Here is a 71,612-nt window from a genome sequence, read left to right on the forward strand (position 1 = left end):
TAAAACCTTCACAGTGAACTTTTTGAACAGGTAACTCAGCAGATGCTAGGACCATGTGAATGTGAGTAGCAGGTTTCTTATAAGCACAGGGCTTATAAGCACATCAGGAGTATGATTATGCGCAAGAGTTAAAAACAAACTAATAATTTGCGAATTCCACAATATTTTATTACACGATCATTATTATTTATTGTATATAATAGTTTTATTATTAATTCATTAACTTTTCTTCGCCATTTACAATTAGAACAAAAGCTCACACGCAGTCAATCTACCAGTGCCCGATGTAAGTCTTCAGTAATAGAATCTGAGAGTGACAGAGGGTGTCAGCGAGAAGGCACTTCTGTCTTCACCACAGCCTCCCATGAGGTCTAGTAGGGAGCACTGATCATTTACTGAGTTTTGTTTGGAGCCAAATCACTTGTTGATTGGTCCCTTTGTTTAAAAGACATTGACTTTTCCAGTTTCTGCCCATACAATACAACTTTCTGCGTTCTCTTATTTTTACCTCTACTACGAAGGTGAGGGAATTACGCAGCCTATAGAAAAACTAGGCCTGAGAAATGAATGATATAGGCCATCTTCCAAAGCCGTCTGCATGATGCTATGGAGGACATTGATTAGGATTCTACTTCTAAATCACTTTTATTTTAGTTGTTCAAATATAAGTGCAATTGTCATGCGAGCGATGCACTCCAATTAAGTGATGGATGCTTCACAAGACAATGTTATTCTAATGAACTACTGATTGGGCTAACATTTTCCAAAAACCAGTATTGTTTAGATGTTACATATCCTTACGATACCAGGCACTTTCTTTGGGAATTTATATCGATGGATTGTGAATACTACTCTCTTTTCCCCCTGTGATCGTGGCTACAAAGCACTCTTGGACTTGAGATTCATTTGTGATTAGTTTTGGAAGATTAAGTCCAGCAATGCCTTTGAAAACATGCTGTATGCTAAAGGAGGTAGGATACAATCCTGCCCTTGACAGAGGGTATTCTCAAGATTACATACGAACCAGGACTTTGGTCTTTCATTCCTCTAATTCTTGGATGCTTGAAGGTGGAAAAATATGCAGAGATACGAGCCTGTGGCAGATGACCATCAGTTACAAGCCAGGAAGCCCTCACCTTGTTCTTTGCCAGTGCTGCAGTGGGAGATAGATGGCGGTGCAAAGTGAGATAAAGAAACATAATTTCTCAGTGCTTTCATTTGATCTGCTTCCTTTCTCACATCTCTGTGTGTGGGTCGAGGGGGAGGGGAAGGGGGTGAAGAGGGGAGGACAAGGGTGGGAGTTTCCTTCCATGCTTCAGCAGTGGTGCTGAATGTGAAGGAAACAATAGTTGGTCTGATTCCAGGCATTCACTTGGGCGAGGGCTGGTTGAGGAGTGCGCACAGGCCTGTGATTTTCTCAGGTACCATTGCCAGTGGCTGAGTTACCTGTGGGATATACGGAACAGACAGAAAAGTAGTATGCAGTTCAGGCTCTGCCCTAAATTTTCATCCTCTGAGTTTTCAGGAAATAGACTTTTTACCTCTGGACCAAGCACATCTTTTCAAAATAAGGCTTAACACTCAGCTGTCAAGATGGCACTTTCTCTTCTTAAATGATAGTCCTCATTTGATCTGAGGGTACTGAAGCGCACGTTGCTTTCATGTGCTCAAGGGCAATATGAAAAAAAAAAAAAAAGACTGTGCTGTTACAGGAAGAGATATGTACCACTGAAAAGGAAATAAATGTAATCAACTTGCTGATAGTTGCACCACAAACCAATGGAGCACCATGTTGCTTTCTCTCTTGCTGGCTATGATTAAGAGGCCTGAATTAAAGGTAACTGCTTCGGAAAAACGTGAGGGCAAGCATCCACTGAGCACTGTAGCCAAAAGCAACCAATAGCAGAAGGTGAATTTTTCCCATGCTTTTTTTTCTCAGAAAGATGAGCTTGTTTCCTAGGCATGGGTTGTGATTTATGTGGGACAAAATAATGGAAAACCATGTTATGTTTTATAACATCTAAAATAGCTTGAAGTTATTGCAATTTACATTATGCCTTATTTACTACAGGAAAACTTTTACGGTGAAAGGGGTTTTAAAAGTGCTATGACTAGACTATATGATCTGCTACAGCTTAGAGATGAACACAACAATCTAGATATTGTCAAATCTTATTTGGACTTCCCAGGCAGTCTCTCAGTTGCAGAATGGGCTCAGGTAGCTAATAATGAGCTGCTTATTTCAAGAGTATCTTCCTTTTGATAACAGCAATATAAAATCAGTCTTCTCCTTGTGTACTTTGCTACCTTTGACTCCAGCTGGCATTGAGATTTACTGAAAATGAGAGCAAAATTCTACCTGAACTTTATTTGAACTCTTAGAGATTTCATTTGGGTTAAGTTCAAAGTCAAGTCAGACAAAAGTTATTTAAGGCTTGATTGTTTGTTCTAGACACAGACCAGAAATAAGGGATAGGAAAGAGCTGCACTGTGTTAGCAGGTGGCCGGTGAGGAGAGACACTGCTGCTTAGATGTCCTGCGTTTGTAGAGACTGGTTTTCACTCCCTACATCCCTTCATGGTCTCCTCATGTCTCGGTTCAACTCTGCTGACCAGCTTGGCCCTTCTGAGGAAGCAGCATTCAGGAGGTTTGGTGAAACAGTCCCTCTATCATCTGAGCTGTAAAGAGCACAATTTTGTGGTAGTCTAATGCCAGAAGCCCAAAGGTGTCAGGGTAGAAAAGAAAGCAATTTCTGTTCTTCCCTTCCAGCTTCTTCTACCTATAGTGTGACTCTGAATGAGGATAAGTAATCCTGCCCTTTATTTTTAGTGGGTTTTTTAAAAGAAGATTTTTCTCTTTCTTTCCCCCTCTTCTCGCTACTTTTTTTTATTAGCAGAGTATGTGTGTTTGAGGAGGAAGAGGAGGCAGGAGAAGGGATGTGGACAGGAGCGTGTGTGATGCAAAAAGCTAGGTCTCTAAGATAGCTATCTCTTTGGGAGGGGCTTGTGAAGAAAAGGAAAAAAAAAACCCACTTGCAAAATTATGCCTTTATTTTTCTTGGGGATTTTTGTATTATTTGAGATGAACGTTCTGGCTTCGTTGAGGCGGGATAGTTTGTGTCTGTGTATGTAACACAGAAAGAGATCAGGAGAGCACGTTACGTAGCAGCACAGGGACCATGCCCAGCCACGCTGCCTGCTTACGCGAGGCAGCAGATTCTTCAGCTCCTGCATCCCTCCTGGCTTAGTCAGACATACCTCGCAGACAGCAAACTACATAATGTGGTGCTGTTGTTTTGATTTCGAGGCTCTGGGGCCTGGCTGTCAGCTGGCTTGTGCTATAATGGGACAAACAGCAAACGCAGCTAACTCAGAGAGGATGCAGGAAATAAAGGAAATATATGTATTTTTAAGGATATGGGTGATGGGGGAGGAATTGTTGATATGACTGTGAACTCTTGTGATATATTTAGAACCTTGGAGTAAAACTCCAGTCCCACTGAAGTCAATAAAAATATTGCCATTGAATTCACTGGAAACATTTTTTCTGTCCTCTGTCAAAGGAAAGTAATAGTTGAAAATATACATCCACAACACTTTCACATCTGTGTCTCTAGGGAAGAAATGACACTGTACTTCCATAATGCCTACGCACAGACATACATCTTTCTAAAGATGCTGTCATGAACTCTCAAACCCTGTCTTTTTTCTCCTTTTCTCAGCTTCCAGGTCAAGTCTTGGGTCAGGTCATAGGTGTTACCACTGGGGAGGAGGAAGGAAACATGTCCTAGTCACTCCAATTCAAGCAAGTTTTTTTTTGTTTGTTTGTTTGTTTCTGTAGGGGTGGTGTGTTTTTGGGTTGGGTTGTGTTAGGTTTTGGTTTTGGTATGAGTTATGTTCTCCCTTCTATTCTAAAAACAAAATAAAGTGCATATAAGATACACACACAGCCACTTTCAGGTTTACTTGTGCGAGATTCCCCAAATCCTCTCTGCAGCAAAGGAAAGGCAATAGTATTACAAGTGAGCAGGAAGCATTTTTGTTTTTCTAAAGTACCTGAGTTCTTTGGATCTGTCCAAAGCAGGCACTAGGGACCGGTGTGTTTCAAACCAATTTCAAATTATTTTCAGTATCAGTCACTTGGATGTGGAGCTCTACTCTATCTTTGTCTCCTGTGGTGTCTTCTTGGGAAATATTAACCAAACTGACTTTGTCATTTTTCCATGGCTGCTCTCTCTGCAGGATGTGCCCTGTGCCAGATGGCTGCCTTGAATGGATTTTCTTTACATAGTTAAGAATCACTTTCTTTTATTATTCATAACTTGTTTCTTCCATCTCTAATGTTTCTCAGTTTTCTCTCTGCTTCATAAACAGATAGTCATGCCAGATTGAGATGAGGCTGTTATTTCATCTTATATTAGGAAGCCATGTTGGGACAAAAAGCGTGTCAGAAGGACAGAGGGCATTTTCTCAGATTCCAGCTATTTTACTTCCAATGCATGGGTTGCAAGAAGATGTAGAGAGCTGTTGTTTATAAAATAACTATGCTGTCATTTTTAAGCTGTCTTTATGTTTTTTGTATGCAATAAGTGGATAAATAAATAGGAAATTGAAAATAAACTACATGGGAAGCTAAAGTATATGTAATTTTTCAGTTAAACAATTAAGTTTACTCAGTTGTGTAGTATCATATAGGAAAATCATAACGACTCAGTGTTCTTCAAGATATAGCACCTACATGGCTTAGATCAGAAACGGCGTGTAAAGCTGGCCTGATGAAAAGATTATGCACTCAGTTACACAAGCAGTGCAACTACGTATTAAAAATCAGGCTCTGAAGTATTTGTTAAAAACAGATCTAACTCCATTGATGTCAAGTGTGCTCATTTTCTTTGGATAGGGATCTATTGCTTTAAGTTTATATTCAATATAAACATCATGTGCAATAATAAATCTTAGAAGCACATGCTCAGATTGTTTATTTGATTTATTATTTCATTTAGTGTAATGCTATTCCATTTCATTCCATTCTTGTATTTCTAGTTCCTCTGTAACAACCTTGTAAAAGTGACAGGGAGGCTCAGATCTTTGCCCAGCAAACAATATATATTATTTGCTACATGAAAGTGGTGCACAACTCTCTTAAATGTTCCCTAGCAGACTCCTATTGCATTCCACAATGTGCCTGCACTTGAACCACCTCCATTCATATCAGAGTCTTTTTATCCCGGCACACATTGAGCAAGCTGCTCTGAAGCTTAATTCTCCTGACCCTTCAGTGCAGTCGGATATTGTCACCTAATCCCCTTTTTTTCCTTCTGTCCCATGTGTGGTTTTGACTTCTTTCTCTTCTCAATTCCTTTTTCCTCTTCCTTTTTTCTTTCTTTCTTATTCTATAAGCCTCTCTCCAGGCTCCACATTCCAGAATTCATCCTTGCATTAGAGCTGCAATACAATGCTCTCCCAGTGTTAAAGGATTAGACATTAAGGAGACTGTGGCAACTCCAGCCTTACTATATGCACAGGGGGAACATAAGGGGATGAAGGAGTGCTTGCTAAAGAGTAAGGAGACTGGGAAACAAGGGGGGAAAATGGCATCGTAGCAAAACTGGAGTGGACAACAAAGAGATTTGTGTGAGGAATAGTAGTTGTTTCTACTCAGTTTAATACTCTAAATTGTCTCTGGAAGACAGTAAACCAGTGGGAAAGCAAAGCAGCGTTACACATTACACAGTGATCGCTACATTAAATGCAATTTTAATTTTGACATCCATCTCTGAGAAATGGCCAGTTTGAAGCACTCATGCAGTGACATGCCACTCCAATACGTGTGATGAGAGTGTTATCTGAAGTGTCAATGCTAATCAATATTGCATAGATTTTTTTTGTAGATAATTGTACCTCTGACTCTCTTATTTCCAAAGATCATAATACTCCCAGAGACGGAGTCTGGTGTCTTAGCTTCCAAATATTTCCCACAGGTTGTTTTTCATTTGTTGTCATGTTTCTGAAGGGAGTGCTCTTTGTTAAATGTCTCCTCCACTTTCATTATTGGATTGGAAACAAGCATATTACTTTTCAGTATACATAGGTTCTTAACTGTGAAAAAATGTATTTTGAAGAACTGAAGGTTAATTCCTTTCTTCACCACCACTTCACCTCTGCAAAAGTAATTCTGTAAAAGTAAATTTAAGGATATAATAATGCTCCATTTGAATTAATTAGCAATCTCCAGAAGCCATTTAAGAATTAAATCCTGGAAAGGGGTTTTTGAAGCATGCTAAACAGATCCTGTAGTGGAGCAGTAATTGTCTGTTAGAATCTGTAGCATGACTCACAAAACCCTATAGAAGAGTTCTTGTTTTCCATCAAGGTTGTTTTGCTTATTTGTTGATAGGGTGGGAAAACTAAATTGAAGAAGTAAGTTTTGCATTTTGCATTGGAGGCGGTGAAGTTCGTGGTCAACCTAATCTATTACGGAAGTGAGTTCTACAGTCGTGGGCCAGCTGCCGAAAAAGTTTTGTCACCCAGACTCATGAGTCTCACCCTTGTGGCTGACAGTTTCATTGTTCCTGAGGAACGTAAGTGTCATGGAAGGTCATGGTTGCATTATTATTATTCAGCTACATTTGAATAAATGTACTTGGCTCTATAAAGAATGCTGCAGGCCTACTTACCCTGCTGTACCCCACAGGCATGTGGTGAGGCTTAAAGATTGTGAAGTGCTTTGAGTTCCTTGGAAAAAAGGCACTATCTGAATGCAACAGATTCCCATTTGTTCATATAGCATCTGGTCCCACATCACTGATGTTATGATATACAGGATCAGACCCAGAGCGCTGTACGTGTTTGATTATTCACAAACATATACGGAGATATGGCCCCAACCGCAAGGTCTTTACAGTGTAAAGAACTGACCTGGCCACCTACCAAACACACCTTCCATAAGGCACTAGTGGGTTTTTTTGCTCATCAGCTTGCAAGTTTTGAGTTAGAAATACACCAAGCAATTAAGGATGAGGATTGAGATTTGGACTAGACAGGAAAAAGAGCACAGAGTATTCGGAAGATAAGCAAAATCACTAGTGTAGGAAGAAAGATTCAAATCTCGAAATGAAGGTTGTTTTGAGTGCAGAAGTGATGTTTTACACTTGGCGCACCTGTGCACTTCTTGCCTTGTGTTTTCTTATGGAAGTGCATAACAAGATTTTTATGAGAACAGAACGAACAAAAACTGGAGTAGTAACGGGAAGAGAGAGACCATCATTTTCATAACAAACAAGTACTTGATCAAGTGAATAATTCTGTTGGCTACATTCTCACCCTGTATCAACTGGCCCGTATCAAGGAAGAGTAGTGTTTTCTGGTGTTTTATTCTAGCTGTAGATTTTTAATTTTTTTTTTTTAACAAAAAGGAAGTAAAACCCAGGCACAAGACAAACATTCATGCTGTTTGCATGTGAAGATTCTTCTGTCAGCAGGGTGCAGTTTGCTTCCTACACACGTTAAAACCAGGCCATGACATTCTCCAATGCATAGACTCTGCAGTGGCTTTCAGGCTTTCATCTCCAAAGTGCCCCAGGACCAACATAAATGGAAAATGGGTAAAATGTGGAATTAGTACTAAAATAGCACACTCCTCCATGCAATGAAATTAAGGCCTCTGTTTTGCACAAAAAGCCTCTGTTCTTCATGGTTAATAAAAAGAGAGTAAAGTGTTAGGTTCTGTTGATAGCATTCACAAAAGCTTTAAGACCACAGACACTATGTAATAATTAGCCCAAAAGAAAACACTCAGAATGACACTATAATTTTCCCCACCTGTTCCTAAACTGTCCAAGGGAAATACATCTCTTATTTCACTTTGAATAGATGTAGTGTGTTTGTGGTTTGGGAGATGATGGCTTGATTCTCTGTCAGTTGAAACAGCTGGCTGCTATGATGCAAACTGAAGATGGGACTGAGATCCATGTACCTGCCTTGTTTTTTAAGTGTTTGGTTTTGGGGAGAGAAATCTTGCTTGCTGCAGTTGAATGTTCACCAGTTGAATAGGCCAGAACATTAGTATGAATGTATTTTAATGTGACTTTGAAATGGCAAATGTGAAAGAAAGGACAGAGCTAATGAAAACTTCACAGATAAGGAAGAGAGGAATGAATAGGTTGAAGACTTTTAAGAAAAGCTTATGTGGTGATTCAGATGTTCCTCACACATGTTGTTCCAAACTTTTACTGAAGAATGTGTGTAGATTTTTTTGTTAATACAAAAATCCATTGCCTACTCTCATCTCTCATTTCTTCTCATTGCTGGGAAACCCATAACTCTGCATAAACCATGTAAAATTCTTCCACATCCTACATCTGCCTTCCCTTCCTACCTCTTATCTCTTCATACTCCTTTACCTGCTTTCTAACCTGAATCCACTTGTGTAAAAACTTTCCCCAACTTCACAGACTGGTAACATTGGGTTCAACAGTTGATAGAGTTTGTCTTAGGAAAAAGCAACCCACTGATGATGGTGGGAAGCATGTCCATGCTGACGTAGTGCCTGGAAGAGGCAGTCAGGGGTGGAGAAACTGGAATCTCCTTAGGCCTTCCCTTGTTCAAGGTTGAAATGAAGCCCTGCTTGGGATCAGTCATGCCACAATGAGAGCTATGTGGCTGCATTTTGACACAGTCACTTCTTGTACTTTCTGGAAAACCAAAATTTTATGTTCTTGTGAAAACAAAAGTGGAAGGTGAATGACTGGGCAATAAAGGCTAGGTTCTGATTCTTTTAAATCTTCTACATACAGCTTTCATATTTCCCCAGTTTTTCCAGGCTGTTAAAATTTTAGGAAAAAAAAAAAAAAAGCTAGAAAAAGGAGAACCTGTCTGTACTCTCTATTTTCTGTAAATCCTAACCATTCTTGAAAGATCTATTCCTACATCAAAAAAATCCAACAAGCCCTTAGTCCCCATTGCAGTTCATGACTTATACTTTTTATGTTATCTTTCCAAAACAGAGAGGGGAAAAAAAAAAAAAAAAGAGGAACTAGACTGAGAACTGATCCCAGATGATAATAAACTGGCTCAAAAAAGTGAGAACAAGCTGGATCAGCCCTCTGACAGGTGGGAGTCTTTACTGCTTTACTCTTAAGAGACACTGGTAAATCATGTGACATTATTAAAGATACCAACCACAGAAAGGATCTGTAAAAATATATATTTCCAACTTTTCGTCATCTGCGATTCTGTAGTTGTTAGTGGTCCACGAGTCACTGCTAATATTTAAATGTAATGTATTCATTTGGATAGGTGTGTAAGAGCAACCTTCAAGAATTAAATAATTGTCACCCTTAAGAAAAAAATTATTGTTTCATAACGCTGAAATATGTAATCGAAACATCTCTTTTACTTGAAGCAGATCTGATATGCTGTAACCACAGATACAAAGTATGGTAGATATATGATGTCTGTCTCACCACTGTATTAGTCTGGCTTTATTCAAGTGCAACTCAATTGAAAAAGCTGGAGTTACACCAGCATAAAAGTGAGCATTTTGCCCACCAATACAGCCCTGTATTGCCTCATGTCCTGCTTAGTCATTTGCACAACACAAGGAAGATGCACAGAATTATGTATCTATTCTGATCGTGGGATTTCAGTAGGTGTTTGTGGTACGTTAAAATACTGCACAGCGTGGTAAACAACAGAGAAGCTGTCCCACCGTCTTGTCAAATGCATTAGCCGATGGAGCGTAATTTGTTGTCTAAGAGTAGTATTTACTAATGATGATGGACCAGGATTTCTTAGTGCGGTCAAGGTACTTTCCAATATGTGACCCTTCCTGGTCAGCATACGAAATTTGGGACTGAGATGGGTTTTAGGACAGCTGTGGAATAGACATTACCAGACATTAGAAAACCAACATTATCATATCTCGCTTTGTGATTTTTGGAAGTAGAAGCTAATAGGCAAGAGACATAATTTTATATAATAATTTCAAGTCCGACTTCTGATGAGTAACATTTTACATCCTTTCAGCAAGCAGAGGAGAAGTAGATTGCCGCAAAACTTTGTATCTCCCAGTTTCTTACATATGTGCACCATCTGTATCTTCCATCACAGTGCTCCATGCTCCCAAGTAAATGGGCAGAATGGCATCTCATTGGCTTTCTTCCTGCAAATGTTCAAAGTTACTAACTAAATTATCAAAACTCAAAAACAAAACGCAGCTGAAAAACAAATGGGATGTCTAGAAAGTCAGAAGTTGATTCAACATTTCCTATTTATGCACACAAAAATGACAGCTTAATACACTTTTTCCCAAAAGAGGCAAGGGTTTAGTGTGTAGTATCCTCCTAACCATTCAGCACTTTCCAAGCATAAACTCAGTAAAGCTTATATAAACTAACTGCAGAACCTCACAGCTGCTGCAAAATTCTGTGGGCCACATTCTTTGGTTTAAGTGGAACAAAAACTGTGAAGGTCAAAATAGGGGCTCAGTTTGACCCTTTCCTTTTCTAGATAATGCATGGGGCCTTTCTATTTGCCTGATGTACCTTCAGTCTACATAATGAAAATGCGGTCCACATCCCTACAAAGTTAAGTAGTATAGAATCATAGAATCATAGAATGGTTAGGGTTGGAAGGGACCTCAAAGATCATCTAGTTCCAACCCCCCTGCCATGGGCAGGGAAACCCTCCACTACACCAGGTTGCCCAAAGCCTCATCCAACCTGTCCTTGAGCACTTCCAGGGATGGGGCATCTACAACTCTCTGGGCAACCTGTTCCAGCGCCTCACCACCCTCTGAGTGAAAAATGTCTTCCTTATATCTAATCTAAATCTCCCCTCTTTCAATTTAAATCCAATGCCCCTTGTCCTGTCACTACACACCCTTTTAAAAAGTCCCTCTCCAGCTTTCCTGTAGGCCCCCTTTAAGTACTGGAAGGCTGCAATAATATCACCCCGGAGCCTTCTCTTCTCCAGGCTGAACAGCCCCAACTCTCTCAGCCTGTCTTCACAGCAGAGGTGTTCATAAACAGAGAAACATGACATTTTATCACTGAAGTGAAAACGTATGGGTGAATAACTGTTTTGAGTTACTTCTAAGCTGTGAGATTCCTGGCTGTTTCTTTTAGTCTGAGCTGGAGTTGTCAGCAGGTTGTCTTATTGTTCCTTTTACTATTTAACTTGAGAGACTTCATCTAAAACGCTGCGCTGGTATGTGTGCATAAGCTAGACAAATAAATATCAATCATCTCCCAGATGGTGATAATACACCCCATGGGAATGGAGCATAGACTTGCTTTAACACTTCTGCCTGTGTGTACTCACATACATGCATTGCATTTCTGAGCTCTCCAACAATCCAGCACCCTTTGCACATCTCAAGTAGTGCATTCAATTACACTTACGCTGGTGTTACTTCTTGTGTATTTCTTGTGGATGATATGCCACTGAACATAGACCATTGTTTGGTCCTTTTATGTCTGGATGTCTTCCTTCTCAGAGCCAGGTCTTTCAGATTTTGACACTTGCTGGTTTATTTTATTCTATTGCAGCTTTTACACATTTGGTTTTGACTGTGTAATCCAGAACCCTGAATTAGACATCTCTGCTCCTCATAAAATGAATGAGGAAGGTGAACTGCCTCAGACTGGGCCCCATGGTAGTGGGTGCCCTGAGCAGAGACTCCTTTGCTGGTCAGTAGGAAATTACTTAACTCTGCAGCTCCTTCTCCTGGGCTTAAGTGCCTAACTGTGAGCTGCAGCGAGGTATTTCCCTGAAACCTTTCCTGGAATAAGGTACTTATGTCATTTTATTGGAAACCATCATGGAGATCATTCCTTTCTTGTAAAGCATAGCCAAGAAAGTACTGCCAAACCCTTTTATGCAGTATTCAAAGCCCCAGAATATGAATAGCCCATGCCCTGTTCTCTTGGCTGTGTTTCAGGCCCATATGGCCCAAGTGCCCTGAGGATCCCCTAAACACTAAACCATACTTAGAACAGGGAGCACTTTTTATCCTTCCTGTTGAAGCCATTCTATTTTGTAGAAAAGCTTTATGAATTCACTGGACTAGAGAGGCTAACAGAAGGTGTACTAATGATGAATTGGAGTCCTCAGCTGGCAACTGTGGAGATGACTTGAGTTCTAGCTCCTTCATTCCTGCACTGGTGAATGATCCCACAGTTTATAATGAACAGTTGTTGAACGGGAAGTCTCTGAACATAAGCAGATGATAGACCTCTTTTCTCTTAGACAGTGTTTTAATCCTGGACAGCAGAGTCTGTTTCCATTTTTTTTGCCTCATCAAATGGTCCCAATAGGAAAGTCAAGTGTTCACCCCTTTCTTCCTGACACGCAAAGCTTCGTAGGTAGCTTCCATGGTAAGAAAGGTCATGAGCGAGCTCATCTTTTACCTGATTTCGTGAATTTCTGTCCTTGTGCTTGCTAAGTTTCGGCCCTGATATCTGTTTCTATAAAAAGAGGCAACCTTGGATGGGGGCAGAGAATATATTTTCCTCTTGCTTTCTGTATCACCATTCACTGAGTTGCAAGGGCAAAGCACTTCAGACAGCATGCAGCCACCTTTCGTTTCCACACCCAGTGGATGTTGGAGCATAGCGATTGCTTAGAGGCTTTGCTTAGCAGACTTTTCTAGGAATGACGCATATGCTGATCTTACGGTAGTTTAGTAGTCACTGGCGTGGCAGGTTTGGGAATTGTTTGCATCACTGTACCACATATCTCCTCCAGTTATTCTCCTCTAACTTTCTGATGAAACTCCAGGCACTTCCATAAAAGGATTGTTTATAATTATAGTTCATAAATATGAACCAAAGACCAAACACAAAAGGTTGTGAGACAAGTGAGCATAAATAAGCCATAAGATTTTTTTCTTTAATTTAATTTTCGGAGAATATAAGGCTCAGAGCAATGTATGCCTCAGTAGTCAGGGCAGGGTATCAGTTGATTATTGTTTGTATGTGATACTTGAATACGTAGGTATGAACGTACCTAGAAAACTCACTGATGCATCCATTAGTGTCTAAGATACTCTTTCACCATAAGGAGGAAGATAGTAATTCTTTTTCTTTGCTTTCAATAAAATTCAGACTTTCAGATTATACAAAACTAAATGTATTTTTCCTAGTTGTTGTAAGTGATTATGAAATGTCTTTCCCATTAGCTAGATCATTCAACCATTCCGCATTTACGTGGGGAAAAGAAAGGGGAAGATTAGTCAGTGAGTGTCAAGATACTCACTCAACAGAAATTGAGTTTTATGTCTATGTTAGTAGATCTGCTACTATCTACCAGATTTCTTTTTCTACTGTATTTTATCAATTAGAGGAAACAAAATAGTATGTTACTCATTATTATTTTAAGAACAAAACAAAGCTAGTTGATTATTAATACTAAAACAAGCAGCACTGCCTTTTAATTTCCATTGATGAGTTCATCCTTCAATGCATGTCATAACTCAACAGTGGAGCTGTCCTAATTCCATCAGCTGAGGATGTGGTTTATCAAGTAATATATGACTTGTATTATAATTAGAACTTTAAATCAATAGAGATAACAGCAATTTTTTTCAGTTTGCCATGCAACTAGAGCACAAAATATGAACCAAGCTTTTCTACAGAGCACATGGTATTTGCAAAGAAAATAAAAGGTGTTGCGGGGAACTGCACTCAGAAAGGGCCTGCAAATAATAAAACTAGTGTGATAAAGTAAAGCACAAGTAGAAAATAATTTTGCTTTAAAGTTTCTACTCAAATATTTTATCCTGGAATAAGGAAAATGCTATCTAGCTAACATAGGAAGGAATAGAAAAGCATTAAAACGTTGTTGGGTTTTTTTTTCAGTTATTATTTTGGAAAGCATTAACAGTTTTTAGCTATTTTAGCTTTGCATTTCTTTTGCTCTAGTGGGTGACAGGTAGAATAGATCCCTTAAGATAGACTGCATTTACTCTGCTATTTTAGAGCAAATAAGTTATTCTGAATCTAGTGGAAACTGGCAAAGGAGCATGGGAGAAAACCCTGAAAGCATAATAATTGGTAGATGAAGCTGGTAATTGAGTTTCATGTAAAACGATTAATGTTTTTACTGGCATGATGTACTTGTATCCATCATGCAAGGGCTACTGAGCAAGGTAGCATGCAAGACCTATCTAGATGTTATACAAATGGCTCTGATTCATAAGGAGGGCTGGCTCAGAGAGGGACATGAGTAGGTGTTCAGGTCCCCAGCCATTTATTCTCTGTCCTGTCTCAGGGTTCTCAGCCTGCTTTGAGAAGCAGCAGGTAGCAGCCTGTTGTATGCTGTGGATGCTCATGCCAGGTATAACTAATAAGAGTTCAGGGACTCTCTATGGACAGCTGAGTTGTTCCCTCAGGAAGTTAATGATACTGTCTTGGCAGTGCTTCCCATATCGACCAAGGAGTACAGTCATTCTGCTTTTCCTCCTTAAGCTTCTGCTGTTCATCTCTTGAAGAGTACATTAATCCTTTCTGCTTCAGCATTTCAGTCTTGCCTGTGGAGTGACCTGCACCTTGAAGGTCTAACTCCTCAGCAGGACTGCTTTCCACATTACAGGTCACCAGTTTTTACCTCTGTCTATTACTTTTTCATATAGATGTAACATTTTATTTGGTCAAATGGGCCACACTCACCCTGTTCCAGATTTTTCAGTCCAAATGTTCTGTTCTTACCATCACTTATTCTGCTAGCTATTGTTGGAGATAGAAGGTAACTGGGTTTGTTTGTTAAAAATTATTTCAAAACATTAATAAAAACATTGAAAAGGTTTGTCATGGAGGAGTCTTCTAAAATGCCATCAGGTCATTGTGATTCCCCACTGATGGATTGAAAAACAGAAGTACTCAGCTTTAATGTCTTAGTGCTTTTAACACGTGCTTTATTGTCACTGTGGCACTTTTTTCAACCACAGTGTTCTACTGTGTATTACATCTACAGAATTACTAGTAATCTCCATTGAGAATGAAATCAGATTTGTCTGACATGACCTGCTTCCTGCTAAATACATTAAATGACATGAATTCTTTTTCCTTCCTTTATTTCCTTCTTAGTTGACTCCTACATCAACTGATTCATTATTTTACCCAAGAATGAGGTCAGCCTTACTGACCTGGTGTTGCCTGTGTCATTCCGACTGCCCTTTTTGGATATAGCACTCTTGTATTTCATGGGAATCTTCCTGGTCTTCCAAGATACATTAAAAATATGCCAGAGATTTTCTTCAGACAGTCTTTAGGACTGTTTGAGGCCAATCTATGGGATGCCAGGTTTAAAGTACTTATCAGTAATTGATGTTCTTACCATCCTCTACGGTTATTAACAGACTGGGAAGTACTTTGTCATCCTCAAGTGAAAAAACTACTTTATGCTTTTTTTATTCCAATATGGGATGGCAACATTTATTGAACCTTTATCTCATCTGCATCACTAACACTATTATCTTCTTCAAAAAACTTTAGCCATTGGAAACTGTCTGAGAGTCTTAAATAATTCAGAAATTATCTTTGTATTAGTTACATATCTCTTGGGTATAGAAATGTTTCTGATGCTTTAACTTCCCTTTTTCTCTGCTCTTCACTGTTTTTATGTGTATGTTGATTGCTATCTAGTCTCTGTTTTCTCCATTTCATTCCACAATATTATACATATGCAAAAAGAAACTATGTATACACGAGTAAGGCCTCCTTGGTCCATTTTAATGTTGCCTTGAAACACTCAAAGTCTTTACATTTTGCTGAAAGAACACAAAAATTTGAAAGCTTTTGATCCACAGCAGTTATGGTGGATCATTGAAGAGTGAAGAGTAAGTCTGCCATGCTGAATGTGAGCGGAAGTCATGAAGGACATGGGAAGGGAAGGTAACATTGCAGCTTGCCTGTAAGAGAACCACGGTTGCTCTAGCTTGGTGATTTTGGAGTAAATTGCTTAGATTTTGCTTGGAGAGTGAGACAGCTACTGTTTCATTTATCTGCTTCATTAAGTTTAGACTATATTTGCCTCTGTTTGCTTTTCTACTTGTGCTTGGAGTGTGTCTATCTATGCTCTGTTTCACAGAGCCTGGAGTTTATTTGCCTGACTTTGCTTTCCACTGCCTTTGGACTATGTTTGCACTGAGCTCTGTTTCATTCGATCTGGACTTCATGGGCCCGAGTTTGTTCCACAGCATTTAGACTATGTTTGTTTTGCTTTCCACAGCCTGAGAATGTGGCCGTACGTGGCTTGCCGCTGCCTAGCAGAGCGTCTCTGTCTATATTGTGGTTAGCCTGAGCTTACTCCTGTGCTAGCTTGGCCTTTGCTTGCTCTGTGCCTTGCTTCTGGATTCAGCTAGTTTACAGTAAAGGGGAACCTCAGATAAAGTGAGAGTGGTTTGAACTCTGGGTGGATTGTCAGATCAGGGCAGTTTATTTACCATTTTGCAAATACCAGCATGGAAATCTACCAAAATGCATTGTACCTTTGCAGACACATAGAAATACGTTTCAACACATTGTTATTTTTTCTAACAAAAAATCAATGATTAAAAGCTATGATGAAGAACATCCTCTATAAGCCTACTAATATAACTGAAGTAGCTTGACATGAAGATTACGTCAGAGCAAAATTTGTCCCAGTACTGACAGTACTGGACCAGTATTGTTCAAAATTTTGTTGAACAATACTGGTCCCAGTACCGACCCTTGAGGGACTCCACTGGATACAGGCCTCCAACTGGACTCTGTCCCATTGACCGCTACTCTCTGGCTTCTATCCTTCACCAGTTCACAATCTGCCTCACTATCCGATCATCCAGACCACACTTCCTCAGTTTAGCTGTGAGGATACTGTGGGAGACTGTGTCAAATGCTTTACTGAAGTCAAGATAGACCACATCCACTGCTCTACCATCATCCACCCACTGGGTCATGTCCTCATAAAAGGCTATCAGGTTTGTTAAGCACGACTTCCCCTTAGTGAAGCCATGTTGACTGCCCCTAATAACTCTCTTATCCTTGATATGCCTAGAGACAGCACCAAGGGTAAATTGTTCCATTATCTTTCCCGGGATGGAGGTGAGGCTGACCGGTCTATAGTTACCTGGGTCTTCCTTCTTGCCCTTTTTGAAGACCAGAGTGACATTTGCTTTCCTCCAGTCCTTAGGCACCTCTCCCGTTCCCCACGATTTAACAAAGATTATGGCGAGTGGCCTGGCAATGACGTCCGCCAGCTCCCTCAGCACCCGTGGGTGCATCCCATCAGGACCCATGGATTTATGGATGGCCAGGTGGCTTAACTGGTCCCTAACCAAGTCCTCATCAACCAGGGTAGACTCCTCCTCTATCCTGACTTCCTCAGGAGCCTCAGGGTTCCGGGGCTCATCAGGATAGCCTCCAGCAGTATAGACTGAGGGAAAGAAGGCATTCAGTAACTGTGCCGCCTTCTTATCCTCTGTTACCAGGGCACCCTCCTCCTTCACCAGTGGGCCTACATTGCCTCTAGTGTTAGTTTTATCTGCAATGTATTTGAAGAAGCCCTTTCTGTTGTCCTTGACCTTTCCTGCAAGGTTAATTCCAAGGAGGTCTTAGCTTCCTAACATCCTCTGACAGCAGACCTATATTCCTCCCAAGTGGCCTGCCCCTCCTTCCATGATCTGTACACTCTCTTTTCCACTTGAGTTTGCCCAACGTTCCCCATTTAACCATGCAGATCTCTTGGTGCCCTTTCTTGACTTCCTACCTGTTGGGATGCACCGGTCTTGAGCTCGGAAGAAGAGGTCCTTGAGACTAGCCAACTATCTTGGGCCCTTTACCTTTTAGTACCCTGTCCCATGGGATTTCTCCTAGCAATTGTTTGAAAAGATCAAAGTTGGCCCTACTGAAGTCCAGGGTTCTAGTTCTGCTAGGTATTCTCTTCCTGCCACATGAGATCCTGAACTCCACCATTTCATGGTCACTACAACCAAGGTTACCCTTGACCTTCAGCGCTTCAACCAGACCCTCCTTATTAGTGAGAATAAGATCCAGCAGCACTCCTCTCCTAGTAGGCTCATCCACCATTTGCATCAGGAAGTTATCATCAATGCACTAAAGGAACCTCCTGGACTGTGGATGGCTGGCTAAGTAGGCCTTCCAGCAGATATCAGAATAGTTGAAGTCCCCCCATGACAACCAGGGCCTGCTTTTGCAAGACTGCTGTCAGCTGCCTGTAGAAGGCTTCATCAACCTCCTTATCCTGATCTGGTGGTCTGTAATAGATACCAATAACAGTATCACACATGCCAGATCGTCCTTTAATTCGCACCCACAAGCTCTCAACTTGCTCCTGATCTGCTCCTGGACAGAACTCAATGCACCCTAGTTGCTCCCTCACGTAAAGAGCAACTCCACCACCTCGCCTTGCTGGCCTGTCTTTCCTGAAGAGGACATAGCCATCCATGACCACATTCCAGTCATGCGAGCTGTCCCACCAAGTCTCAGTAATTGCTACCAGATCATAACCCCCTGATCGAACACAGATTCCTAACTCCTCCTGTTTGTTCCCCATGTTGCATGCACTGGTGTACAGGCATTTCAGAGAGCCAGCTGAGCACACCGATTTCACCCTAGGGGGGTGGGAGACCTTATTCCCTGAGTCTAGTTTACTGAGCCTAGTTATATCCCCCTCCCCTTCAAACCTAGTTTAAAGCCCTCTCAATGAGCCCCACCAGCTCATGAGCAAGAATCCTTTTCCCCCTTTGAGACAGCTGAAATCCATCAGTTGCCATCAGACCCGGTTCTGTGAAAGCCTCCCCATGATCAAAGAAACCAAAATTTCTGTCAGTGGCACCAGCCTCTGAGCCATCTGTTAATCAGGTGTGTTTTCCTGTTCCTTTCTGTATTCTTTCCTGCCACTAAAGGGATTGAGGAAAACACTACCTGCACTCCTGACCTTTCAACCAATCACCCCAATGCCCTGAAGTCCCTTTTGATGGCTTTTGGACCTCTCTCTGCTACCTCATCAGTTCCGACCTGCATGACCAGTATCGGATAATAATCAGATTCATCTGTGCCTGGCACTGTTCACCGAGTAATAGCCAGGTGACAGTTGCACGTGAGCCAAGGGATTTACAGAAGGGATGGCAAGAAGCCCCAGTGCACACTAAAAGAGGTCTTCATGCACAGAGCTGTGTTTGCGAGGCTCACAGCTGGTGGCAGACAACAACTTCATATCGCAGGGAAAAAGAGTGGAGGTATAGTGGCTACAAAGATGATTTTTGCACTGCTTTCCCTTCACGCTGTCATGGAAATGGTGTATTGAATACGGTTTTAAACTTCCCATATTCCTAGGAAAGTAACTGCATGTGGATCAATGTAATAGGAATAAGCTTAAAATGGGTTTACCCATGAGGGCTTCTTGCACAGCAGTCAAGACTAAAGAACAAGATTTTTTTTACTTTCAGTATTTGCTCATATTTTTGGGAAAGAAAATTACATTGTTGTTATGAGGAACTTCAGATCAGACATATAACTTGAAGCTATGCACTAAAGCATTATTAGAGTTCTTAAAAATCCTGGCTAATTATTTTCTGACCAAAAATAGATCATATATTAGCGAAACTAACAACTTCAGACTTTACTATGGCAAAGATAGTTGCTAGAATGAAAGTCAGTGTTTGCCTGAGTGTTTAGGTACGGCTACATTCAGTTTGTGCAAACATGTTCAAAGTCCATACTATATACACACACATGGACACTGGCTAGGTCTTCTTGTTCCCAAGATGTACATTTTGACTTGTCCCAAAAAAGCTGTGGAAAATGAATGACCGAGTGAAAAGATAAATTACATAGAAAACTGATCAAAGTAGGGGGAGTCTATAAAGAAGAAATTGATTGACATAAGTTAGAAAATTTTGATCAAGAAAGAGGGGAGATTCAGAAAAATACATTTCTAGTTTAGTGGGGAAGTGAACACAGCAGTTTGAAATAAATACATACAAGAAGTAAAAAAAGGCAAACCTAGCATCATTACAAGTTATAAAGCATAGAAAAATCATAGAGTTGTAGAATACCAGGTTGGAAGGGACATCAACAATCATCTGATCCAAACTTTCTTGGCAAAAGCACAGTCTAGACAAGATGGCCCAGTATCCTCTCCAGCCGAATCTTAAAAGTGTCCAGTATTGAGGAATCCACCACTTCCCTGGGGAGATTATTCCAATGGCTGATTGTTCTCATTGTGAAAAATTTTCCTCTTGTGTCCAGTCGGAATCTCCCCAGGAGTAACTTGTATCCGTTACACCTCTTCTTTTCTATGTGACACCTTGTAAAAAAGGAGTCTCCATCTTCTTTGTAGCCACCCTTTAAATACTGGAACATGGTGATAAGGTCTCCCCTAAGCCTTCTCTTCTCAAGGCTGAACAATCCCAGTTCTCTCAGCCTTTCCTCATATGGCAGGCTTCCCGTGGATGAGAATGTCAAGGAATGTGCATGGTTGATAGTTTCAGCAACAGCTTAAGTTTTCTAAATCTTAACATATTATAGGCCTATTATATCCAGATTTTTAAGAATGTTAATGTAATATTGCTACAAAAAAGTGGAACGGTTCAATACATAAATTTGTTCTGTACTTGAGAGAATGTGTGATGTGCCTCTATCGTGATGATGACTGAGTGCCTTCCTGGTCCTTATTAAGAAGGATATTGAACAGCTTTTCTTAGAGAAACGTTTTTGAAGTACACAGGTCCTAAAGAACTTGAATTTGAGAGTCCCAAAGGAGTTTGTATGTGTGGTCTCAGGAAGCATGAAACCATACTAATTTTTAATGAAGCTTAAATTATTGCAGAAGTTCTGCAAGACATGAGGACTGACTATAAGTATTCAAATCAGGCAAGTGAGAATACAGATAATAACAGAGTAATTTATCTGACATCAATCACAGACAATAAATGCTGATACAGCATGCAATAAGGAATTCCAAGATGGGAATATAGCAGTGGCAGCTGATGGGCTTTATGGAAAAAATTGTTTAATTTCTTGTTACGTTACAAAGCTGCTCGTAAGGGTGCTGATGCAGATATAGTATACATGGATAGTTCTCGGGTATTTTTCTGGAAAGTCAACAGAAAGCTTTCTATGAAGAAAGCTCGCACTGCATGGATCAGGTGTGGGGTGACCAACATAGCTCAAAAGGAATTATCAATCAGTGGAGACGATTCTAGATGATTGTGCAGAAATCAAGAGAGGACTGATGCTATTTAGGATTTGTAGCAATAATTAAGAAGTAAACGTAAAACCTTTGTGAATAAAAACCGTGTATGATTCAGAGAGCCTGGAAGAGTTATACGTATGGCTGAGGACAGAGTGGTCATAAACAGGTTCACCTACTGAAGGCTCTGATGGAGGAGAAGGAATGGCTTCACCTGGGACAGCTGGGAAGGTTACTGGCAGCTGCTTCTGTCTTATTTCAGCTTGACAAATGTCATAAGCACCTCCCAGTCACCACTGCATTTTTAAGGCACACAATGACACTTTAACTTAAAATTCTGAGCTGTAAACAGTGTTGATTCGAGGGCTGGTGGATGAGGCAGCCAGGGTGGGGGGCACCATGGTCAGCTAGAGATGGCCTGGTTGTGCTCTGACTTAGACCTCCTAAATGGGGCCATTCAGATACAGCCAAATACAAGGTCACACCCATGGGAATACACAGTAAGGCAGCTCTGAAGGAAGCTAGGCTGCATAGTAAACAAGCAACCCAACACAAACTTCTTAAATCACACCATGTCTATCAGATCTAATACCTTTTGGGTATATTGTGAGATAGCAAGCTGTGGAAGAATGTAACATCAGGACTAAAAGTAGCTTTAATGCCATGTTCTGTAATTCTGGTGTCCTCACTGTTAAAAGAGTTCAGGAAATTGAAAAGGATCAGAAAGGACCGTTCTAAAAGACTTTGTTTTTTTGCCCTGTGAGCCCTGTCCTGCCGGGAGGGTCTGCGGTCTGTGGGTGTCCGTGGGAGTCCGTGGGTGTTGGGGCTGCGGTTGCCAGGGGCAACCATGAGTCGTGTCTGTGATGCGCCCTGGCGCCTGTGACATCACCGGGACGAGTCCCCGTGGGGGCCGTGACCAGGTGGGCCAGCGGGCAGCGCAGCCCCAGTCCGCCCTGGGACAGCGGTGAGTGCACACGCGGGGAGGTCGGGCTGGACGAGGGCCGGGGCAGAATCGCGGCCCCCGGGGGTGGGTTCTCGCCCCGCACCGAGGGCCCGGCCGCTCACGGGAGCGCCTGGGGCAGGGCACGGTGCCGCCGCTGCCGCCGGGGCTGGGCGCCGGCCTCGCTGCCTCCCCGCTGCCTCCCAGCTGCCTCGCTCCCTCTCCTCCCTGCTCCCAGCTCCCTGCGGCAAGCCGGCATGCTTGCCACGCCGCCGGCTCCCTCCCTCCCAGCCCCACTGACTCCCTCCCTCCCTCCCAGCCCCACTGACTCCCTTCTCTCCCTCCTGCAGACCATGTTCGCCAGAATGTTCCTCGTGTGCCTCGTGTGCAGCATCATCCTTGGCATGCATGTGGTCAGTCATGAGCTGGGTGAGACCACGCGTGAGCACGTGCAGGGATGTGCGGAGCAGCTGAGCCAGCAGATGATTCAGCTGCTCGAGGAGATGGAGCAGAGGCCCCGGGAGCTGCAGAGCCAGGGGCAGAGCAGCTTTGCCTGGGAGCCCTGCTTTTTGCTGCCTTGCAGCAGTGGCAGTTCTGGGCCGTTGCTGGAGTCCTGGTCCTGCTCTTCGGGCTCTGCTGGCGGCTCCGAAAAAGGAGGCATGAGCCAGACTGCAGCAGTGAAGAAGAGAGCTCCAGCAGGATCAGGGAGCAGGTAGAGGAGGAGGAAGAAGACGACAACAGTGATGATACAAATGACCTGGGAAGGCTTTTAGAGGAGCGCATACAGTGGCCAGTTCAGAACCTGGACAAAGAGTGCCAGATAGTGAATGACCTGGTAGGCGCCTTCATCTTTTTCTTCCAAGACCTCTTGTCAAAGAGTTTCTTCCCAGTGCCGCAACCACCTATCGGGGTGGGCAGTGCCTTCGAAGGTTGGAATCCCTGCGAGGAAGACATAACCTACCAGGTGCTCGTGCCCCTCAAGCCCCCTCGTGGGCACGCTTTCCGTCCAGAGCTAAGCCATGGGGGGAGTGTCGCCAGCAAGGAACTTCCATATTTGTGTGGAGCAAGTGTGCACCTGCACAGATGAGCAGCTGGCGGAGAACATGCTGTGCTTCCTCCACCACCCTGAGGAGGAGCTGAGGAGAAATCAGGAGCCCAGCCTCCTACACACCCTCTGCACCGGCTCCTACCTAGATGTGCACAAAACTGTCTGCTGGTTCCATCAATTGGTGAAAGCAGCCTGGGCGGTTTTGCCTCTCTCCTCCCGATGCCGTCTAACGTTGCTGCCCTCCAGCCGCTCCCTCCAGATCCAGGTGACAAAAGACAACACAAAAAGACTCAACATTGAGCTGATATTTGGGGTGCAGCGGTATTGTTCGGACGTCTTCCTGTGCAGCCAGAGTAGTGCGAACATCACCACCTCAAGCATGATGTGGACAGAGAGCTACGCTGTGGCAGAGGCAGAGTTCTTCAGGCACGTGGCCAGGCGGGCCCCACACAAGAACTGCGAACTCAAATGTTTGCAAGCCTGTGCTCGCATCCTGGAGGGCACCGCCTTTTCCAGCTCTACCTTGAAGACTGTTGTGATGCACGTCCTGACCCTTTTACCCATGTCACGTTGGCGCAGGAGGGATTTCCTGCCACGGCTGCGGGATATCATGTGGTACCTGCTCTGCTGCGTGGAGCACAAACACCTCAACCCCTTCTTCATTGCCAACGAAAATGTGCCCAATGCAATAATCTTACCCCTAGACTTGAGAACAGCCGAGCCACTCAACCTCTTCCAGCGTCTGGCGCAGGATCCAGATGCCCACATTGAGGCACTGCGTGAGTTAATGGAGCTGCAAGATCAGCTGATAAGACTCCTGCTCTATGGCCACTGAAAGAGCTCTTCAGGCACAGAGCTGTGTTTGTGGGGCTCTCAGTTGACGGTAGACGACCCCTCACACAGGAGGGAAAAAGCTGGGAGAAGGCGGGTGTCGTGGGTTAGGCCGCTCCGGCAACCAAACCCTACACAGTCGCTCACTTACCCTCCCCCACCCCCAGGGATGAGGGAGAGAATCAAGAGGAAAAAGAAAAGAGACCCGTGGGTTGTGATGAGAACAATTTACTACTACCGCTACCAATATATATATGTACAGATATGTACGAGAATAAATATATACAAACAGGTGATGTACGGTGTAATTGCTCGCCACCCCTTGACCGAGGCCCGTCTCTTCCCAAAGCTGCAATCCCGAAACAGATAAATCCCGATACTGCAATCCCAGATGAACGGGAGGCCCGAAAGAGAGAGAGAGAGAGAGAGAGAGAGAGAGAGAAAGCACTCTCAGAGTCCAAAAGTGAGAGTCCCGGAAGGGCAAAAGCCCTTCTTTCCGGCTGACCCTCACTTTTATACTGGGCGTGACGCTGCATGATATGGAATACTAATTGGCCAGTTTGGCCCTCAATCCTTTAAGTCCAAGTACGAATCGTAAGGAGAGTCGTGGACTCCCCGTCCTGGCCATGCTTCCCCCTTATCCTGTTGTGCTCCTGCTCACTGGCAAGAACACGGCAAGCTGAAAAGTCCTTGAGACCTCAGTGCCAACTACAAACATCAGTGTGCCATCAACATTCTTCTCAGAGCAAGCCTCTGAGTAAAACCAAAACACAGAGCTCTTCTAGCTGCTAAAAAGAAGAACTAACTCTGTCCCAGCTAAAACCAGGACAGCGGGACACCGAGAAGAAAGGGACAAGCTTGCGCGGCAGCCCTCTCCCAAGAGCGGCAGCTCTCTCCTCTCTCTCAATGGTGTCCCCAGCACAGCAGCCACTGACGACTACAGTGGCGACGAAGATGACTTTCACCCTGCTTTGCCCTCATGCTGGCCACAGCCAGCATGGCATTTCACACGAGCCTGGAATTCTTGCTGGCAGCTCTGGCGGTGCAGGGACCAAGGAGGGGCCCGGCTCACGGGCCTTTGTGTGTTCCCTGGGATCCAGGTGGAGTATCTACTCATCCTAGGCACTCCCCAGGGAGCTGGTACCACAGAACCAAGCACGCTGGCCATGGAGAAGAAGCTGCTCAACTGGCAGCGGGAATTGCTGCCGTAGCTTTCCTCCACAGCAAAAGCACACTCTGGGCTGTGGGACCCTGCCACGTTTGAGGTCAAAAGACCAGTCTATCAGCGTCCCAAGTCAGGCGAGACCCTTGGGTCCGACTCCCCCTGCCTTCCCTTGGCAGCTCAGTGAGTTGGAGGGTGATTCGCCCACTTATTAGGGATCGTCACTAGTAGTACTATGGGCCAACTCCTTATAATAATTCAAAAGTTTCCGGAAACTTACATATATATTTTATTTGTGACAGAATACAGGTTTGAGGATAGCTGGTGATAGTGACTGACTACAAAAACTACTGTAATTGAAATACTGCAGTGATAATATAAAACGATTACTGATCAGTGATAATATTAAATAGCTAGCAAGATGTTAGCAAGTAAGTAAGTAAGTGTGCATAACCCAGAGTTCGTACCCAATAGGCGTCCCTATGGGGGGGAGAAGAGAGGTTCAGCCTGTCGACTGATCCCAGGCGTTCTGATGGGGGGGCTTCTCCCTAACATCCCCTTTGTTTGCTGCCATTTTATATTTTTTTCATATCTTTTAGGTGGAGCTCGAGTGACTCTAGTCATACATAACTTTTATTAGGATTGGTGTAAATTTCTCTCGTGAGGGGTGTTCACAAATTAGGATTGGTGTAAATTGCTCTTGTGAGGGGTGGTCACAGCTCGGAGGCGGGTGGAGGTGTGATTTAGTAGCCGATGGACACAATTCCGCCATCACTGCTGAGACAGTGGTTGTGATTCACTTCCCTTGATGGCATTTTTATGGTTATCTTTACCAGGCGCCTCTCATCCCTGATAACAGGGTGTGATAGTTTGATGTGTGGGGGGTGTTCTGGTGGCAGAGGAGGGGATTTGCTCCCTGTGCCACCAGATCTGAGTCCCATCCCCCTCGGGGGGTTGAGCCAAATTGGCGCCTCTACGAATTGCCCTATTTAAGTTGAGACAAAGGGACGGGAAAAGGTCTTTTGCCCAGGAACCAGGAGAACCAGGAGAGAGCAGGAGGGCACTGCCCTCGCTCCCGGCTCCCGGCCGGGCGGCCGCTCGGCCTGGGCCGGCGCCACGTGCTCAAGCCTGAGTCATGTTTTGCCCGGGACCATGGTTGGTAGGTGCTCCCTCTCGGTTCTTGTCTCAACCCTCAGTCCAAAAACCACGACACAGGGATGAGCCGTGATACCTCCGTACCACTCTACTCCCCATTTCAAGGGTACTGCATGGGCCTTGTTCGTTATTTCTTGTCCCCGATAACAGGGATGAGCCATGATACCTTCGTATCACTCTACTCCCCATTTCAAGGATGTTGAGGCCTTGTTTGTTCCTGGGAGCAGCAGCTGTGCTTCATGTCAGAGTTGCTCTAATATTAGCTGAATTCTAGGGAACAATATTCTCCCATTCCCCTCCAGTTTCAGTCATTTTCCCACATAATCCACCCCGTGACTATAGTCACTCGAGTTTCACAATGCCTGAATAGGTTTGGGGATGCCCATAATGTGTGGGACATCAACTGTGTTATGCGCACTAGATATGGATTCTAAATAGGTTAAGCTCTTCATCATTGTCCAAATTCTCACGTACACCACTGTCAGTAAAACAAAACAAAGCATAGCTAGGACTAAAAGAACAAGAGAGGGTGAAGCATTCTGTTGAAAACTCCCGTAGCAGTGGGTGACCATCCAAAAAGGGTATCCCACCATCGGTGTTCTGCATCTCTTTTAACCCGTTCCAGGACACGGTGTATTTCATCGGTGTCATGATGTATGGTAATTAGAGTCCTTTAAATCCTGATGTTGTAGCACCTTCGTTCCCACAGGCACTGGTGACAGTTCTCGAATCAAGGTGAGATTTGCTTGCAGTGGTTGAGAAGTTATGACTGGTGCTGAGTAAGTAAAGTCGCATCCTACCATCTCAACAAAATTACACACACAAAGATTTGAATAGTTTTTCATATCTACAACAACATTGTCAACTGGTACGGAATTACACAAAGTTCGAAGGCACACACAACCCTTGCCAATATATATGAGAATTGTCGGTGCTTTCGTTGGGACGAATTTCAAAATGACAGACATTCTGTTCAGTGTCAAGACAGATGTCTTGGGCTTGGATGGTGTTACCTTCACAAATGAATCCTTGTTGTTCTTGCACAATGCATGAATTGACATCAATTGTTTGCCATTTGTCTCCATTTTTCCGGGTCCATACTCTATGCTCTAGAGGATAGAGTATAGTTCCGTTGTGATTTAATTTTAATGCAATGATGGGGTGTATCGTGAATACTGAAGCATTGTGTATAGTTAGCACAAAGGCTGTGGCTTTGCTGGTGGTGAAGTCATAAGTGAAATTTACTAAGTACCACCAAGATTGAAATTTTCTTTTGAAGTCAATTGCATTGTCCCAAATCACTTTCCTAATTTCAGTGGGTAAGGTGCCTTCTTCACCTTCCCTTATAAAAACTATTGGTTAGTTCCCAAAGCCAATAGGGAAAATTGTAAAGGATGCTCCAGTTTATTCAAGTCACTGATTGTGGTGACTAGTTTGTTCATCAATACTTCAGAATCCATGATATTTAGAACTCCCAGTCCTGTTCTGAGGGTTGCTGCTGGGGTATTGCCCCATGCTGCTTGTATTGTGTATTGAATGAAAGCTTGAGATCATGGTAGAGTAAAATGTAGAATAATATCTAAAACTAATATTCATATGCCCTGTATACAGTCAATGTTTGTGTAGGTGTATCCACACAGATAAACAGATCTGTCCACGTGCAGATCATTCAAAGTACCTGTAAAAGAAAAAGAAAACATGCGCTCGGTTGCTAATACAACCGGCAAATGTTAGTTAAAATGTTCTGAGCAATGCCAGCAGGTAGCGGTGTGCCTTTGTGGTTACCCACTTCTCTGCTCGCACCAGAGACAACAGGTCTTTGTGGCAAGGGGAACCATGTTCACTGAACTCCCATTCTACACAGATAGGATCCATCAGGTGGATGAGACTGAGTTGTTGAAATAATCTCAGTCCTTTTATCAGGACCTCTAATGCATCTCCATGCTGATTGGTCCAGTCCCATGATCTGCCTTTTTTGAGCAAATCATACAAGGGACGAGCAACAATGGAAAAACTGGGATGCGTTTACGCCAGTAACTTAAAGTTCCCAGGGTTTGATGCAGCTCTTTTTTGTTGGAAGGATTTTGTCCACGCTTTATTTTTTCCAGAGTGTCTGGAGGGACAGAAGTAGCTCCTTGAATTCGAGTCACTAATTCTGCGACGTTTGGTACGGCCGCTGTTAGAGGCGCAGTGTTGGCATTTAATTGCCTGTAACCGATGGTGAGCCTCCACTGTCCGTGTGGCTTTTCAAGCGGCCAGACAGGAGAATTGTAGGGGGAGTGAGCAATAATAGCTCGCTTCTCTTTCACCACCCCGTCAATTCCTGCCTGCGCTGCAGCTGGCAACGGATATTGTTTTATGTTTGTGACTCGGGATGGAGGCAGGGGAATAGACACTTCTAACAGTTTCAGGCTTACAAAGTCAGAACCGACCTGCGCCTGATTCTTGTCGATTCATCCTGCAAAGCTCCACAACGAGCCATCAGGTAATTTCCATGTCCTTCCATATAACAGATCAAAGCCTAAAATGTTAGTGTTGGCAGCCCCGACTAGTACCTTAGCACGGGTTAATTCCTCCTCCCCCGGCAGCCATAAGGTTACATTGGCTGTTGGCCACCCGTTTACAACTCCTCCAATTCCTACAACTTTCACTTTGCGGTGGCTGGGCTTTATGTTTAGATCCTCAGCAGCTTTTTCAGTTACTACTGATGTTTTTAAACTATCAGGGAGACCACGAATTAGAGGTGTTAATTGTGCTCGATCAATGGGAGGCCAACACTGAGGATTTTCTTGTCGGGTCTCTCTCATGCATTGTTTGCGTGCATGCCACCTTTGGCACTGAGGAAGCCAATCAGAGAACCCCATAGTGGTAATTCTCAGCAGATCACCTTTTTCCTGAGGATCTATACCACCTGCCCAGTATGCCACTCGTGTAATTAAAGAACAATAATGGTTTCCAGGTATAGTAGTTAAAAACACACCAGGACCCCAAAAACCTTCTGCCTCCTCCTCACTTAGTAAAATCTGATCTCCCCCTGTAAGGGAGACTCACCACACGTATTCCGTTTCTGACTCCTCGGGATGTCTGGAGTATTTTTGTTTTAGTTTTGCCAATTCAGCAGGGGACCAAGGGACTGTTTGCACAGTGGTGTGAATTTCTTCACTGTTATCAGCAGCAGTTTTGGTCTTAATTAATGGTCTTAAAGGAAGCGGCTGAGAGTTGGGATCGGGGGTCCCCGTGAATTCGTCATCCTCGCTAATAATACTATTATAGGCCTATTATATCTAGATTTTTAAGAATGTTCATGTAATATTGCTACAAAAAAGTGGAACGGTTCAATACATAAATTTGTTCTGTACTTGAGAGAATGTGTGATATGCCTCTATCGTGATGATGACTGAGTGCCTTCCTGGTCCTTATTAAGAAGGATATTGAACAGCTTTTCTTAGAGAAACGTTTTTGAAGTACACAGGTCCTAAAGAACTTGAATTTGAGAGTCCCAAAGGAGTTTGTATGTGTGGTCTCAGGAAGCATGAAACCATACTAATTTTTAATGAAGCTTAAATTATTGCAGAAGTTCTGCAAGACATGAGGACTGACTATAAGTATTCAAATCAGGCAAGTGAGAATACAGATAATAACAGAGTAATTTATCTGACATCAATCACAGACAATAAATGCTGATACAGCATGCAATAAGGAATTCCAAGATGGGAATATAGCAGTGGCAGCTGATGGGGCTTTATGGAAAAAATTGTTTAATTTCTTGTTACGTTACAAAGCTGCTCGTAAGGGTGCCGATGCAGATATAGTATACATGGATAGTTCTCGGGTATTTTTCTGGAAAGTCAACAGAAAGCTTTCTATGAAGAAAGCTCGCACTGCATGGATCAGGTGTGGGGTGACCAACATAGCTCAAAAGGAATTATCAATCAGTGGAGACGATTCTAGATGATTGTGCAGAAATCAAGAGAGGACTGATGCTATTTAGGATTTGTAGCAATAATTAAGAAGTAAACGTAAAACCTTTGTGAATAAAAACCGTGTATGATTCAGAGAGCCTGGAAGAGTTATACGTATGGCTGAGGACAGAGTGGTCATAAACAGGTTCACCTACTGAAGGCTCTGATGGAGGAGAAGGAATGGCTTCACCTGGGACAGCTGGGAAGGTTACTGGCAGCTGCTTCTGTCTTATTTCAGCTTGACAAATGTCATAAGCACCTCCCAGTCACCACTGCATTTTTAAGGCACACAATGACACTTTAACTTAAAATTCTGAGCTGTAAACAGTGTTGATTCGAGGGCTGGTGGATGAGGCAGCCAGGGTGGGGGGCACCATGGTCAGCTAGAGATGGCCTGGTTGTGCTCTGACTTAGACCTCCTAAATGGGGCCATTCAGATACAGCCAAATACAAGGTCACACCCATGGGAATACACAGTAAGGCAGCTCTGAAGGAAGCTAGGCTGCATAGTAAACAAGCAACCCAACACAAACTTCTTAAATCACACCATGTCTATCAGATCTAATACCTTTTGGGTATATTGTGAGATAGCAAGCTGTGGAAGAATGTAACATCAGGACTAAAAGTAGCTTTAATGCCATGTTCTGTAATTCTGGTGTCCTCACTGTTAAAAGAGTTCAGGAAATTGAAAAGGATCAGAAAGGACCGTTCTAAAAGACTTTGTTTTTTGCCCTGTGAGCCCTGTCCTGCCGGGAGGGTCTGCGGTCTGTGGGTGTCCGTGGGAGTCCGTGGGTGTTGGGGCTGCGGTTGCCAGGGGCAACCATGAGTCGTGTCTGTGATGCGCCCTGGCGCCTGTGACATCACCGGGACGAGTCCCCGTGGGGGCCGTGACCAGGTGGGCCAGCGGGCAGCGCAGCCCCAGTCCGCCCTGGGACAGCGGTGAGTGCACACGCGGGGGAGGTCGGGCTGGACGAGGGCCGGGGCAGAATCGCGGCCCCCGGGGGTGGGTTCTCGCCCCGCACCGAGGGCCCGGCCGCTCACGGGAGCGCCTGGGGCAGGGCACGGTGCCGCCGCTGCCGCCGGGGCTGGGCGCCGGCCTCGCTGCCTCCCCGCTGCCTCCCAGCTGCCTCGCTCCCTCTCCTCCCTGCTCCCAGCTCCCTGCGGCAAGCCGGCATGCTTGCCACGCCGCCGGCTCCCTCCCTCCCAGCCCCACTGACTCCCTCCCTCCCTCCCTCCCAGCCCCACTGACTCCCTTCTCTCCCTCCTGCAGACCATGTTCGCCAGAATGTTCCTCGTGTGCCTCGTGTGCAGCATCATCCTTGGCATGCATGTGGTCAGTCATGAGCTGGGTGAGACCACGCGTGAGCACGTGCAGGGATGTGCGGAGCAGCTGAGCCAGCAGATGATTCAGCTGCTCGAGGAGATGGAGCAGAGGCCCCGGGAGCTGCAGAGCCAGGGGCAGAGCAGCTTTGCCTGGGGAGCCCTGCTTTTTGCTGCCTTGCAGCAGTGGCAGTTCTGGGCCGTTGCTGGAGTCCTGGTCCTGCTCTTCGGGCTCTGCTGGCGGCTCCGAAAAAGGAGGCATGAGCCAGACTGCAGCAGTGAAGAAGAGAGCTCCAGCAGGATCAGGGAGCAGGTAGAGGAGGAGGAAGAAGACGACAACAGTGATGATACAAATGACCTGGGAAGGCTTTTAGAGGAGCGCATACAGTGGCCAGTTCAGAACCTGGACAAAGAGTGCCAGATAGTGAATGACCTGGTAGGCGCCTTCATCTTTTTCTTCCAAGACCTCTTGTCAAAGAGTTTCTTCCCAGTGCCGCAACCACCTATCGGGGTGGGCAGTGCCTTCGAAGGTTGGAATCCCTGCGAGGAAGACATAACCTACCAGGTGCTCGTGCCCCTCAAGCCCCCTCGTGGGCACGCTTTCCGTCCAGAGCTAAGCCATGGGGGAGTGTCGCCAGCAAGGAACTTCCATATTTGTGTGGAGCAAGTGTGCACCTGCACAGATGAGCAGCTGGCGGAGAACATGCTGTGCTTCCTCCACCACCCTGAGGAGGAGCTGAGGAGAAATCAGGAGCCCAGCCTCCTACACACCCTCTGCACCGGCTCCTACCTAGATGTGCACAAAACTGTCTGCTGGTTCCATCAATTGGTGAAAGCAGCCTGGGCGGTTTTGCCTCTCTCCTCCCGATGCCGTCTAACGTTGCTGCCCTCCAGCCGCTCCCTCCAGATCCAGGTGACAAAAGACAACACAAAAAGACTCAACATTGAGCTGATATTTGGGGTGCAGCGGTATTGTTCGGACGTCTTCCTGTGCAGCCAGAGTAGTGCGAACATCACCACCTCAAGCATGATGTGGACAGAGAGCTACGCTGTGGCAGAGGCAGAGTTCTTCAGGCACGTGGCCAGGCGGGCCCCACACAAGAACTGCGAACTCAAATGTTTGCAAGCCTGTGCTCGCATCCTGGAGGGCACCGCCTTTTCCAGCTCTACCTTGAAGACTGTTGTGATGCACGTCCTGACCCTTTTACCCATGTCACGTTGGCGCAGGAGGGATTTCCTGCCACGGCTGCGGGATATCATGTGGTACCTGCTCTGCTGCGTGGAGCACAAACACCTCAACCCCTTCTTCATTGCCAACGAAAATGTGCCCAATGCAATAATCTTACCCCTAGACTTGAGAACAGCCGAGCCACTCAACCTCTTCCAGCGTCTGGCGCAGGATCCAGATGCCCACATTGAGGCACTGCGTGAGTTAATGGAGCTGCAAGATCAGCTGATAAGACTCCTGCTCTATGGCCACTGAAAGAGCTCTTCAGGCACAGAGCTGTGTTTGTGGGGCTCTCAGTTGACGGTAGACGACCCCTCACACAGGAGGGAAAAAGCTGGGAGAAGGCGGGTGTCGTGGGTTAGGCCGCTCCGGCAACCAAACCCTACACAGTCGCTCACTTACCCTCCCCCACCCCCAGGGATGAGGGAGAGAATCAAAGAGGAAAAGGAAAAGAGACCCGTGGGTTGTGATGAGAACAATTTACTACTACCGCTACCAATATATATATGTACAGATATGTACGAGAATAAATATATACAAACAGGTGATGTACGGTGTAATTGCTCGCCACCCCTTGACCGAGGCCCGTCTCTTCCCAAAGCTGCAATCCCGAAACAGATAAATCCCGATACTGCAATCCCAGATGAACGGGAGGCCCGAAAGAGAGAGAGAGAGAGAGAGAGAGAGAGAGAAAGCACTCTCAGAGTCCAAAAGTGAGAGTCCCGGAAGGGCAAAAGCCCTTCTTTCCGGCTGACCCTCACTTTTATACTGGGCATGACGCTGCATGATATGGAATACTAATTGGCCAGTTTGGCCTCAATCCTTTAAGTCCAAGTACGAATCGTAAGGAGAGTCGTGGACTCCCCGTCCTGGCCATGCTTCCCCCTTATCCTGTTGTGCTCCTGCTCACTGGCAAGAACACGGCAAGCTGAAAAGTCCTTGAGACCTCAGTGCCAACTACAAACATCAGTGTGCCATCAACATTCTTCTCAGAGCAAGCCTCTGAGTAAAACCAAAACACAGAGCTCTTCTAGCTGCTAAAAAGAAGAACTAACTCTGTCCCAGCTAAAACCAGGACAGCGGGACACCGAGAAGAAAGGGACAAGCTTGCGCAGCAGCCCTCTCCCAAGAGCGGCAGCTCTCTCCTCTCTCTCAATGGTGTCCCCAGCACAGCAGCCACTGACGACTACAGTGGCGACGAAGATGACTTTCACCCTGCTTTGCCCTCATGCTGGCCACAGCCAGCATGGCATTTCACACGAGCCCGGAAATTCTTGCTGGCAGCTCTGGCGGTGCAGGGACCAAGGAGGGGCCCGGCTCACGGGCCTTTGTGTGTTCCCTGGGATCCAGGTGGAGTATCTACTCATCCTAGGCACTCCCCAGGGAGCTGGTACCACAGAACCAAGCACGCTGGCCATGGAGAAGAAGCTGCTCAACTGGCAGCGGGAATTGCTGCCGTAGCTTTCCTCCACAGCAAAAGCACACTCTGGGCTGTGGGACCCTGCCACGTTTTGAGGTCAAAAGACCAGTCTATCAGCGTCCCAAGTCAGGCGAGACCCTTGGGTCCGACTCCCCCTGCCTTCCCTTGGCAGCTCAGTGAGTTGGAGGGTGATTCGCCCACTTATTAGGGATCGTCACTAGTAGTACTATGGGCCAACTCCTTATAATAATTCAAAAGTTTCCGGAAACTTACATATATATTTTATTTGTGACAGAATACAGGTTTGAGGATAGCTGGTGATAGTGACTGACTACAAAAACAACTGTAATTGAAATACTGCAGTGATAATATAAACGATTACTGATCAGTGATAATATTAAATAGCTAGCAAGATGTTAGCAAGTAAGTAAGTAAGTGTGCATAACCCAGAGTTCGTACCCAATAGGCGTCCCTATGGGGGGGAGAAGAGAGGTTCAGCCTGTCGACTGATCCCAGGCGTTCTGATGGGGGGGCTTCTCCCTAACATCCCCTTTGTTTGCTGCCATTTTATATTTTTTTCATATCTTTTAGGTGGAGCTCGAGTGACTCTAGTCATACATAACTTTTATTAGGATTGGTGTAAATTTCTCTCGTGAGGGGTGTTCACAAATTAGGATTGGTGTAAATTGCTCTTGTGAGGGGTGTATATCTCTCTTGTGAGAGTCCTAAAGAACTTGAATTTGAGAGTCCCAAAGGAGTTTGTATGTGTGGTCTCAGGAAGCATGAAACCATACTAATTTTTAATGAAGCTTAAATTATTGCAGAAGTTCTGCAAGACATGAAGACTGACTATAAGTATTCAAATCAGGCAAGTGAGAATACAGATAATAACAGAGTAATTTATCTGACATCAATCACAGACAATAAATGCTGATACAGCATGCAATAAGGAATTCCAAGATGGGAATATAGCAGTGGCAGCTGATGGGGCTTTATGGAAAAAATTGTTTAATTTCTTGTTACGTTACAAAGCTGCTCGTAAGGGTGCTGATGCAGATATAGTATACATGGATAGTTCTCGGGTATTTTTCTGGAAAGTCAACAGAAAGCTTTCTATGAAGAAAGCTCGCACTGCATGGATCAGGTGTGGGGTGACCAACATAGCTCAAAAGGAATTATCAATCAGTGGAGACGATTCTAGATGATTGTGCAGAAATCAAGAGAGGACTGATGCTATTTAGGATTTGTAGCAATAATTAAGAAGTAAACGTAAAACCTTTGTGAATAAAAACCGTGTATGATTCAGAGAGCCTGGAAGAGTTATACATATGGCTGAGGACAGAGTGGTCATAAACAGGTTCACCTACTGAAGGCTCTGATGGAGGAGAAGGAATGGCTTCACCTGGGACAGCTGGGAAGGTTACTGGCAGCTGCTTCTGTCTTATTTCAGCTTGACAAATGTCATAAGCACCTCCCAGTCACCACTGCATTTTTAAGGCACACAATGACACTTTAACTTAAAATTCTGAGCTGTAAACAGTGTTGATTCGAGGGCTGGTGGATGAGGCAGCCAGGGTGGGGGGCACCATGGTCAGCTAGAGATGGCCTGGTTGTGCTCTGACTTAGACCTCCTAAATGGGGCCATTCAGATACAGCCAAATACAAGGTCACACCCATGGGAATACACAGTAAGGCAGCTCTGAAGGAAGCTAGGCTGCATAGTAAACAAGCAACCCAACACAAACTTCTTAAATCACACCATGTCTATCAGATCTAATACCTTTTGGGTATATTGTGAGATAGCAAGCTGTGGAAGAATGTAACATCAGGACTAAAAGTAGCTTTAATGCCATGTTCTGTAATTCTGGTGTCCTCACTGTTAAAAGAGTTCAGGAAATTGAAAAGGATCAGAAAGGACCGTTCTAAAAGACTTTGTTTTTTTGCCCTGTGAGCCCTGTCCTGCCGGGAGGGTCTGCGGTCTGTGGGTGTCCGTGGGAGTCCGTGGGTGTTGGGGCTGCGGTTGCCAGGGGCAACCATGAGTCGTGTCTGTGATGCGCCCTGGCGCCTGTGACATCACCGGGACGAGTCCCCGTGGGGGCCGTGACCAGGTGGGCCAGCGGGCAGCGCAGCCCCAGTCCGCCCTGGGACAGCGGTGAGTGCACACGCGGGGGAGGTCGGGCTGGACGAGGGCCGGGGCAGAATCGCGGCCCCCGGGGGTGGGTTCTCGCCCCGCACCGAGGGCCCGGCCGCTCACGGGAGCGCCTGGGGCAGGGCACGGTGCCGCCGCTGCCGCCGGGGCTGGGCGCCGGCCTCGCTGCCTCCCCGCTGCCTCCCAGCTGCCTCGCTCCCTCTCCTCCCTGCTCCCAGCTCCCTGCGGCAAGCCGGCATGCTTGCCACGCCGCCGGCTCCCTCCCTCCCAGCCCCACTGACTCCCTCCCTCCCTCCCAGCCCCACTGACTCCCTTCTCTCCCTCCTGCAGACCATGTTCGCCAGAATGTTCCTCGTGTGCCTCGTGTGCAGCATCATCCTTGGCATGCATGTGGTCAGTCATGAGCTGGGTGAGACCACGCGTGAGCACGTGCAGGGATGTGCGGAGCAGCTGAGCCAGCAGATGATTCAGCTGCTCGAGGAGATGGAGCAGAGGCCCCGGGAGCTGCAGAGCCAGGGGCAGAGCAGCTTTGCCTGGGGAGCCCTGCTTTTTGCTGCCTTGCAGCAGTGGCAGTTCTGGGCCGTTGCTGGAGTCCTGGTCCTGCTCTTCGGGCTCTGCTGGCGGCTCCGAAAAAGGAGGCATGAGCCAGACTGCAGCAGTGAAGAAGAGAGCTCCAGCAGGATCAGGGAGCAGGTAGAGGAGGAGGAAGAAGACGACAACAGTGATGATACAAATGACCTGGGAAGGCTTTTAGAGGAGCGCATACAGTGGCCAGTTCAGAACCTGGACAAAGAGTGCCAGATAGTGAATGACCTGGTAGGCGCCTTCATCTTTTTCTTCCAAGACCTCTTGTCAAAGAGTTTCTTCCCAGTGCCGCAACCACCTATCGGGGTGGGCAGTGCCTTCGAAGGTTGGAATCCCTGCGAGGAAGACATAACCTACCAGGTGCTCGTGCCCCTCAAGCCCCCTCGTGGGCACGCTTTCCGTCCAGAGCTAAGCCATGGGGGAGTGTCGCCAGCAAGGAACTTCCATATTTGTGTGGAGCAAGTGTGCACCTGCACAGATGAGCAGCTGGCGGAGAACATGCTGTGCTTCCTCCACCACCCTGAGGAGGAGCTGAGGAGAAATCAGGAGCCCAGCCTCCTACACACCCTCTGCACCGGCTCCTACCTAGATGTGCACAAAACTGTCTGCTGGTTCCATCAATTGGTGAAAGCAGCCTGGGCGGTTTTGCCTCTCTCCTCCCGATGCCGTCTAACGTTGCTGCCCTCCAGCCGCTCCCTCCAGATCCAGGTGACAAAAGACAACACAAAAAGACTCAACATTGAGCTGATATTTGGGGTGCAGCGGTATTGTTCGGACGTCTTCCTGTGCAGCCAGAGTAGTGCGAACATCACCACCTCAAGCATGATGTGGACAGAGAGCTACGCTGTGGCAGAGGCAGAGTTCTTCAGGCACGTGGCCAGGCGGGCCCCACACAAGAACTGCGAACTCAAATGTTTGCAAGCCTGTGCTCGCATCCTGGAGGGCACCGCCTTTTCCAGCTCTACCTTGAAGACTGTTGTGATGCACGTCCTGACCCTTTTACCCATGTCACGTTGGCGCAGGAGGGATTTCCTGCCACGGCTGCGGGATATCATGTGGTACCTGCTCTGCTGCGTGGAGCACAAACACCTCAACCCCTTCTTCATTGCCAACGAAAATGTGCCCAATGCAATAATCTTACCCCTAGACTTGAGAACAGCCGAGCCACTCAACCTCTTCCAGCGTCTGGCGCAGGATCCAGATGCCCACATTGAGGCACTGCGTGAGTTAATGGAGCTGCAAGATCAGCTGATAAGACTCCTGCTCTATGGCCACTGAAAGAGCTCTTCAGGCACAGAGCTGTGTTTGTGGGGCTCTCAGTTGACGGTAGACGACCCCTCACACAGGAGGGAAAAAGCTGGGAGAAGGCGGGTGTCGTGGGTTAGGCCGCTCCGGCAACCAAACCCTACACAGTCGCTCACTTACCCTCCCCCACCCCCAGAGATGAGGGAGAGAATCAAAGAGGAAAAGGAAAAGAGACCCGTGGGTTGTGATGAGAACAATTTACTACTACCGCTACCAATATATATATGTACAGATATGTACGAGAATAAATATATACAAACAGGTGATGTACGGTGTAATTGCTCGCCACCCCTTGACCGAGGCCCGTCTCTTCCCAAAGCTGCAATCCCGAAACAGATAAATCCCGATACTGCAATCCCAGATGAACGGGAGGCCCGAAAGAGAGAGAGAGAGAGAGAGAGAGAGAGAGAGAGAGAGAGAGAAAGCACTCTCAGAGTCCAAAAGTGAGAGTCCCGGAAGGGCAAAAGCCCTTCTTTCCGGCTGACCCTCACTTTTATACTGGGCATGACGCTGCATGATATGGAATACTAATTGGCCAGTTTGGCCTCAATCCTTTAAGTCCAAGTACGAATCGTAAGGAGAGTCGTGGACTCCCCGTCCTGGCCATGCTTCCCCCTTATCCTGTTGTGCTCCTGCTCACTGGCAAGAACACGGCAAGCTGAAAAGTCCTTGAGACCTCAGTGCCAACTACAAACATCAGTGTGCCATCAACATTCTTCTCAGAGCAAGCCTCTGAGTAAAACCAAAACACAGAGCTCTTCTAGCTGCTAAAAAGAAGAACTAACTCTGTCCCAGCTAAAACCAGGACAGCGGGACACCGAGAAGAAAGGGACAAGCTTGCGCAGCAGCCCTCTCCCAAGAGCGGCAGCTCTCTCCTCTCTCTCAATGGTGTCCCCAGCACAGCAGCCACTGACGACTACAGTGGCGACGAAGATGACTTTCACCCTGCTTTGCCCTCATGCTGGCCACAGCCAGCATGGCATTTCACACGAGCCCGGAAATTCTTGCTGGCAGCTCTGGCGGTGCAGGGACCAAGGAGGGGCCCGGCTCACGGGCCTTTGTGTGTTCCCTGGGATCCAGGTGGAGTATCTACTCATCCTAGGCACTCCCCAGGGAGCTGGTACCACAGAACCAAGCACGCTGGCCATGGAGAAGAAGCTGCTCAACTGGCAGCGGGAATTGCTGCCGTAGCTTTCCTCCACAGCAAAAGCACACTCTGGGCTGTGGGACCCTGCCACGTTTTGAGGTCAAAAGACCAGTCTATCAGCGTCCCAAGTCAGGCGAGACCCTTGGGTCCGACTCCCCCTGCCTTCCCTTGGCAGCTCAGTGAGTTGGAGGGTGATTCGCCCACTTATTAGGGATCGTCACTAGTAGTACTATGGGCCAACTCCTTATAATAATTCAAAAGTTTCCGGAAACTTACATATATATTTTATTTGTGACAGAATACAGGTTTGAGGATAGCTGGTGATAGTGACTGACTACAAAAACAACTGTAATTGAAATACTGCAGTGATAATATAAAACGATTACTGATCAGTGATAATATTAAATAGCTAGCAAGATGTTAGCAAGTAAGTAAGTAAGTGTGCATAACCCAGAGTTCGTACCCAATAGGCGTCCCTATGGGGGGGAGAAGAGAGGTTCAGCCTGTCGACTGATCCCAGGCGTTCTGATGGGGGGGCTTCTCCCTAACATCCCCTTTGTTTGCTGCCATTTTATATTTTTTTCATATCTTTTAGGTGGAGCTCGAGTGACTCTAGTCATACATAACTTTTATTAGGATTGGTGTAAATTTCTCTCGTGAGGGGTGTTCACAAATTAGGATTGGTGTAAATTGCTCTTGTGAGGGGTGGTCACAGCTCAGAGGCGGGTGGAGGTGTGATTTAGTAGCCGATGGACACAATTCCGCCATCACTGCTGAGACAGTGGTTGTGATTCACTTCCCTTGATGGCATTTTTATGGTTATCTTTACCAGGTGCCTCTCATCCCTGATAACAGGGTGTGATAGTTTGATGTGGGGGGGGTGTTCTGGTGGCAGAGGAGGGGATTTGCTCCCTGTGCCACCAGATCTGAGTCCCATCCCCCTCGGGGGGTTGAGCCAAATTGGCGCCTCTACGAATTGCCCTATTTAAGTTGAGACAAAGGGACGGGAAAAGGTCTTTTGCCCAGGAACAAGGAGAGAGCAGGAGGGCGCTGCCCTCGCTCCCGGCTCCCGGCCGGGCGGCCGCTCGGCCTGGGCCGGCGCCACGTGCTCAAGATGGCGCCGGCAGATCCGCATGGGGGACTCGGGAAGCGCCCCACTCCCGGGGTGCCCGCCGGGCCGAGCTCCCCCAGAGAGGATTAAGAGCTAAGAGAAGACAACCACAACGACCGGGTCAGTCAAGATGGAGCAGGAGGAGGTGTACTGGAGCTGAGGTTTCCCTTGCAATTGGTGTGAAGATGGCAGGCGGCCCCCCTGCAGCCAGGGTGTACTCAGCGGAGCAGAGACCCACTCGCAGTCCGTGGAGAAACCCACGTCAGGGAAGAGATGCCTGAGCCCAGGAGAGGTCATGGAGCATGGGGATGCATGACGAGGTACTGTTAATAACGGGCATGGAATGCACGCCGAGGTCGTGGAGGCATCTGGAGTCCATGGGACGACCCACGCCGACGCGAGTGGCAGCAGCTCCCTAAGAGGCTGAGACTGGTAAAGCCCGAACTGGTGCAATCCATGGGGAAGGATTGCAATCCTGCGGGCAGGACTTACGCTGGAAAAGCTTGGGGATTTTTTTCCTCGTGAGTAGGGGATCCACCGAAGCAAAGGAAAAATGGTGTAAGGACTCCTCCACCTTTGAGAAAGGAGCGGCAGTAACATCATGGATGAACTGACCTGCACTCCCCCATTCCCTGTCCCCCTGCGCCGCCGGGGGGGAGGTAGAGCTGGGAACGAAAGGAAATAGGGGGTGGGGAGGTTGTTGTGTTTAAGATCTGGCCTTGTTTTCTCTTCCTCCTCTCAAGTAACCGATTTCGTTCCCTTATGTCTCTTGTTAAGTAACTGTTAATAAATTGTTTTGTTTCAAGAAAAAAAGCCTGAGTCATGTTTTGCCCGGGACCATGGTTGGTAGGTGCTCCCTCTCGGTTCTTGTCTCAACCCTCAGTCCAAAAACCACGACACAGGGATGAGCCGTGATACCTCCGTACCACTCTACTCCCCATTTCAAGGGTACTGCATGGGCCTTGTTCGTTATTTCTTGTCCCCGATAACAGGGATGAGCCATGATACCTTCGTATCACTCTGCTCCCCATTTCAAGGATGTTGAGGCCTTGTTTGTTCCTGGGAGCAGCAGCTGTGCTTCATGTCAGAGTTGCTCTAATATTAGCTGAATTCTAGGGAACAATATTCTCCCATTCCCCTCCAGTTTCAGTCATTTTCCCACATAATCCACCCCGTGACTATAGTCACTCGAGTTTCACAATGCCTGAATAGGTTTGGGGATGCCCATAATGTGTGGGACATCAACTGTGTTATGCACACTAGATATGGATTCTAAATAGGTTAAGCTCTTCATCATTGTCCAAATTCTCACGTACACCACTGTCAGTAAAACAAAACAAAGCATAGCTAGGACTAAAAGAACAAGAGAGGGTGAAGCATTCTGTTGAAAACTCCCGTAGCAGTGGGTGACCATCCAAAAAGGGTATCCCACCATCGGTGTTCTGCATCTCTTTTAACCCGTTCCAGGACACGGTGTATTTCATCGGTGTCGTGATGTATGGTAATTAGAGTCCTTTAAATCCTGATGTTGTAGCACCTTCGTTCCCACAGGCACTGGTGACAGTTCTCGAATCAAGGTGAGATTTGCTTGCAGTGGTTGAGAAGTTATGACTGGTGCTGAGTAAGTAAAGTCGCATCCTACCATCTCAACAAAATTACACACACAAAGATTTGAATAGTTTTTCATATCTACAACAACATTGTCAACTGGTACGGAATTACACAAAGTTCGAAGGCACACACAACCCTTGCCAATATATATGAGAATTGTCGGTGCTTTCGTTGGGACGAATTTCAAAATGACAGACATTCTGTTCAGTGTCAAGACAGATGTCTTGGGCTTGGATGGTGTTACCTTCACAAATGAATCCTTGTTGTTCTTGCACAATGCATGAATTGACATCAATTGTTTGCCATTTGTCTCCATTTTTCCGGGTCCATACTCTATGCTCTAGAGGATAGAGTATAGTTCCGTTGTGATTTAATTTTAATGCAATGATGGGGTGTATCGTGAATACTGAAGCATTGTGTATAGTTAGCACAAAGGCTGTGGCTTTGCTGGTGGTGAAGTCATAAGTGAAATTTACTAAGTACCACCAAGATTGAAATTTTCTTTTGAAGTCAATTGCATTGTCCCAAATCACTTTCCTAATTTCAGTGGGTAAGGTGCCTTCTTCACCTTCCCTTATAAAAACTATTGGTTAGTTCCCAAAGCCAATAGGGAAAATTGTAAAGGATGCTCCAGTTTTTTCAAGTCACTGATTGTGGTGACTAGTTTGTTCATCAATACTTCAGAATCCATGATATTTAGAACTCCCAGTCCTGTTCTGAGGGTTGCTGCTGGGGTATTGCCCCATGCTGCTTGTATTGTGTATTGAATGAAAGCTTGAGATCATGGTAGAGTAAAATGTAGAATAATATCTAAAACTAATATTCATATGCCCTGTATACAGTCAATGTTTGTGTAGGTGTATCCACACAGATAAACAGATCTGTCCACGTGCAGATCATTCAAAGTACCTGTAAAAGAAAAAGAAAACATGCGCTCGGTTGCTAATACAACCGGCAAATGTTAGTTAAAATGTTCTGAGCAATGCCAGCAGGTAGCGGTGTGCCTTTGTGGTTACCCACTTCTCTGCTCGCACCAGAGACAACAGGTCTTTGTGGCAAGGGGAACCATGTTCACTGAACTCCCATTCTACACAGATAGGATCCATCAGGTGGATGAGACTGAGTTGTTGAAATAATCTCAGTCCTTTTATCAGGACCTCTAATGCATCTCCATGCTGATTCGTCCAGTCCCATGATCTGCCTTTTTTGAGCAAATCATACAAGGGACGAGCAACAATGGAAAAACTGGGGATGCGTTTACGCCAGTAACTTAAAGTTCCCAGGGTTTGCTGCAGCTCTTTTTTGTTGGAAGGATTTTGTCCACGCTTTATTTTTTCCAGAGTGTCTGGAGGGACAGAAGTAGCTCCTTGAATTCGAGTCACTAATTCTGCGACGTTTGGTACGGCCGCTGTTAGAGGCGCAGTGTTGGCATTTAATTGCCTGTAACCGATGGTGAGCCTCCACTGTCCGTTTGGCTTTTCAAGCGGCCAGACAGGAGAATTGTAGGGGGAGTGAGCAATAATAGCTCGCTTCTCTTTCACCACCCCGTCAATTCCTGCCTGCGCTGCAGCTGGCAACGGATATTGTTTTATGTTTGTGACTCGGGATGGAGGCAGGGGATTAGACACTTCTAACAGTTTCAGGCTTACAAAGTCAGAACCGACCTGCGCCTGATTCTTGTCGATTCATCCTGCAAAGCTCCACAACGAGCCATCAGGTAATTTCCATGTCCTTCCATATAACAGATCAAAGCCTAAAATGTTAGTGTTGGCAGCCCCGACTAGTACCTTAGCACGGGTTAATTCCTCCTCCCCCGGCAGCCATAAGGTTACATTGGCTGTTGGCCACCCGTTTACAACTCCTCCAATTCCTACAACTTTCACTTTGCGGTGGCTGGGCTTTATGTTTAGATCCTCAGCAGCTTTTTCAGTTACTACTGATGTTTTTAAACTATCAGGGAGACCACGAATTAGAGGTGTTAATTGTGCTCGATCAATGGGAGCCAACACTGAGGATTTTCTTGTCGGGTCTCTCTCATGCATTGTTTGCGTGCATGCCACCTTTGGCACTGAGGAAGCCAAATCAGAGAACCCCATAGTGGTAATTCTCAGCAGATCACCTTTTTCCTGAGGATCTATACCACCTGCCCAGTATGCCACTCGTGTAATTAAAGAACAATAATGGTTTCCAGGTATAGTAGTTAAAAACACACCAGGACCCCAAAAACCTTCTGCCTCCTCCTCACTTAGTAAAATCTGATCTCCCCCTGTAAGGGAGACTCACCACACGTATTCCGTTTCTGACTCCTCGGGATGTCTGGAGTATTTTTGTTTTAGTTTTGCCAATTCAGCAGGGGACCAAGGGACTGTTTGCACAGTGGTGTGAATTTCTTCACTGTTATCAGCAGCAGTTTTGGTCTTAATTAATGGTCTTAAAGGAAGCTGCTGAGAGTTGGGATCGGGGGTCCCCGTGAATTCGTCATCCTCGCTAATAATACTATTATAGGCCTATTATATCTAGATTTTTAAGAATGTTCATGTAATATTGCTACAAAAAAGTAGAACGGTTCAATACATAAATTTGTTCGGTACTTGAGAGAATGTGTGATGTGCCTCTATCGTGATGATGACTGAGTGCCTTCCTGGTCCTTATTAAGAAGGATATTGAACAGCTTTTCTTAGAGAAACGTTTTTGAAGTACACAGGTCCTAAAGAACTTGAATTTGAGAGTCCCAAAGGAGTTTGTATGTGTGGTCTCAGGAAGCATGAAACCATACTAATTTTTAATGAAGCTTAAATTATTGCAGAAGATCTGCAAGACATGAAGACTGACTATAAGTATTCAAATCAGGCAAGTGAGAATACAGATAATAACAGAGTAATTTATCTGACATCAATCACAGACAATAAATGCTGATACAGCATGCAATAAGGAATTCCAAGATGGGAATATAGCAGTGGCAGCTGATGGGGCTTTATGGAAAAAATTGTTTAATTTCTTGTTACGTTACAAAGCTGCTCGTAAGGGTGCTGATGCAGATATAGTATACATGGATAGTTCTCGGGTATTTTTCTGGAAAGTCAACATTGAAGTCTATGAAGAAAGCTCGCACTGCATGGATCAGGTGTGGGGTGACCAACATAGCTCGAAAGGAATTATCAATCAGTGGAGACGATTCTAGATGATTGTGCAGAAATCAAGAGAGGACTGATGCTATTTAGGATTTGTAGCAATAATTAAGAAGTAAACGTAAAACCTTTGTGAATAAAAACCGTGTATGATTCAGAGAGCCTGGAAGAGTTATACGTATGGCTGAGGACAGAGTGGTCATAAACAGGTTCACCTACTGAAGGCTCTGATGGAGGAGAAGGAATGGCTTCACCTGGGACAGCTGGGAAGGTTACTGGCAGCTGCTTCTGTCTTATTTCAGCTTGACAAATGTCATAAGCACCTCCCAGTCACCACTGCATTTTTAAGGCACACAATGACACTTTAACTTAAAATTCTGAGCTGTAAACAGTGTTGATTCGAGGGCTGGTGGATGAGGCAGCCAGGGTGGGGGGCACCATGGTCAGCTAGAGATGGCCTGGTTGTGCTCTGACTTAGACCTCCTAAATGGGGCCATTCAGATACAGCCAAATACAAGGTCACACCCATGGGAATACACAGTAAGGCAGCTCTGAAGGAAGCTAGGCTGCATAGTAAACAAGCAACCCAACACAAACTTCTTAAATCACACCATGTCTATCAGATCTAATACCTTTTGGGTATATTGTGAGATAGCAAGCTGTGGAAGAACGTAACATCAGGACTAAAAGTAGCTTTAATGCCATGTTCTGTAATTCTGGTGTCCTCACTGTTAAAAGATTTCAGGAAATTGAAAAGGATCAGAAAGGACCGTTCTAAAAGACTTTGTTTTTTTGCCCTGTGAGCCCTGTCCTGCCGGGAGGGTCTGCGGTCTGTGGGTGTCCGTGGGAGTCCGTGGGTGTTGGGGCTGCGGTTGCCAGGGGCAACCATGAGTCGTGTCTGTGATGCGCCCTGGCGCCTGTGACATCACCGGGACGAGTCCCCGTGGCGGCCGTGACCAGGTGGGCCAGCGGGCAGCGCAGCCCCAGTCCGCCCTGGGACAGCGGTGAGTGCACACGCGGGGGAGGTCGGGCTGGACGAGGGCCGGGGCAGAATCGCGGCCCCCGGGGGTGGGTTCTCGCCCCGCACCGAGGGCCCGGCCGCTCACGGGAGCGCCTGGGGCAGGGCACGGTGCCGCCGCTGCCGCCGGGGCTGGGCGCCGGCCTCGCTGCCTCCCCGCTGCCTCCCAGCTGCCTCGCTCCCTCTCCTCCCTGCTCCCAGCTCCCTGCGGCAAGCCGGCATGCTTGCCACGCCGCCGGCTCCCTCCCTCCCAGCCCCACTGACTCCCTCCCTCCCTCCCTCCCAGCCCCACTGACTCCCTTCTCTCCCTCCTGCAGACCATGTTCGCCAGAATGTTCCTCGTGTGCCTCGTGTGCAGCATCATCCTTGGCATGCATGTGGTCAGTCATGAGCTGGGTGAGACCACGCGTGAGCACGTGCAGGGATGTGCGGAGCAGCTGAGCCAGCAGATGATTCAGCTGCTCGAGGAGATGGAGCAGAGGCCCCGGGAGCTGCAGAGCCAGGGGCAGAGCAGCTTTGCCTGGGGAGCCCTGCTTTTTGCTGCCTTGCAGCAGTGGCAGTTCTGGGCCGTTGCTGGAGTCCTGGTCCTGCTCTTCGGGCTCTGCTGGCGGCTCCGAAAAAGGAGGCATGAGCCAGACTGCAGCAGTGAAGAAGAGAGCTCCAGCAGGATCAGGGAGCAGGTAGAGGAGGAGGAAGAAGACGACAACAGTGATGATACAAATGACCTGGGAAGGCTTTTAGAGGAGCGCATACAGTGGCCAGTTCAGAACCTGGACAAAGAGTGCCAGATAGTGAATGACCTGGTAGGCGCCTTCATCTTTTTCTTCCAAGACCTCTTGTCAAAGAGTTTCTTCCCAGTGCCGCAACCACCTATCGGGGTGGGCAGTGCCTTCGAAGGTTGGAATCCCTGCGAGGAAGACATAACCTACCAGGTGCTCGTGCCCCTCAAGCCCCCTCGTGGGCACGCTTTCCGTCCAGAGCTAAGCCATGGGGGAGTGTCGCCAGCAAGGAACTTCCATATTTGTGTGGAGCAAGTGTGCACCTGCACAGATGAGCAGCTGGCGGAGAACATGCTGTGCTTCCTCCACCACCCTGAGGAGGAGCTGAGGAGAAATCAGGAGCCCAGCCTCCTACACACCCTCTGCACCGGCTCCTACCTAGATGTGCACAAAACTGTCTGCTGGTTCCATCAATTGGTGAAAGCAGCCTGGGCGGTTTTGCCTCTCTCCTCCCGATGCCGTCTAACGTTGCTGCCCTCCAGCCGCTCCCTCCAGATCCAGGTGACAAAAGACAACACAAAAAGACTCAACATTGAGATGATCTTTGGGGTGCAGCGGTATTGTTCGGACGTCTTCCTGTGCAGCCAGAGTAGTGCGAACATCACCACCTCAAGCATGATGTGGACAGAGAGCTACGCTGTGGCAGAGGCAGAGTTCTTCAGGCACGTGGCCAGGCGGGCCCCACACAAGAACTGCGAACTCAAATGTTTGCAAGCCTGTGCTCGCATCCTGGAGGGCACCGCCTTTTCCAGCTCTACCTTGAAGACTGTTGTGATGCACGTCCTGACCCTTTTACCCATGTCACGTTGGCGCAGGAGGGATTTCCTGCCACGGCTGCGGGATATCATGTGGTACCTGCTCTGCTGCGTGGAGCACAAACACCTCAACCCCTTCTTCATTGCCAACGAAAATGTGCCCAATGCAATAATCTTACCCCTAGACTTGAGAACAGCCGAGCCACTCAACCTCTTCCAGCGTCTGGCGCAGGATCCAGATGCCCACATTGAGGCACTGCGTGAGTTAATGGAGCTGCAAGATCAGCTGATAAGACTCCTGCTCTATGGCCACTGAAAGAGCTCTTCAGGCACAGAGCTGTGTTTGTGGGGCTCTCAGTTGACGGTAGACGACCCCTCACACAGGAGGGAAAAAGCTGGGAGAAGGCGGGTGTCGTGGGTTAGGCCGCTCCGGCAACCAAACCCTACACAGTCCCTCTCTCACCCTCCCCCACCCCCAGGGATGAGGGAGAGAATCAAAGAATAAAAAGAAAAGAGACCCGTGGGTTGTGATAAGAACAATTTACTACTACCGCTACCAATATATATATGTACGGATATGTACGAGAATAAATATATACAAACAGGTGATGTACGGTGTAATTGCTCGCCACCCCTTGACCGAGGCCCGTCTCTTCCCAAAGCTGCAATCCCGAAACAGATAAATCCCGATACTGCAATCCCAGATGAACGGGAGGCCCGAAAGAGAGAGAGAGAGAGAAAGCACTCTCAGAGTCCAAAAGTGAGAGTCCCGGAAGGGCAAAAGCCCTTCTTTCCGGCTGACCCTCACTTTTATACTGGGCATGACGCTGCATGATATGGAATACTAATTGGCCAGTTTGGCCTCAATCCTTTAAGTCCAAGTACGAATCGTAAGGAGAGTCGTGGACTCCCCGTCCTGGCCATGCTTCCCCCTTATCCTGTTGTGCTCCTGCTCACTGGCAAGAACACGGCAAGCTGAAAAGTCCTTGAGACCTCAGTGCCAACTACAAACATCAGTGTGCCATCAACATTCTTCTCAGAGCAAGCCTCTGAGTAAAACCAAAACACAGAGCTCTTCTAGCTGCTAAAAAGAAGAACTAACTCTGTCCCAGCTAAAACCAGGACAGCGGGACACCGAGAAGAAAGGGACAAGCTTGCGCAGCAGCCCTCTCCCAAGAGCGGCAGCTCTCTCCTCTCTCTCAATGGTGTCCCCAGCACAGCAGCCACTGACGACTACAGTGGCGACGAAGATGACTTTCACCCTGCTTTGCCCTCATGCTGGCCACAGCCAGCATGGCATTTCACACGAGCCTGGAAATTCTTGCTGGCAGCTCTGGCGGTGCAGGGACCAAGGAGGGGCCCGGCTCACGGGCCTTTGTGTGTTCCCTGGGATCCAGGTGGAGTATCTACTCATCCTAGGCACTCCCCAGGGAGCTGGTACCACAGAACCAAGCACGCTGGCCATGGAGAAGAAGCTGCTCAACTGGCAGCGGGAATTGCTGCCGTAGCTTTCCTCCACAGCAAAAGCACACTCTGGGCTGTGGGACCCTGCCACGTTTTGAGGTCAAAAGACCAGTCTATCAGCGTCCCAAGTCAGGCGAGACCCTTGGGTCCGACTCCCCCTGCCTTCCCTTGGCAGCTCAGTGAGTTGGAGGGTGATTCGCCCACTTATTAGGGATCGTCACTAGTAGTACTATGGGCCAACTCCTTATAATAATTCAAAAGTTTCCGGAAACTTACATATATATTTTATTTGTGACAGAATACAGGTTTGAGGATAGCTGGTGATAGTGACTGGCTACAAAAACAACTGTAATTGAAATACTGCAGTGATAATATAAAACGATTACTGATCAGTGATAATATTAAATAGCTAGCAAGATGTTAGCAAGTAAGTAAGTAAGTGTGCATAACCCAGAGTTCTTACCCAATAGGCGTCCCTATGGGGGGGAGAAGAGAGGTTCAGCCCGTCGGCTGATCCCAGGCGTTCCGATGGGGGGGCTTCTCCCTAACATCCCCTTTGTTTGCTGCCATTTTATATTTTTTTCATATCTTTTAGGTGGAGCTCGAGTGACTCTAGTCATACATAACTTTTATTAGGATTGGTGTAAATTTCTCTCGTGAGGGGTGTTCACAAATTAGGATTGGTGTAAATTGCTCTTGTGAGGGGTGGTCACAGCTCGGAGGCGGGTGGAGGTGTGATTTAGTAGCCGATGGACACAATTCCGCCATCACTGCTGAGACAGTGGTTGTGATTCACTTCCCTTGATGGCATTTTTATGGTTATCTTTACCAGGCGCCTCTCATCCCAGATAACAGGGTGTGATAGTTTGATGTGTGGGGGGTGTTCTGGTGGCAGAGGAGGGGATTTGCTCCCTGTGCCACCAGATCTGAGTCCCATCCCCCTCGGGGGGTTGAGCCAAATTGGCGCCTCTACGAATTGCCCTATTTAAGTTGAGACAAAGGGACGGGAAAGGGGCTTTTGCCCAGGAACCAGGAGAGAGCAGGAGGGCGCTGCCCTCACTCCCGGCTCCCGGCCGGGCGGCCGCTCGGCCTGGGCTGGCGCCATGTGCTCAAGATGGCGCCGGCGGAGCCGCATGGGGGACTCGGGAAGCGCCCCACTCCCGGGGTGCCCGCCGGGCCGAGCTCCCCCAGAGAGGATTAAGAGCTAAGAGAAGACAACCACAACGACCGGGTCAGTCAAGATGGAGCAGGAGGAGGTGTACTGGAGCTGAGGTTTCCCTTGCAATTGGTGTGAAGATGGCAGGCGGCCCCCCTGCAGCCAGGGTGTACTCGGCTGTACTCCAGCCCGTGGAGAAACCCACGTCAGGGAAGAGATGCCTGAGCCCAGGAGAGGTCATGGAGCATGGGGATGCACGACGAGGTACTGTTAATAACGGGCATGGAATGCACGCCGAGGTCGTGGAGGCATCTGGAGTCCATGGGACGACCCACGCCGACGCGAGTGGCAGCAGCTCCCTAAGAGGCTGAGACTGGTAAAGCCCGAACTGGTGCAATCCATGGGGAAGGACTGCAATCCTGCGGGCAGGACTTACGCTGGAAAAGCTTGGGGATTTTTTTTCCTCGTGAGTAGGGGATCCACCGAAGCAAAGGAAAAATGGTGTAAGGACTCCTCCACCTTTGAGAAAGGAGCGGCAGTAACATCATGGATGAACTGACCTGCACTCCCCCATTCCCTGTCCCCCTGCGCCGCCGGGGGGGAGGTAGAGCTGGGAACGAAAGGAAATAGGGGGTGGGGAGGTTGTTGTGTTTAAGATCTGGCCTTGTTTTCTCTTCCTCCTCTCAAGTAACCGATTTCGTTCCCTTATGTCTCTTGTTAAGTAACTGTTAATAAATTGTTTTGTTTCAAGAAAAAAAGCCTGAGTCATGTTTTGCCCGGGACCATGGTTGGTAGGTGCTCCCTCTCGGTTCTTGTCTCAACCCTCAGTCCAAAAACCACGACACAGGGATGAGCCATGATACCTCCGTACCACTCTACTCCCCATTTCAAGGGTACTGCATGGGCCTTGTTCGTTATTTCTTGTCCCCGATAACAGGGATGAGCCATGATACCTTCGTATCACTCTGCTCCCCATTTCAAGGATGTTGAGGCCTTGTTTGTTCCTGGGAGCAGCAGCTGTGCTTCATGTCAGAGTTGCTCTAATATTAGCTGAATTCTAGGGAACAATATTCTCCCATTCCCCTCCAGTTTCAGTCATTTTCCCACATAATCCACCCCGTGACTATAGTCACTCGAGTTTCACAATGCCTGAATAGGTTTGGGGATGCCCATAATGTGTGGGACATCAACTGTGTTATGCGCACTAGATATGGATTCTAAATAGGTTAAGCTCTTCATCATTGTCCAAATTCTCACGTACACCACTGTCAGTAAAACAAAACAAAGCATAGCTAGGACTAAAAGAACAAGAGAGGGTGAAGCATTCTGTTGAAAACTCCCGTAGCAGTGGGTGACCATCCAAAAAGGGTATCCCACCATCGGTGTTCTGCATCTCTTTTAACCCGTTCCAGGACACGGTGTATTTCATCGGTGTCATGATGTATGGTAATTAGAGTCCTTTAAATCCTGATGTTGTAGCACCTTCATTCCCACAGGCACTGGTGACAGTTCTCGAATCAAGGTGAGATTTGCTTGCAGTGGTTGAGAAGTTATGACTGGTGCTGAGTAAGTAAAGTCGCATCCTACCATCTCAACAAAATTACACACACAAAGATTTGAATAGTTTTTCATATCTACAACAACATTGTCAACTGATACGGAATTACACAAAGTTCGAAGGCACACACAACCCTTGCCAATATATATGAGAATTGTCGGTGCTTTCGTTGGGACGAATTTCAAAATGACAGACATTCTGTTCAGTGTCAAGACAGATGTCTTGGGCTTGGATGGTGTTACCTTCACAAATGAATCCTTGTTGTTCTTGCACAATGCATGAATTGACATCAATTGTTTGCCATTTGTCTCCATTTTTCCGGGTCCATACTCTATGCTCTAGAGGATAGAGTATAGTTCCGTTGTGATTTAATTTTAATGCAATGATGGGGTGTATCGTGAATACTGAAGCATTGTGTATAGTTAGCACAAAGGCTGTGGCTTTGCTGGTGGTGAAGTCATAAGTGAAATTTACTAAGTACCACCAAGATTGAAATTTTCTTTTGAAGTCAATTGCATTGTCCCAAATCACTTCCCTAATTTCAGTGGGTAAGGTGCCTTCTTCACCTTCCCTTATAAAAACTATTGGTTAGTTCCCAAAGCCAATAGGGAAAATTGTAAAGGATGCGCCAGTTTATTCAAGTCACTGATTGTGGTGACTAGTTTGTTCATCAATACTTCAGAATCCATGATATTTAGAACTCCCAGTCCTGTTCTGAGGGTTGTTGCTGGGGTATTGCCCCATGCTGCTTGTATTGTGTATTGAATGAAAGCTTGAGATCATGGTAGAGTAAAATGTAGAATAATATCTAAAACTAATATTCATATGCCCTGTATACAGTCAATGTTTGTGTAGGTGTATCCACACAGATAAACAGATCTGTCCACGTGCAGATCATTCAAAGTACCTGTAAAAGAAAAAGAAAACATGCGCTCGGTTGCTAATACAACCGGCAAATGTTAGTTAAAATGTTCTGAGCAATGCCAGCAGGTAGTGGTGTGCCTTTGTGGTTACCCACTTCTCTGCTCGCACCAGAGACAACAGGTCTTTGTGGCAAGGGGAACCATGTTCACTGAACTCCCATTCTACACAGATAGGATCCATCAGGTGGATGAGACTGAGTTGTTGAAATAATCTCAGTCCTTTTATCAGGACCTCTAATGCATCTCCATGCTGATTCGTCCAGTCCCATGATCTGCCTTTTTTGAGCAAATCATACAAGGGACGAGCAACAATGGAAAAACTGGGGATGCGTTTACGCCAGTAACTTAAAGTTCCCAGGGTTTGCTGCAGCTCTTTTTTGTTGGAAGGATTTTGTCCACGCTTTATTTTTTCCAGAGTGTCTGGAGGGACAGAAGTAGCTCCTTGAATTCGAGTCACTAATTCTGCGACGTTTGGTACGGCCGCTGTTAGAGGCGCAGTGTTGGCATTTAATTGCCTGTAACCGATGGTGAGCCTCCACTGTCCGTGTGGCTTTTCAAGCGGCCAGACAGGAGAATTGTAGGGGGAGTGAGCAATAATAGCTCGCTTCTCTTTCACCACCCCGTCAATTCCTGCCTGCGCTGCAGCTGGCAACGGATATTGTTTTATGTTTGTGACTCGGGATGGAGGCAGGGGAATAGACACTTCTAACAGTTTCAGGCTTACAAAGTCAGAACCGACCTGCGCCTGATTCTTGTCGATTCATCCTGCAAAGCTCCACAACGAGCCATCAGGTAATTTCCATGTCCTTCCATATAACAGATCAAAGCCTAAAATGTTAGTGTTGGCAGCCCCGACTAGTACCTTAGCACGGGTTAATTCCTCCTCCCCCGGCAGCCATAAGGTTACATTGGCTGTTGGCCACCCGTTTACAACTCCTCCAATTCCTACAACTTTCACTTTGCGGTGGCTGGGCTTTATGTTTAGATCCTCAGCAGCTTTTTCAGTTACTACTGATGTTTTTAAACTATCAGGGAGACCACGAATTAGAGGTGTTAATTGTGCTCGATCAATGGGAGCCAACACTGAGGATTTTCTTGTCGGGTCTCTCTCATGCATTGTTTGCGTGCATGCCACCTTTGGCACTGAGGAAGCCAAATCAGAGAACCCCATAGTGGTAATTCTCAGCAGATCACCTTTTTCCTGAGGATCTATACCACCTGCCCAGTATGCCACTCGTGTAATTAAAGAACAATAATGGTTTCCAGGTATAGTAGTTAAAAACACACCAGGACCCCAAAAACCTTCTGCCTCCTCCTCACTTAGTAAAATCTGATCTCCCCCTGTAAGGGAGACTCACCACACGTATTCCGTTTCTGACTCCTCGGGATGTCTGGAGTATTTTTGGTTTAGTTTTGCCAGTTCAGCAGGGGACCAAGGGACTGTTTGCACAGTGGTGTGAATTTCTTCACTGTTATCAGCAGCAGTTTTGGTCTTAATTAATGGTCTTAAAGGAAGCGGCTGAGAGTTGGGATCGGGGGTCCCCGTGAATTCGTCATCCTCGCTAATAATACTATTATAGGCCTATTATATCTAGATTTTTAAGAATGTTAATGTAATATTGCTACAAAAAAGTGGAACGGTTCAATACATTAATTTGTTCTGTACTTGAGAGAATGTGTGATGTGCCTCTATCGTGATGATGACTGAGTGCCTTCCTGGTCCTTATTAAGAAGGATATTGAACAGCTTTTCTTAGAGAAACGTTTTTGATGTACACAGGTCCTAAAGAACTTGAATTTGAGAGTCCAAAAGGAGTTTGTATGTGTGATCTCAGGAAGCATGAAACCATACTAATTTTTAATGAAGCTTAAATTATTGCAGAAGTTCTGCAAGACATGAGGACTGACTATAAGTATTCAAATCAGGCAAGTGAGAATACAGATAATAACAGAGTAATTTATCTGACATCAATCACAGACAATAAATGCTGATACAGCATGCAATAAGGAATTCCAAGATGGGAATATAGCAGTGGCAGCTGATGGGGCTTTATGGAAAAAATTGTTTAATTTCTTGTTACGTTACAAAGCTGCTCGTAAGGGTGCTGATGCAGATATAGTATACATGGATAGTTCTCGGGTATTTTTCTGGAAAGTCAACATTGAAGTCTATGAAGAAAGCTCGCACTGCATGGATCAGGTGTGGGGTGACCAACATAGCTCGAAAGGAATTATCAATCAGTGGAGACGATTCTAGATGATTGTGCAGAAATCAAGAGAGGACTGATGCTATTTAGGATTTGTAGCAATAATTAAGAAGTAAACGTAAAACCTTTGTGAATAAAAACCGTGTATGATTCAGAGAGCCTGGAAGAGTTATACGTATGGCTGAGGACAGAGTGGTCATAAACAGGTTCACCTACTGAAGGCTCTGATGGAGGAGAAGGAATGGCTTCACCTGGGACAGCTGGGAAGGTTACTGGCAGCTGCTTCTGTCTTATTTCAGCTTGACAAATGTCATAAGCACCTCCCAGTCACCACTGCATTTTTAAGGCACACAATGACACTTTAACTTAAAATTCTGAGCTGTAAACAGTGTTGATTCGAGGGCTGGTGGATGAGGCAGCCAGGGTGGGGGGCACCATGGTCAGCTAGAGATGGCCTGGTTGTGCTCTGACTTAGACCTCCTAAATGGGGCCATTCAGATACAGCCAAATACAAGGTCACACCCATGGGAATACACAGTAAGGCAGCTCTGAAGGAAGCTAGGCTGCATAGTAAACAAGCAACCCAACACAAACTTCTTAAATCACACCATGTCTATCAGATCTAATACCTTTTGGGTATATTGTGAGATAGCAAGCTGTGGAAGAATGTAACATCAGGACTAAAAGTAGCTTTAATGCCATGTTCTGTAATTCTGGTGTCCTCACTGTTAAAAGATTTCAGGAAATTGAGAAGGATCAGAAAGGACCGTTCTAAAAGACTTTGTTTTTTTGCCCTGTGAGCCCTGTCCTGCCGGGAGGGTCTGCGGTCTGTGGGTGTCCGTGGGTGTCCGGGCTGCGGTTGCCCGGGGCAGCCGTGAGTCGCTGAGCTGGACTGAGGCCGGCGGGAGTGTCTGTGATGCGCTCTGGCGCCTGTGACATCACCGGGACGAGTCCCCGTGGGGGCCGTGACCAGGTGGGCCAGCGGGCAGCGCAGCCCCAGTCCGCCCTGGGACAGCGGTGAGTGCACACGCGGGGGAGGTCGGGCTGGACGAGGGCCGGGGCAGAATCGCGGCCCCCGGGGGTGGGTTCTCGCCCCGCACCGAGGGCCCGGCCGCTCACGGGAGCGCCTGGGGCAGGGCACGGTGCCGCCGCTGCCGCCGGGGCTGGGCGCCGGCCTCGCTGCCTCCCCGCTGCCTCCCAGCTGCCTCGCTCCCTCTCCTCCCTGCTCCCAGCTCCCTGCGGCAAGCCGGCATGCTTGCCACGCCGCCGGCTCCCTCCCTCCCAGCCCCACTGACTCCCTCCCTCCCTCCCTCCCAGCCCCACTGACTCCCTTCTCTCCCTCCTGCAGACCATGTTCGCCAGAATGTTCCTCGTGTGCCTCGTGTGCAGCATCATCCTTGGCATGCATGTGGTCAGTCATGAGCTGGGTGAGACCACGCGTGAGCACGTGCAGGGATGTGCGGAGCAGCTGAGCCAGCAGATGATTCAGCTGCTCGAGGAGATGGAGCAGAGGCCCCGGGAGCTGCAGAGCCAGGGGCAGAGCAGCTTTGCCTGGGGAGCCCTGCTTTTTGCTGCCTTGCAGCAGTGGCAGTTCTGGGCCGTTGCTGGAGTCCTGGTCCTGCTCTTCGGGCTCTGCTGGCGGCTCCGAAAAAGGAGGCATGAGCCAGACTGCAGCAGTGAAGAAGAGAGCTCCAGCAGGATCAGGGAGCAGGTAGAGGAGGAGGAAGAAGACGACAACAGTGATGATACAAATGACCTGGGAAGGCTTTTAGAGGAGCGCATACAGTGGCCAGTTCAGAACCTGGACAAAGAGTGCCAGATAGTGAATGACCTGGTAGGCGCCTTCATCTTTTTCTTCCAAGACCTCTTGTCAAAGAGTTTCTTCCCAGTGCCGCAACCACCTATCGGGGTGGGCAGTGCCTTCGAAGGTTGGAATCCCTGCGAGGAAGACATAACCTACCAGGTGCTCGTGCCCCTCAAGCCCCCTCGTGGGCACGCTTTCCGTCCAGAGCTAAGCCATGGGGGAGTGTCGCCAGCAAGGAACTTCCATATTTGTGTGGAGCAAGTGTGCACCTGCACAGATGAGCAGCTGGCGGAGAACATGCTGTGCTTCCTCCACCACCCTGAGGAGGAGCTGAGGAGAAATCAGGAGCCCAGCCTCCTACACACCCTCTGCACCGGCTCCTACCTAGATGTGCACAAAACTGTCTGCTGGTTCCATCAATTGGTGAAAGCAGCCTGGGCGGTTTTGCCTCTCTCCTCCCGATGCCGTCTAACGTTGCTGCCCTCCAGCCGCTCCCTCCAGATCCAGGTGACAAAAGACAACACAAAAAGACTCAACATTGAGCTGATATTTAGGGTGCAGCGGTATTGTTCGGACGTCTTCCTGTGCAGCCAGAGTAGTGCGAACATCACCACCTCAAGCATGATGTGGACAGAGAGCTACGCTGTGGCAGAGGCAGAGTTCTTCAGGCACGTGGCCAGGCGGGCCCCACACAAGAACTGCGAACTCAAATGTTTGCAAGCCTGTGCTCGCATCCTGGAGGGCACCTGCCTTTTCCAGCTCTACCTTGAAGACTGTTGTGATGCACGTCCTGACCCTTTTACCCATGTCACGTTGGCGCAGGAGGGATTTCCTGCCACGGCTGCGGGATATCATGTGGTACCTGCTCTGCTGCGTGGAGCACAAACACCTCAACCCCTTCTTCATTGCCAACGAAAATGTGCCCAATGCAATAATCTTACCCCTAGACCTGAGAACAGCCGAGCCACTCAACCTCTTCCAGCGTCTGGCGCAGGATCCAGACGCCCACATTGAGGCACTGCGTGAGTTAATGGAGCTGCAAGATCAGCTGATAAGACTCCTGCTCTATGGCCACTGAAAGAGCTCTTCAGGCACAGAGCTGTGTTTGTGGGGCTCTCAGTTGACGGTAGACGACCCCTCACACAGGAGGGAAAAAGCTGGGAGAAGGCGGGTGTCGTGGGTTAGGCCGCTCCGGCAACCAAACCCTACACAGTCGCTCACTTACCCTCCCCCACCCCCAGGGATGAGGGAGAGAATCAAAGAGGAAAAGGAAAAGAGACCCGTGGGTTGTGATGAGAACAATTTACTACTACCGCTACCAATATATATATGTACAGATATGTACGAGAATAAATATATACAAACAGGTGATGTACGGTGTAATTGCTCGCCACCCCTTGACCGAGGCCCGTCTCTTCCCAAAGCTGCAATCCCGAAACAGATAAATCCCGATACTGCAATCCCAGATGAACGGGAGGCCCGAAAGAGAGAGAGAGAGAGAAAGCACTCTGAGAGTCCAAAAGTGAGAGTCCCGGAAGGGCAAAAGCCCTTCTTTCCGGCTGACCCTCACTTTTATACTGGGCTTGATGCTGCATGATATGGAATACTAATTGGCCAGTTTGGCCCTCAATCTTAAGTTCCACCACAAATCACAAGGGGAATCGTGTCCCCCTTGTCCCAACTATGCTCCCCCCTTATCCCACCGTGCTTCGGCACTCCGGCACACTGAAAAGTCCTTGGAGACTAAATTTAGGCATGTGCTTAGTTATCTTCAGACTTCAGTAAAAACAATCAGCCCTGGACAAAATAACAGTTAAGAATGTCTAGTTTGGGAAACAATGATACTGGTGCTTATCAATAATTAGCAATGCTGTATTTCAAGTCTGGTTTTAACCACTATCAAAGTGTGCTGCCATTGTTTTCAGAACCTTTCTATATGCCCATTTATCAAACCTGTTTTCAAAATAAGTCCATAAATCTACTTTTGTGAACACTTTTATCACTATCTTCCACTAATTTGGATTCTCAATCCTCACAGCACTGATTTTATTCAGCTAAGAGTAAGATTTTAAGCACTTATTAGCTAGGTAAGCCCAGTCCTACCTTCATTGCTGAGGTAACACCCACTGACATCAGTTCAGGGCATTTGGTTTAGTGAAGGATCACTGGAATAGATTCAGTGGGCAGACAACTCTTAGCTTATTTTTTGTAATATTTTGTCTTGGCTTTAAGCTTAGCTCAGTTTTTGTTCCAGGCCTGTAGCCAGCTGTTAAAAAAAAAAAAATATAGCAATGAAACTCTCCAAGAAATGACCAAACAACCTAAGAAATGTGGTGAGTACTATGGTTACACTCAGAAACATGCTCTATGGTGTTCGAATCCAAAGGGGAGTAGAAAAGAACTAGAGGTTGGTGTTTCATGTATCCATCTTCTAAATAAAGCTACTGTGCAGCTGTGGTTATAAAATAGACGCATGCAATTCAGATGTGTTCTTAATGACATGTTAGGTGAAATACAGTCCATCGCTAGAGCCAACAGTATAGCTAGGCATTTCTACTGCATCTTCTCTGTGTCGGAATTGGTGGCATACACAGGTCTGCGTCTGTTGTGTGACCAGTGTGAAGCTACTGCAGAAAGCTGCTTATTCAGTGGACACCACTAGCAAAAACTCAATTGCTCACTAACCACCTGAGAGATTAGCCCCATATCTGTAAATTGGCAAAATACCAACAAACTATTAAAAATAAGGAACTGAGAGTGGGGTTGAAAGGGAGAAAAAGGAATGTTTGTGAGAATGTGCAATACTTATGCTTTGCATTTTATAGTTTCTGAAAGTCTTTTTGTGCAAAGTGCTTTACAAACACATCTTAAGGCATACTCCCTCACTGAGTACTTAAAAGGCAAACAAAGAGGGACAAGAATATTATTATATCCGTTCTGCACAGAGGAACCAGGGGGATTAGCAGAGAGATTAAGTGAACTACCCAAGAGCATGAAGAGGGTCTGAAAACATGGGCAGAATCTCCAGTCCGATGCCTCGACCATGATATTTCTCCCTTAGTAGCTATGCTTTCTAATCAGACTTGAGAGTCTTTCCCTGGCCTCAAAACCTCAGTAAATATTTCACTGAGGATGTTTGTTATTTGACTGAAAAATCATCTTAGTTCTGTTTTTCAAATAGAGAGCAAGTGCTGTCTAATGGTTTATGTATTAGGAGGACATTCTCATTTTCCACATGCTGTCTGGCTCTGGTTGCTGTTATGAGATGTTTAGAGAATGCTCTTTGGAATTAAAAAAAAAAAAAAAAAAAGAAAAAAAAAATCAGAGAGGGCCAAAGCTGATGATAAGTTAGACCCAGTGTGATGTATTGCTTTTCCTCCGTGTTTTCAATGGCAAGGAAACAGCAAGTTACATGAGACTCTGCCTTATGGACCCTTGGCCCAAAGTCTGAGAGCTACAATTTGTTCTGCAGGAAATTGAAGCTGGGAGATGCATCCAAGAGCAGCCCCTGTAGACCAGCCAGGGGATCCATGTGTGAATTTCCCAACAATTTTGGTATTTGCAGTTAAATGATTATTAGTTAGGAATTGTGGCTTCAGTGTGCAAAATCCCTTGGCCTAAGCAGAAAACAGTGGCTAAACATCAAACGAATGAGCAGCTGGATTAAGAGCGTACACACAGCACATATTTTAAATGTCAGTAACATACCATATTCCTATAGTTGAATATCTACTCAGTTCCCATGGTATTTTAATCTTACTTTTTCCTGGCAAGATCAAGTAGGCATCTTGACTGAATAGATAGAAAGGAATAGCCTATACACTTTTTGGATTTCACAGGAGGAGAAAAACCTTGAACCACTTATTTCAATGCCTTTTGTTTAATAATTTATTTTTATTACCACCTTTCTTTGTACTCTTAGACTTGGATAGCTATTGGTTGGGTTAGGTGAACTAATGGTCTAATAGGTCAGAGGATCAGAGACCTTCTGAAGGGCTAAGACCACCCACCCCTCTCCTTTCAGATCTCACAAATTTAAAAAAGATATAATTCTTCAGGTTTCAGAAGGCTGTTTTCACAACTTCCAAAACCAGGAAGATCCTCTTTTGATTGACACACATTATATTAAAAATCCATTGAAAAATCCTGAAAAACCTGAAACATTCAAATATTTTTTCTGTTGTTAAATCCGATGTGTGCTGAATACATTACTTTAAGTGTGTTAATATAAATAGATAAGAGAAATGGTGAAAACACCCCTAGCAACATACGCACTGGTAAGGATATTCAGAGTGCTATGCAAGCTGACCTCAAATCCTAGACAGTAAAATTCCCGCTGTTTGAAGTGGAACAGATTCAGTTTAACATTGTAGTTTAGATTCATCTCAAATAGCATTAGGTACCTGATGATTTTAGTCCCTGGAGAGACAAAGTCATATCTAGAGAGTTAACCTGTCCTGTCATATGGTGGTGCATGTATATGGACTTCACAGAAAACCTCTTTAAGTGTCCATTATAAGATATGAACAATGTGATTTTTTTTAAATTCCAGCCTTAGAAATGTAGACAATTTACTGTTCACCCATGGAGGCAGGGCTGAATCTCATAGATTTTGACTCTTCTTTTACTTCACATGATGCTTCACATTCAAAAGAAAACTTAGATCTCTCAAATAGAATTCTGTGCTTTACAAATGTTCCAGCTGCTGCAAGGATGCGTCATTTTGATGGAGGGGAAACGATTTGCTCAGCCGTGAAGAACAGAGGAAGAGGAGCAGTGGCCTTGAGACAAGATGTGGGAAACCTACGACAGAGTTTTCAAATTCTTGATTTAGAGGGTCAGACATGCCCACATACTGTAAAAACCTCTACTCGCTTCCCTCCTTCTGAATGAATTAAATATCGAGTCCCAAATATTCAACATTGAGAGGCTATGGGAATCACAACCACACAAGACATACAGTTTCTTCAACAGAGCAGTAGTCTAGCTGCATTTAGCCTTACTCGTGTCCACTTGCTTAATTTATGAAACGAAAAATGTTTTGGTGTTCTTGAGACATTGCCTAACTTCCTTCATATTTGCAGTTGTTACTCAACAAACTAGGAGATACAGAACAAGTACAGATTTTCTGCTAGAACTACCTGTTTACAGGAGCAACTTCAGATATAAGAGAAACACACGCAAGTGTTAAGATCACACGTGGGGGTAAGCTTTATTCCATCATATAATTAGCGATTTTTAATGGAAATGGACAGAAAAGCATAGTGTTGAATTAGTACTTTAAAGTCTTTCCTGAGGTATCAGTAGATCGTTGCAGCTTTGTTTCTGCAGCATTTGCAGTTCCTTTCCTGACTCCCACTGGAGGACAGCAGATTACTTCATTGTCTTGAGTGGAGCATCAAGTTTGCCACTTGCTCACTCAGTAACGTACCCTAACCAGCAACTAAATGACAGGGAAATCTGGGGATACCTTCCACTGCTCTCCCCTCTCTGCCACTTTTGGCAAGGAGCTGCTACTCTCTTCCTACACCTTGTGTGTAGAGCTGAGTGCAACAGTAATGACAGTCTTACTGTCCTTTCAGCAGAGGTACCAAGTCAGCTCTGAGTGTGGGGTGGAAAAAGGTTGTTCTCAAGCTCAGAAATAACTGGAAATTCAGACTTCAGGAATAGATAATTGAAAAAGCAAGAAGGGGAGGTTTCTTGAACTTCCACATTGAATAATAAACATCACCACTTGAAATAAATCACTTGATTATAGTATCATATTGTATTTAATACCTTTTTTAGTCAGACATTATTACTCACAAACTAAATAATATGATCATTTTTTAAGAGCTGAGATCATGCCTAGAAGTAAGTCCAAACATGACTAGACATTGTAATTCATTTTTTTCAAGGTTTTTACTAGCCAAAAGCCAACATCTGTACTGAAGTGGAAAGGATTTTAGAGAAGAGGGGTCATTTCTAAAGGCATGGTGTGTTGTTTTCAGAATGCTCCTGAAATTAAGTACAAGGGTATTGACAGTCTCCTTTCTTTCAAAAAAGTCCATTAGTCCATGCTTGGGCTTTCCAGTGTGAAATATTAGGACAATATGGGTTTATTAGCTGTATTTATAAAAGGAAAAAACAGTGTTATCTGGTGACTTTAAAGTGAGGTAAATTCTTCACAGTTAACTGTTTGGACCCGGAGGTCTTGTGCCACACAGGATCCACACCGCAGAGAGCACCCGTCAGGCTTACTAACCCTAAGCACAGCTGAGGTTTGGGTCATTTGTATGCCACTGAAATGCTTTTGTTGTGCACTATAGTGGTTTCCTTTAAAAAACACGTAGAACTCCTCTTTGCCTCCAACCAGTACTGTTGGGTTTGCAACCGAACTGGACTTGTGTGTGCATGTCCAAGGGACTGGAGCTCAACCAGCACCTGGTCTAGAGCAATTCTAACTCAGCCTTGGCTTTTCTAATATGTTTTTATAATCATGCTTAATTATGTGCATGAGAAATAACTAATTACCAAAGTGCATAGCTTTCCTCCCCCAAGAAAACATATCATAATTATTTTGCTTATTAGCTTTTGTAACCAATACAGCTATTGTTAACAGAAAAGGTACTAAACAGAAAATATTATTTCCTTCTCCTGAGTGTTTAGTATAAAAATCTAAGCATTGACCGTTGTGTACTCTGGTATTATTTTCCTTTCCTGCCTATAGTCCCTTCTCATGTTTCTCCATCATTTTAGGCCCCTAATAGGGATAGGATGAACCCATTGATGTCGGCACATGGAGGCCTGCTAGTAGCATGCCTTTGGTTTTAGTCTCCTAGCAGCAGCCATTCATGTTATGTGGGCTTTCTTTTTTGGGCATTGCCCACCCCTGAAACTGACTTCAGGCATTTTTCACTGCCTGTTCTGCATGAATAGCCACAGGCCTCTTGCCAATTGTCCCCCCTTCTTGAAAGCCAGCCTCAGCCAAAGGCCTTTTCAAGTGTGATCCCAGAGTGCCACACAGGCTTTCAGGGTATTGTCGTCGAGATGAGGGCCCTGCACTGGAAAGTGGGGTCAGAAGAGAAAGCACAATAAGGGGTGATGGAGGCTTCATGCAGTCCTCAGATGCGGGCCTGTTTATTAATTTACAAAACTAATGTCACTGTCTTTAGAGAAGAGATTGAGTGAAAAAGATGCCCTTTGAAGAGAAGAACTGCTTTTGATGCATTACCAAAACATTGCTCCCCTTATTAAATTGATTTTATGGCAGCAAATAGAGCTAATAAAAGTTCAGAAACACCAAAAAAATATTGAAGGGCTGGATTCAGTGTTCTCTTTTTTCCTCATCAACTCAGGCACGATTCATGTTAATGGGTTTTATGAGTTGTCCTTGGGCAAAAATCCTTAAATATAGTGGGTGTAAATATCTGGTCTTCCTTATGCATGTCACACAAACTATTAGTCAAGACAGTACAATAGTGCAATCCCTTTAACAGAGCTCTTCCTCATACATAACGTAATGAAATATTCAAGCAGAATTTTTTATCTTTTGGTGTTTGGAGAGGGAACTAAAAGGGTAAGGGTCCATAAATCTTGAATATAATATACATAAGTGGCTTGACTTGTAAAAGGATTCAAAGCTGGGCTTGAACATTGCTCCTGCAGTCACTGTTGGTGCAGATTAGTGGATCTAGGCAACCAAAGTTCCTGTGACGTTAGATGGAGTCCTGTTGTCTAGCAGTATATGAAGTTTGTGTTGCAAGTTTTAATCTAAGAGCAACTTTGGGAATAAATGTGGCTTCTTGATGTCTTCCTTCTTCTTTCCCATACCTGGTCAAAAGAGAGGCTTACTGTGTTCCTTCACAGCCACATGCATGGTGGTTTGATTTTGCTAACCACCTGATACTTCAAACTACAAACTCCTTCCCATTGCTCTCCTACCTTCTAACAAAAAGAAATGCTACTCTATTCATCTCAGATCAGCTCACAAAGCAGTGTGTCATACCAAGTTGAATCATGTTCTCTCATTGCTTTAAGAAACCAAACCAGGACTAGTGTCTTTATCCACAGATGGCTTATCATTTCCACAAGTGGTCGTTGTTGTGAATTGCCGAAGATATGTAGTGACTATCATTGTGGATACTATTTAGGATTGAATTTAGGGACTTCTGATGTCACAAGTATGAAGCTCTACAGCTGGAACTTAAGATAACTGTCATTAGACTTGTATCCTTTGTAAGCTGGATGCAGAAGGAAGGCATTCCAGTCTGACCAGTGGGTTACAGATGCAAGATTAGGAGTCAGTTTTAAACATGTGGCCATAAATGTGTGATTGAATTTTAAGGGCTTTCAATTAATGTAGATCAAAAGAGACTTTTGTAGTTGGACAGACTTTCAAAAGTACCAGACTTCAAGCATAAATCTGTCCAGTCTTCCTTTGTTTTTCATAACTTGTCTTGCCATGTTTGTTAATTATGGAAGGCATTTAGGACTTGCTTTGTCTCATCCAGTTTCTTCTCTTCTTTAGTGCTCCAGCAGTGAAGTCAGCAGTTTTACAATCCCCTGCCTTGAACCTTGAAAGTCATTTATAGCCAACAAGTGAGTGTAAATTGCTAATGGTAACATTTTAAGTCTGCTCTGTATGCAAAGCAATGGAGATTGATCCGTGGAACAAAAATAGTTATAATCCACTCATCTTCTCAGTAGCAGAAAATAACTCAAAGGATTGTTATCCCTTCTTTAAACAATAATGCAGGAAAAATAAGTTTATGACGAGGAAAGCTCTTACCTGAAAGCAAATACCAGGACATCATTCAGTATGATGAACACTGGTAACTTTTAATTGTGTGTTTGCTTCAGTTTTCAACTATTCTGCAGACAGTACATGTCACAGATTCATACAAGTTCAATGTTAGTCCCCGTGCTTCTATCAAATACCTGTTTGATTATTAATATATACATTTGAATCATAACAGTGTTTTTTTCCTGAGCAGAACACTGTATTACTAATTTTGGTATATATATTGATAGCTGATTCTCTACAGATTATTTTTGTTTGAGAAAGTATATTTTCAAACACAGAATTCAGTGAAGAATAAGGAGACTGGTTAGTGAATTATTCTGTGATTTTTTTTTAATAATCTTGCATAATTTTAGACTTGCAAGTATCTGGTGTGAAGATACTGCACACCTTACTAAAAAAGTGTGAAGGGCTTTTGCATACATCATCCTCTAATTAAAATTGGCTAATTTGAAAATAGTTCCTTGAATTATGTTTAAGAAGTCAGGTTATCCAGCCTTTTACAGTGCTTTCATGATTAGCAGCCTCAAAGTCAAGGTAGATAAACAGTATCTTTTTATAACATAAAGTCAAGTCTTTTTCCTTTAATTAATGAAGAATGTAAAAGTAGTATGTTGCTAAGATGACACTGCTTCAGTCAAGGCTGAAAGCTACTAACTGCATCTCAAGATTTTATAAGAACCATAGCATCTTTGCAAGAAAGCATACCTCGAGTGCAGTAACAAGTGTTGAATGGCTCTGCAGCCTGTGGCAAGAAATCCAACACTTGACCAATTTGGGACTTGCCTTTACAAGACTTGTTTATTTTGGCTTTGGGTGGAGGAGAGGATTTGTCCTCCATATATAAGCAACCACAGATAGTAGGATGTCGATAGACATACTTCAGCATTTACTTTTTAAAAATTAATCAAATTAACAACAGTAAAAATACTGAGCTAGAAATATGGCAAGCACTAGTAAGCTTCTCATGAATCGTTTCCCTTTTCCTTCCTTATGAACAGAAACAAGTGGTTAGAGTACCCAGGAAAGCTACTCTGGCAAATTTGGCTCTCCCATGGCAGGAATAAGCATAGTCATGACCAGGTCAAGAAAATCCCATGTGGGGAGAGGTTTTATGATGGCCTAAAGGCACTAATAAATAAAAAAAAGGTGTTAGGTAAGATAGGGGTATGAGTAATTCTCAAAAGAAGTTCAGCATTTTGGTTCTGATAACAAGCTAAATAGATTATCTGAAGTTCTCTGAATCTCACTGAGGTAAAACTCAAGCAGTAATCTTATGAGAACAAGGTTTCACATGACATTTCAAACTTCTGCTTCTGGTCCATTTGAAAATTAAAACAGAAGTGTGAGAATGAAATACTTCCTTTAAAAATAAAGTTTATGCAACAGGCTTTATAGTTAACTGAGTTTTGTATTGGTTAACTTTGGGTTTAGGTGTGATTTTGGACCATCTTACACTTATTTTAAACCATTATCTGTTCTCTAAATAGTTGGGGTGTTTTTGAGCTACCTGGGCAATATCTGTATCAGATTCCAAAGCAATACAGCATGAGGTTAGCATTAAATGGGGTTAGCAATGCAAGTTTTGACATCCTTTTATTTTTTCTCTGTTTGGAGCTCTCTTACTTCCTTCACAGCTATTTATCATCTGAAAGGAAAAGGAAAGGGAAAAAATGGGGAAGTCAAAATAAATTTTTAGAAAAAAAACAAATAAATCTGTCTTCCTTCATTAGATACTGTTTTCTTTTCACTCCACAGAATAGATAAACTGTCTGAGAATATTAGGTTAAATCAAGAGTAGTGATAATGTGACAACTTCAAACAAAATGGTCAAGCTATGAGGAAAAGGCACTGGTGGTATTTAGCAATGGAAAGAATACAGTGTTACTGAGTTTGGCTTTGGAGACCACATGAAATCATTTTGCAATGTTCTCCAAGGATGCTGGTTTTGTTAATTTAAAGCTATGCTATTTTATCCTTAATTTAATGAATGTGAAATCTCCTGTGAACAGGGAATGTTCAGATCATGTCACAACGCATAGCCTTGTTGCAGATACGAAGTAGTTGCTTCTCCGCTTGTAGATAATCTGGCGCAGGATCGTGGTGTCTTAAACTGCTTGTAGCATTTGTCCATCTTTCTGTCTTTTTTCAGCATTTTTAGGAAGGCTTGTCATTTTAGCACATGATTTTTGGAAAGGATCAGCTTCCCAATAAACTAAAGAGGTAGATGGATTTTCAGAGGGAGACCTGGCTCTATATCTTGCAGTGGCAGGTCATGGATATAGACTGGTTTGTATAACCATAGAATCATAAAATCATAGAATGGCATAGGCTGGAAGGGACCTTAGAGATCATGAACCTGTCCTCATAGCAGAGGCGCTCCAGCCCCTGGATCATCTTTGTGGCCCTCCTCTGAACACGCTCCAACAGATCTATGTCTCTCTTATGGTGGGGACACCAGAACTGGACGCGGTATTCGAGGTGGGGTCTCACAAGAGCAGAGTAAAGGGGGAGAATCACCTCTCTTGACCAGCTGACCACTCTTCTCTTGATACATCCCAGGATGCGGTTGGCCTTCTGGGCTGCATGAGCGCACTGCCGGCTCATGTTGAGCTTCTCGTCTATAAACACTCCCAAATCCTTCTCTTCAGGGCTACTCTCAACCCATTCTGTGCCCAGTTTGTATTTGTGCCTAGGATTGGCCCGACCCAGGTGAAGGACCTTGCATATTGACTTGTTAGAGCTCATGCAGTTAGCACTGGCCCATTTCTCAAGCCTGTCAAGGTCCCTCCGGATGGCATCTCTTCCCTCAAGTGAGTCCACAGCACCACACAGCTTGGTGTCGTCAGCAAACTTACTGAGGGTGCACTCAATGCCGTCATCCATGTCGCTGACAAAGATGTTGAACAGCACTGGACCCAGAACAGACCCCTGAGGAACACCGCTTGACACTGGTCTCCATGTAGACATCGCACCATTGACCACAACTCTTTGAGTGCGACCATCCAGCCAGTTCTTTATCCACCGAGTGGTCCATCTGTCAAATCCATGTCTCTTCATTTTAGAGACAAGGATGTCATGTGGGACAGTGTCAAACGTCTTGCACAAGTCCAGGAAAATTACATCCGTTGCTTTAACCATGTCAACCAGTGCTGTAGCTTTGTCGTAGAAGGCCACTAAATTAGTCAGGCACAACTTGCCCCTAATGAAGCCATGTTGGCTGTCACCAACCACTTGGTTATTTTTTGGGTTTATATATTTTTGGGTTTATATAGAAACACATCCCAGCTTGAGTTTAGCTTGTAAACTCTCAGAGACAGATAATTCCTGTTCCATATGTAGGTGGAAACACATCAATATAAAATACCAGTAAATATATAAAAAATACAAGATTTTCTAAGAATCTCAGCTTTCATTCACAGTTGAAAGGGAACTATTGACACTCTATTGAGCCTCAGTGTTGCCATAAGAAAACATGCCACACTGGTCGACGTTTATTGAAGAGCTCTAAAATTAGAGGAAACTCAACATCAATTCATTTTTAAAAAATATTAATTTTGTAAGCCAACCCCCTTATTCTAGACAGTTTGATTCATGAGTTTTGAATGTTTGAGGTTGACTGTACTGTATCAATTCAACTGAAAGAACATATCCCCTCTAGGGGACAAGGTCTTAAAAAGTTCACACCATTTATACTTTGTTTCCAATTCCTATGGCAAATAAATGTTTATTATTTCATTAAAAGAGGAGGAGAACAACATCAGCATCACTTATATGATGTGGCTTATATTGTTGACATGTTTTGGTAATAGCAATAGTTCTTGTAAGTTGGAGTGTTTAATGGTGGTGGCTAAAGGCTGTCCACTGAATTGTGTGTGTGTGTCCACGTTGACAGGGTCGGAAGCATCATACATAATAGTGGTTTTTGTGAACCTAAACTTTAAACTTGATCCTTGGGTTTAAGCATAGCAAATTTGTGAGTTGCTTTTTTGGAAACTGGAATCCAGCTCAGGATTCAAACTGTGCAAATTTCCTATTTTTTTTTTTATGGACAACATTAAAATCTGAACCTTGAACACCTACACTTGCAGAGATCACAGAGGAAAACCTGACTTTGTAACATGCAGCATAAAACCAGTGTGAGGGGTTTTTGACCTATGTACATGGCAGAAATAAGGTTCTTCAACAGACAAAAGGTTTCACATGAAATAGAAATTATGATCTTGCACAGACTCTGAACAATGCAACAGGGCAAAGTTACCACTCCTTGGAGACAATTGTCTATCTTTATTCTGGCTGCATATAGATGATAAAGTTGGTGATTAGATTTCATACAGCAACTTCTCAATTTAAAACCAGTGTGATGCTCAGAGTCATGGACTTCTCAACTCTGGTCTATAAACAGGCTCTTGGTAAATTTTCAAAGGCATATAAATGATGTAGGAACCTAAGTTCTATTTTCCAAAGGGATTTATACATATATTAGGAATGTATGAACTTAGTGCACTTAGGCAATAAATCCAATTGATTTCAGGAAAGTTCCTAGTTAGCTTTGATATTTTGAAAATGCAGCCCTTTGTCTCATGGGCTGAACTTTTTCTCATTTCCCTCACTATTACAATGAAATGAATCTTGACTATCTACTATGATCTAAAACATGTGCTAGAATTCAATCACCAAAAATAGAACAGTGACAGTCACAGCTGACGTCTAACTTGCTTTCCCGCCCCCCCACTGAAACGATATTTCTATTTTTTTTCCATGAGTACAAAAGAAGCTGAGTTCATCTAGAGAATGAATTTGTCTGCTAAAGTTTCCTATGAGGCAGGTGAGGTGCAAGTTGAGCTGGGACCATTAACATTTGCTTTCATGTGTCGCTTCTTTTCTGACACTGACAACATACAGCGCTGCAAGAGAAGACCATGCTCTAGGTTCTCCAACTCTATGCTGTTTCCATTGAGTCCCTCCATGAAGCTCAGCCAGTGTGTTGTAACAATGTCTTGAAGTTATTTATACCACTTCTTGGCAATTCAGATGAAGCCTTTTTTTGCTGAAACTGTTAAGACCAGCATCAGCTTGTTCTGAATGTGAAGTGGCTTCCCTGAATCAAAGTTTCACTTTATGTACACCAACATAAAGTTATTAAAGTCAGTGGTAAGTGACAGAATCCTCCACAGGACAAATGATCTCCTCCTGAGGTCAGTAAACTTCTGCTTCAAATACCGTTCACCACCAGACTGGGCTGGATTTGTCATAAGCACACAGAGATACAAATCCCATTGAGATTTCAAGGCTGGTGTTTCCAAACATTTGGAAAAGGTGACCCCTTTTTGAAACATCTGTTTTCATGCAGCCCCTTGAGTCAGCCGTTTGTGCCCCGCAGGGCAGGAGGAGAGTGAGACTCAGCTGTAATTTTGGCTTTAGGGATAAACGCCTGCTCCCGTTCTCTGGAGGAACTGAGCTGCTGCCAGCAATTAAGGCACTGAAAAGCAATTCGTCGTTCCCTAGAGAGCGTAACCTCTTGCCACCAGTAATTAAAGCTCCTCTTGTGGCTGTGGTTTTGCCGGCACAGCCCTCCAGCGGCACTGCCGGAATGGCGTGTTTCTGCTCCTCATCCCTTGCTCTGGGTTACAACTCACCACTGCCTCTGCTACACCAGTACAGCTATGGATGCATCTGTGCAATGAACTGGAGCAGGGAGTAATCCAGCTTAAAAATAGCCTGGCAGAGAAACACTTAGTTTTTTGTGTGTCTTCCTCCAAATTGGATCAAATTCCTGATCCGCTTCACAGCAGAGCCACAAACCAATACGCCAGGAGAACTGAGGGGCCCGTGCACTGCGGGAGGGAAGATGAAACAAGCAGTAGGGAA

At 45.5% G+C, this 71,612-nt stretch overlaps 3 protein-coding genes and 2 pseudogenes across 3 annotated transcripts; all 5 read left to right on the forward strand.

The window, feature by feature from the left end:
- Nucleotides 1–22,499: 22,499 nt before the first annotated feature.
- On the forward strand, nt 22,500–24,017 carry LOC104383123 (inositol 1,4,5-trisphosphate receptor-interacting protein-like 1; annotated as a pseudogene).
- Nucleotides 24,018–31,577: 7,560 nt separating this feature from the next.
- LOC147528531 (inositol 1,4,5-trisphosphate receptor-interacting protein-like 1) lies at nt 31,578–33,095 on the forward strand. The gene has a single exon (XM_086612880.1). The coding sequence runs from the start codon at nt 31,578–31,580 to the stop codon at nt 33,093–33,095; it is 1,518 nt and encodes a 505-aa protein (XP_086469006.1).
- Nucleotides 33,096–36,754: 3,659 nt separating this feature from the next.
- LOC147528532 (inositol 1,4,5-trisphosphate receptor-interacting protein-like 1) lies at nt 36,755–38,272 on the forward strand. Its single transcript, XM_086612885.1, has one exon. It carries the CDS (start codon nt 36,755–36,757, stop codon nt 38,270–38,272), a length of 1,518 nt encoding a protein of 505 aa, XP_086469011.1.
- Nucleotides 38,273–46,646: 8,374 nt separating this feature from the next.
- On the forward strand, nt 46,647–48,164 carry LOC147528533 (inositol 1,4,5-trisphosphate receptor-interacting protein-like 1). The gene has a single exon (XM_086612886.1). The coding sequence runs from the start codon at nt 46,647–46,649 to the stop codon at nt 48,162–48,164; it is 1,518 nt and encodes a 505-aa protein (XP_086469012.1).
- Nucleotides 48,165–56,518: 8,354 nt separating this feature from the next.
- Nucleotides 56,519–58,037, forward strand: LOC147528534 (inositol 1,4,5-trisphosphate receptor-interacting protein-like 1; annotated as a pseudogene).
- Nucleotides 58,038–71,612: the final 13,575 nt, after the last annotated feature.

Source organism: Tauraco erythrolophus, chromosome 6 (genome assembly GCF_009769465.1).
Source record: "Tauraco erythrolophus isolate bTauEry1 chromosome 6, bTauEry1.pri, whole genome shotgun sequence".
Taxonomy (NCBI): domain Eukaryota; kingdom Metazoa; phylum Chordata; class Aves; order Musophagiformes; family Musophagidae; genus Tauraco; species Tauraco erythrolophus.

Excerpts from the sequence above, each read along its gene's own strand:
- LOC147528531 (XM_086612880.1), top strand. The coding sequence starts at position 31,578 with ATGTTCCTCGTGTGCCTCGTGTGCAGCATCATCCTTGGCATGCATGTG.
- LOC147528532 (XM_086612885.1), top strand. The coding sequence starts at position 36,755 with ATGTTCCTCGTGTGCCTCGTGTGCAGCATCATCCTTGGCATGCATGTG.
- LOC147528533 (XM_086612886.1), top strand. The coding sequence starts at position 46,647 with ATGTTCCTCGTGTGCCTCGTGTGCAGCATCATCCTTGGCATGCATGTG.